The following is a 72,089-nucleotide window of genomic DNA, read 5'->3' on the forward strand; positions in this document are numbered from 1 at the left end:
AGAAACTTGACTCTTTCGGCCTTGCTGGGTAAACAGATCTGAGGTAGATTTATTTCAGTCGAAGCCCTTCATTTGATATACGTGCACTCTTGAGCCCAACTAAAATGCATACCCTAGCCATTTCAAAGGTGGTGATAAAATTACTTGGTTAAATATTTTGGCTAGATTTCCTGTTGTCAGAGATCTGGGCTTTGTATCTGTAGCTTCTGCTTTGTATGTAGCAATCGGGGACGTATTAAATGGCATCACTTGAGCCAATCTCCCTAAGAGCCATGTCCCACAAGGAGAGCCCTGGGCACCCATCACTACTGCAAGCCACACCAATAAAGAATTCAAACCTCAGTACCAGCTTTCAAATCTGTAGACCTTGAACTCTCCTGAGGAATGTTGGCTTTAAGCCTCTCAGATGCTCACCGTGCCTCAAGCACTTCATTCAGCTCACAGGGTGGAGTGAAATCACAATAGCTATAATTCAGAAATTACAACTAAAATTCAGAAACTTGGGGCTGCAGAGCATTTTGGCCGGTTCTTGGATTTTTACATAAACTCTCATACACTTTAGAACAGGCTTTGTCTTCCACTGACACATGTGAACGCTGTAGGTCCTATAGCCACCATCTATGCATGGGACAACTTGGTGAAAGAGGGGTTTTATGTTAGCAGAGAGAAAATGGTCTATTAAACTTCACTTACTTTCATTCCCTTTAAAAACTCATTAAACAGGATTCTGCCTTTTTACTTGCCGAAGTGTTTAAAACCCTTTTTAATGAAAAATTCTAATCCGATATAATCACGCCATAAGTACTCTCTTTCTGTTCTAAGAGGAAACAGTGTTAAATTTTAATGCATACCTCTGGCAAGCTATAATAAAAGTGTTCAGTCAGTCTTAATCCGATTAGTGTAACTGTTACAGATTAGAGCAAAACTCTAAGAGATTGGAACAAGTCTCCAACTCAAGGGACCTAACTTAGGGGCCTGATTGTGTTTAGACTCAAAGTGTTTAAACATCAAGTCTCTTAAAGGTGTTCACTCAAAATTTGTCCAGTAGCTGCTAACAGAAGCAAGGAGCCGGGCAAAGTATTACAGAGGGGCAGACAGGCCTTCAAACAGGACAGGTGAAGCAGAATGTTGCCTGAGCAAAGCTAGTAAGAACAAGGGTAGAAAGATTCAAAAAAGGCAAAATCATCCAGGGAGAGAACCACTGAGGTTTGGAGCCACTGCCAGCAAAGGCCTTAAGGGGAGGGCAGAATGCCCTAAGTGCATGGATGAGGACATGTTTGCTAGGGTGGGGAAGTATGTAAAATTTTCCAGACTCCAGTCTTAGGAAGCAGTCCTTGTTATAGAGGTTAGGAAAGGAAAATGCTTGCCAGAGGGTGTTGTAGCAGAAATTGGACTAGACACTTCCATCTGATTCCAAGCTGTTCCCACAGCAGCCCACTGAGAATATTATTATCCATATTTCATAGATGAAAAAGGCTGCAACCTTGGGGATTGCAAAACTTGCTTAAGGTGAATCTAGAGAGATGATTCTGTGGTTAAGAGCACCAGGTGTTCTCATAGAGGATCTGGATTCAATTCCTAGCACCTATATGGCAACTCACAACCATCTGCAATTCCAATTCCAGAGGATCTGATGCCTTTAGATATGACCTCAGAAGACATAAGGCATGCACATGGTACACAGACATACATGTAGGCAAAACACATATACACATAAAAATAAATGAAACAATTTGCTTAATTCGAACAGCAAGCAACAGGATACCCTCAGAAGAAATACATCTGCAGCTCTTGGTATGTAGTCTCAGGAATACCTCCAGTCCAACTCTCCTCCTAAGCATAACTGAGGCTTGGCTGGTTCTAACACCTTCTTGACTATCTGAATTAGAAAAGAAATTTCTGAGCCAGGCATGGAGGCACACACCTTTAATCCCAGCACTCAGGTGGCAGAGATAGGCAGATCTCTGATTTCAAGTTCTCTGAGTTTGAGGATTCACTCTGGTCTACAAAGTGAATCCTACAACAGCCAAGACTACATGGAGAAACCCTCAAAAAAAAAAAAAAAAAAAAAAAAAAAAAGGAAGGAAGGAAGAAAGGAAGGAAGAGAGGGAGGGAGGGAGGGAGGGAGGAAGTTTCTGAGTTCTTAATTTCATTCCACTTGTTACTAACAAACACTGCTCATGGCACCCAAACTGGGGTTATTTCTCATGAAAATGTTCACCTTGATGCTTCTTAGTAGCTATGTAGAACAGGCACATGGGAGCCCCCTGACATATATGCATCTGAACATTTTTATGTGTTTGTATTTGTGAGATCACCTAGCCCTGCCTCAATCTACAACCTAAATAATGCAATAATGGAGGTAGACATCTAAACCCAGAGAGAACCTGCCATTGTCCTCAGTGGGCATGTGGATGTATAACCTCAGCAGGACTAATTCTCACCCATGCTCCGTGAGAGCCACCAAGCCAGCTATTCTCAAAGCTAGGTGATCTGTCGTCAATTCCCAATTCAGCCACTTACTAGCTATGTAATTCCAATTTTATCATCTATAAGTTGAAAATGATCATTCTTTTTTCCATTTCAGGGTTACTATGAAAATCAAGTTTTTTATACTGTTATCATGTTGATGCATCTGGATTTGCAAACATGTGGATCATACATACATATCTTTAGTGACTACACATATATAAGAGATATTTAATCAAATGTGTTTCTTCATAGGTTTTTCTACAACTTTATGAGCATGCCCAATCAGTGTCAGGGGAAGAGCTGTGGCACACTCTACTGAGGCAGACACTTGCCCTTTCTGCCTCCTCCATCTGGATAAATTGTAAAAGCCGTAAGTCTTCATAAATCATGGCTGGCTGGGGCTATGCAGGCCTCAAAATAAGAACCAAGAAGACACTACTTAAACCTTAGACCAATTAACAGTAACTCAGTAATGAAGGACACCCTTAATTACCTCAAAATAATGTATCTTATATGGAAGCTACCACTGCTCTCTAATTGGATTTAAGACCTTCCCTTTGGAAGGAGTACATACCTGGTACTATAAACCTGCTCAAATCCATGTCAGGGGAGATCACAGGCCCTAGGAAAGAATTGACTACTGCTGTTTAGCTAAAGTCACACAGTATCAAACTGCCATCTAAGTATGTATGTTTATACTCATAGACAAATGTTCCTCTTAGCCCTAACCTAAAGAGCAACTTTCCAGTGAATGGTGGTCAAGCAAATTCATGACTGAACTAGGTGTTGAGCTTGACTGACAGATGAGTGCTCATTTCTAAAGGAGATATTTACAACATACCCTTAATGACGGAGAAACATTGTAGAAGGGGAGGAGGAAAGAGTGTAGAGCCAGCATATTGAGAAAAGGCTGTGAAATGCCATCTTGGGGGCAAGACACAGCTGTTACCACCAGGAACTCACAGCACTGGGTCTGCACAAGAAGGGGGCAAGCAGCCTATCAGTCAGGCTCAGGGTGCCCCACTCCTCACTGCTCAACTATTTGCTATGGAGGAATTCAAGGAGAAGGGAAGCCATTGCCTTGAGCTGTGTACTCTCTGGTAACCCTGCCAGGCTCCAATAGATAGTTCCCATCCAATGGTCACACAGATGGCCCTGCTTAGACTAAATGGGTCACAAAATCAAAAGTCATGAGTCTGAGAAAAGGACTGTGAAAGGTTGGATGACAGGAATGGGAAGGAGATAAAAGGGTAGGAGATAGAGAAAACTGAGAATACATTATATGCATGCATTAGACTGTCAAAAACAAAATTAATCAATAAAAATCCACATGTCCTAATGAATAAGGAGAAAACAATTTCCTCATTAAAAAGGAGCCAGGAAGGACAATAACAAAGGTTTCAAAAAACTCAAATCCCTAGGAGAGAAAAGATTCACTTCCTCTCCCCCACCAAAAAAAAAAAAAAAACTTTTTAATTAAAAAACAAAAAGAATTGATGAATGCAGGAAGAAGTTAAAACAAACCTGTAGGCCCTCAGAAGCAGCAATCAGCAGCCCCACGCATGCAGCCCATATTTGATTTTTATTTTGCATGAAGTATTTTTGTATCTGCTTTGCCTAAATTTGGCCTCTTACCAAAGCCTAATGATGCTACTTTATGTTAAGCTTTTTGAAGGATCTAAACTTAAAGCTAGACAGAAAAAGGGGGAACGAAAAACCTGTTAATTTATCTTGCAGGAAAAGGTGTTATAATCTGAATGAAAAGCACCATGCAGACAGATAAAAGGAACTGGCACAAAGCTTAGGCAATCAGGAACCTTTTTTTACCTTGCAGGCTGAGAAATCATCTCTAGTGTTGTCTGATGTTATTACCAACGCCTATTTTCACTTGTGCATCAGTTTCGAGCATAATTGTGTGAAGATTTGAGCCCTCTCTGCAGACTATTTTAATAAGTTCACCACGCTGAAACACCATATGTGTTGATGGTGATACTTATATTTTATTAAGCAAACAAATCAAATCATTTTCTTTAAAATGCTGAGGCCTAATTTGACCTTTCTCCAGCCGTGGTCAATTCTGAAATGAACTCTTACAGCAGCAGCCCTTTTTCTGGCCTTTCCATCTCCAGCCTCTCCCTCAGAAAGGACTTCACAGATTGTGAACTTGATTGCCCTTATGCACCCTTGTCCTATTCAGGTCATGGGCAACATGGGGTGGCTATGAGCTCTATCATAGTTGCCAAAGCTAGGCTCAGGTACTAAAAAGAAGACCTAGTTAATAGTCTGAGTTTAAATTAATCTGGACTAAATAGATTGTAGCTGGAAGCTGGACTGAGACAGGCATTGAGCTCAGGAGGCTAAGCAAGAGGATCACAATTCCGAAGCAATCTTGGGCTGCAGTGTGAGAAGCTGACTCAACAAAACAAGACAAAGCAAAACTGAGTACTTACTTGCCCAAGCAAGAAGGAGCATGGTTGATGTAGGTAAATCCAGACTGACAATGAGAATGTCTATGGCAGTAAGTCTACTCTCAGCAGATCCCCTGGTTCCCTTCATTTATTTTACAAAATAATAGTGTTTTTAAAGATAGGGGTTTAGTTTAGGGAAAAAATAGAAAACTGATACAAAACTAAGGCAAATCATAGTCCTGCCTCTAGAAAGAACCTTTGTTCTTGACTTACACTTTGTCCTAGGCTTCTTCTATGAATATTTTAATAGCCCAAAATGTCACATGATGATATTTTCACTTAATGCCTTATTATCTTAATCTTTCTGTGTCATCAAATATTCTTCAATTTTAGGAGGTCTTGAGTAACTATATTGTAGTCCATGAGAAACATGCTGCCTACAGTTGAACATATATGTACATTCACAATCCAGTTAAGATAGTAATGAGTTTTACACAGCAGTATAATATTTCTTAATGCCAAAGCCTAACTATTATGGTTACTTTTCATCATCAGCATGATTGGAAAACCCAGCTATGCAAACACTGAAGCTACATACCCCTGGTTGTGATTTTAACAGAATTTCCAGGGTAGCTTAACTGAAGAAAGAAGATCTACCCTAAATATGAGTGGCATCTTCCATGGAGAGAGGGTCCTGAACTAAATTTTTAAGAGGAGGAAACAAGGAGCAGTATTCCTCCCTACTGCTGATTGCTGATGCAATGGAACCAGTCCATCATACTTCTCACTTCCGCCACCATGCCTCCCTTCACAATGAGCCACACCCCTGCTTAAACTGTCAGCATATATCTTTCTGCTCTTAATTTGCTTCTACCATGTATTTTGTCATAACAATGAGAAAAGTAACTAACTCAGCCTACACTTCTGAGCAAACATTTGAAGATCTCTTGAAGCCCCTGAAGCTTCTACATCTACCAACACTTGCTTTACCGTTTACTTCCACTTAAATTTAAGGGTGCAGTATACACACAGAGAAACACATATCCTTTGCCATTTTAAAGTCCATACAATTAATGGCCTCTACATCAATTAACAGGATTTTCATCATAATTCTCTATGAGCATTTTACATATCTGTGGCTGGAATATCATAAATGTGGTATGAGATAATATACACAATTGAGAAGCAATGCAGTTATGCCGACCTATCATAAAGAAGATGTCATTGATTGATTCATTCTTTCATTCATTCAAAAATAGTTCTGGAGCAGCTGACCGGTTTATTAATAAGAAGAAATTCTAATGTATCCACCTTGACAGAAGTCACTGTAGTAGACTGAGCAAAATGAATAGGGATTTATGCAGTTCTGTTCTGTGGCCCTTAAGTATCAGATATGTGATTGGGTCACGCTGACAAGTGAGATAAAAATATATGTTAATAGTGTGTAAGGTCCCATCACATCCATCTTGAAGTTTCAGCACAGATCCATCAGGGAGCAGCAATGTTTCCTCTAAGCATCCTCACACCTTATTTTCTTCACTTTATAATGTACTCTCAGCATTTATTTTCTTCCCCCAGCTTTCACTTCACAGTGTGCCTCCCTTTCAAGCCTCAGGTCTTCAGTGGTTCAGTTCTAAACCCAGGACTCCACACCTCCACCTCCCAGGCTTCAAACACTTTTCTTGACTCCCATCGGACTAAACAATGGCCTTGGACTTGGCACTTCAAAGAACACTCAAAACCGGCCTCAAAATCTTCCTGGACTGGTTGGAAGGCAAAGCAGCTTTCCAAAGCGCCCATCTCTGCAGCATGTCATTCCCCATGGAAAGTGGATTTGGATATAGATAGTGTTGTTACATATGTATGAGAATATGTTTCACTTATTCACCTGCCTTTTTTCAGCCTGATTGTGAGCCCCTAAAGACTGAGAACATGTTTTCTCTCTACTCTGTAATGATCCCACCCCCACAGAGTCCTACTGCTAAATGTTGGTACCGCCTTTCTTAAGGCAGCTATGGCTAATTACACTGAAAGTATTTGAGCCTGAAAACTCAACTTAAAAGTTGGGAGGTGACAGTAGAGGTGACCTAGTCTATTACTCTCTTTTAAATTCACATTTGTTCTTTATTGAGTGCTACACAGGGCTAAATTCTTTATACGAATTGTGTGAAATTCACTATAACATACAGGCAGGAACTTTGTGTGTGCCTCAAAGCTTCTTGTGTCTTCTAATAATAAGGCACACATAAGTAATAACTCACCCAGGATCAGGGCTAGATGAAGATATGCATCTATGGGACAAAATGTAAGGAGGCACTGAGTGTCAGGGTTGTACAGGTGCCTTCTTAAATGTTTCTTACTTAGTATATCTCTGCCCTCATCCCAGTTCTGGCCCTACCCCAGATCTTACCGGTGCTAGACAGAACTGTAAGAAATCTATGCATCCAATATTTTCACAATCCTATGAGATAGATGAGAAAGTAGAGATTGAGTAATATATCCAAATTCTCACCATTAGTGAGTGACAAGGATGGATTTATATCCAGTCAACTTAATGAGAGCTAAAAATAGCTGCATTAATATAACACTGGTCCCTGTCCTCTCGTATTGTGGACCTTAACACAATAGAGTAGCCCTAAAACTATGAATATAAAGGTTTGGGGTGAAAAAATGCTGATTAGTACCCAGTTATAAAGATAATAATTTTTAAATATTTGAATTAAACACATATAGAAGGTACCTTTCTATAACTTCTAACCTTAATAGATGGTAATTTTACCGAGACAGCTGACCCAAGCTAGTGGGAATTCACAGACTCTGGACTGACAGCTGGGGACCCTGAATGGAATTGAACTAAGCCTTCTGAATGTGGATGACAGCTATGTGGCTTGAACAGGGTGGGGGGCTGACAGTGAGACCAAAACTTATTCTGGGTGCATGAACTGGCTTTTTGGAGCTCATTTTCTATGGTGGGATACTTTGTTCAGCCTTGATACAGAGGGAAGGAGCTTGGTCCTGCCTCAACTTGGTATGCCAGACTTTGTTGACTCCACAAGGGAGGCCTTACTCCCTCTTAGGAGTGGATGGGGGATGGGATGGGGGAGGTGTGGGGAAGGTGGGAGAGGGAGAATTTTTAAATAAAAAAGATGATGATTTTAGAAATTAATGTCTGCTCATGGTGCATAGAGCACAAAAAAGTTAATATCACAAAAGATGAAGGTAGTTGGATAGGTTCCAAACTGTTGGAGGAAAAGTATACTGATGGTTACTAAGTCACAAGTGGCTGGAAATAAGAAGCTTTGGTATGGTTTAGCGCAGTAGAGTGACCATAACTAACAGCTGTTATGTACCATATGAGTCAAACAAGTGAAAAAGGATTTCACATACTTTGTTCAAGAAGAAATAGTAGCTAATTTTGAGGAGAGTGAATTAACATGATTTAAAGTGCACCCACTGGGAGTCCATTAATAGTAACTGTGTCAACATTTCAATTCATCAGTAAAAAAAATTAATTAATTAAATGACTATTGATATACATGAGTCAAAGTCAAGTTTTCAAAAATAAATGAATATAGACAAGTCTGAGTCAGAGTCAAAATTTCAAACCATCAAGAAGAAATGCAAGGTATTAATACAGATACAATTATGTTTTTAGAAAGGTGCACATTCTATCAAAGTCACAATCCCAAGGACCTGCTTGACCCCAATTTTGGCTTTCTTTGTAGAAGACTTTCTAATTTTAGCAGATCCTACTTCTTACAGATATAGATAACTGTCTTCTTGAGGGATCTACCAATCCTCAGGATGCTAGGTTGCTGCTGTATCCACGGGACAGCCTTGCTTTATGCCAAAGCATTGTTTCTGCACAGAAGCATCCCGGTTTTCTAGTAATTCAGTGTGGCATCATCTTCACTGTTGACTTGACTGGACTTAGGCTCACCATGGAAGAACACTTGTGTAGGGGTGTTTCCTGAAAGATTTAATTAAGAAGTGAAAACCCATCCTGAGTGTAGATGGCACCATCCTGTCAACTGGGGTAACAGACTGGACACAGAAGAGAAAGTGAGCAAAGTAACAGTGCTCATCTCCCTCTGCTTCCTGACTGTGAACACAATAGGACCAGCTGCCTCTTGATCCTGCCATCATGCCTTCCTCATCATCATAAGCTATATCCCTTCTTTTAACTGTGAACCAGTTGCTTCTCCTCCTTCACAGCAAGGAGAAGCATAACTAATAAACTTATTAACTGGTATTGTAGAAAGTTGATAACATTTGCTTCTCAAAACTTCAAAGATTCAGTTTAATTACACTTCTTTTGTTATCATGGGTACAGTCTGGTGTGTAAATCCCCTAACCTTTGACTGTTAGAAATGAATATGGTTGATCCAGATCATCTTTTCTAGCTAGGCCAAGGTCCCACCATCTGTCTATGGCCAATTTCAATCAAGGCTCTACCACCCACTGGAAGTTCAGGGCAGATTCATATGAAATCACATGACTGGAAGCATTAAATGCATCTGAGGATTGAACATGATGGCACATGCCTATAATCCCAATGCCATAGAGGCTAAGGCAGGAAAACTATGAGTAGCCAGTCTGACTATGTAGCAAGACCTCATCTAGATGGAATCGAAAAAATAGAATGAGGAGTTTCTTTACACTGGAATAAATTATCTCAGAATCAGTCTGGGGGCAATACAAACTACTGGAAACAATGGGGAAAGGTGAAGCGATTCAGAAGATATCTCCACCAGGATCATACCAAAGAGGGAGTCAATAGAAGCAGCCACCTTGACAGTTTTCCCTTGATATGTAGTAAAAGTGGTAAACCATACATCAGCATTCAGGGTTAGGTCTACTAGACACTGTTGGAAACCCATTCACATCCAGCCATTTCTTAAAGATTTGTATCATATTTTATACGTATAAATGTTTTGATTATATATGTACCACATTTGTGCCTGGTGGCCCATTGAGGATAGAAGAGAGAATTAGATCTCCCCAAACTGGAGTAACAGCTTTGAGCTACAGTGTGGATGCTGGGAACTGAACCATGTCCTCTGGAAGGGCAAGAAGTGCTCTGAACCACTGAGCTGTCTCTCCAGCCTGCTTGTAGTCATCTTTGGCCTAGTCAGATTTCCCCTATCCATACATGGGTTTGTAGCATATACAGCCTACTATTTCTCATGTTACTAATTCAAAACCAGCACATCCTATAGATGCTGACCATGACAAAAGTTAACAATCAACAGTCACATAAGCTGACATGCTTATGTCTTCTTTAAGCCACAATGCCTGGGGTAGAGAATAATAAATTAAACCTAAGGACCTCTCAATGGTTTTCAGTCTCCCACCAACAGAGAGAGCTCTCTGCCACCTCAGGACTTCCTGCCAATCTGTCAGCTCCTTTAACTTCATGTATTTTAGCTTTTCATCCACATGGTATCACTTGACTGAAGCATCCCAACTTGATCATCAGCACCACCCTCACCCCTACCCCCTACACACACACACACACACACACACACACACACACACACACACACACACCAAATGCACTGGCCAGCATTCTGCTAGCACGCCTTTCTTGGCTTTAAGCCATTCTCGGATGAATTTAATGCTATATCAGAAAAAGTCATGTGGTGGTTTGAATAGGAATGGCTCCCAGAGGTTCATATGTTGAATACTTGCTCATTAGGGCGTGACATAACTTGACAGGGATGAGGAGGTATAGACTTGTAGGAATAGGTGTGGCCTTGTTGGAGGAAATGCATCACTGCAGATGGGCTTTGGGGTTTCTAATGATCAAGCCAGGCCCAGGGGTACTCTCTCTTCCTGCTGCATGCACACCCAAATGTAGAATTATCAGCTCCTCCTCCAGCACCATGTCTGCCTGCTTGCTGCCATGCTTCCTGCCATGCTGATAATATACTAAACCTCTGAGACTGTAAGCAGGCTCCAATTAAATGCTTTCCTTATTAAGAGTTGCCTTGGTCATGGTGTCTCTTCACAGCAATAGAACACTAAGACAAGCCATAACAATAGAAATCACAACAGACCTCAATCTTAAAAGTGTGTCAAGAAATTCACAGACACACCTGACAAGCCTTCCCAGTTAGACCGATCGTTTGCAACATCTGCCTAAGACTATATCTGAATACATTTACATATGATTCATGCCTCCTCAGAATAACCATTTCCAAAGACTTGGATTTTGACTATTTAATTATGATCATCTCCATGCAACACCCAACTCCACATACTCATCAGGCAATAAGTGAACAGAACACTATAAACTGTTAAGGACTATCAAAATCTTGTAATATTTACCTTGTATAAGTTTGCTTTTTTAACCCATTTTTCTGTTCTATGGAACAGATATGAGCCAGGGTAGTGAGGCAAAATGGAGGAGAGCCCGCAGGACTTCCTGGGGCAGTGCTTTTTTTTCAATGTAGACTTGAGGATTACTTATCTGCTTAGGCCTGAATAAGTGCATCTTATAAATTTTCAAAAGACTTATCCACAAAGTTTATAAAGAATGGGTGACATAAGCACTTGCCAAGTCCTCCACATACCATATTTTAGATACATAGAACCTTGGTGTAGAAAGTGAAAAATTACTATAGAATACACAAACCTGCTATAAGATGTGAACCACCTAGAAAAAATAAATTCTCAATAGTCCCAAATCTGCAACATGCTATGTCTTTGGCCACCAGCCAAGTGAAACTGAAGGTTTCACATTGGTAAGTACACCTCAGCATGGGAAGTGACATAGCCACTTCTATTCACAACCAGCTACAAAAACTCATGAACATGGTCCTTTCTAACTACAAAGTGGATGAGCATTTCAACCTCCCTCATGCCTAGAAGAAAAGGAGTCAGATATGGTGAACACCCCGGGAGCCTACCACAGCACGTGTGCATTCATCTAAAAAGCTATTGGAAAGTCTTTTGAATTCCCCATGTAGCCAAAGAGCTCATTCCTAAAACTGATTTATTCCGATTGTTGAAAAAACAAACCATAGCTCAGGGTTTTTCTCTTTAAGTGATAGAAGTAACCTTCTATTTCTTCTACTTCACATAGGCTGATCTGGTCAGTATGAACCTAGGGAAAAGCATTACAGAGAATCATTGCTAGTGGTGCCTTAAGTATGCCAAACTAAAACAAGCTGTCAGCCAAAAAGAACTTTGCACAATAAAGTGTTAAATGAAATAGTACCAGGCAAAATAAGGTAATGCTCTTTTGCTGTCTAGCACCACATAAGATGCTAACTGAAAGAGTAAATAAAAACACTCAACGTGCATTTAGCTTTCATAATTTACCTTCTGCAAGGTTGATTTAGAGTATGCAGAATATGCCACATTATTTAGGCTGTAAAAAGGAGTTGCTTTCCACTACCTGCCATGTACAATTATAATAATCTGTCAGACAAATATAATTACAGAGTGTGATGTCTGTTTGAGTGTGAAGGCTCTGATTGTGTGGTATTGTCTGCTTTACACTGCGGCACAGCATAAACAATTGTACTCAGTGGTAACTCTCAGCTAAGACTAACACTCAGAGTCAGGAACGCCCTATCAAATAGCACAGATGGTTGCTTTTGGGTTTGAGGTTGTTGGCTTTGTTTGCTTCCCCTCCTGCTCCCATCCAAGGCTTTTTCATGCACAGACTTGACCACAATGAGCATCCTTCAGCCCAGTGTGGGAGGTCCCTAAGATATTGTTAATAAATGCCAAATGTGAATGAGAAATAGAGCAGGATATGGTCAATTAACAAGTACCAACCATTTCAATGGTGGAAATAGGTTGAGAAAAGAATGCATGGATTGCTTTAATGATTAAAAATAATTAGATGACACTCCATGGGCTTAAAAGATAAAGTTGTTATTTTGTACACCAAGTTGTGATTGTAATTTGCTATTAGACTCTCACACCAGCTGACAAAATAGAAAAAGTAACTACAGTTTAAAACCCTTTTCATTTAGTAAAAGAAATTGGAGTTATGTTTGATTTTGAAGTTAGTTGGGGACCCCCCTGACATTCCATCTATACTAACTTGGATCAGGCCCTTTAGAATGTATCATTCTGTTTATGATTCTCAGCACTGTAAGCTTTGTACCTGCCCATGTCTTGGTGGAACTCTTCCACATTTTCCTTTTGAAGATAAACTTTGCTTGGATGAAATTTCAGAGGTATCCATGTTCCACATTCTACTTTCATAATTTACATAGTGGAGAAGTTTGATGTTATAATGAGAAATATTCTGCCTGAATTTGTAGTCAGCTCAGTGGAACATTCTGGGGTTGGCATCTTGTTTACTTTGGAGCTATTCATTGCTAATGGTCTGGTAGTAAATGACCTAACTCAGAAAAAAACCAAACAACTTTATGTTAACACAGAAGGTTCCTTTCCTCCTGAAAGACATGAGAAAAGTTTCTCAGAGATTAATTCTTAACTGCTGATGCTTTTATTTGAGAGATGTGGAGGATAAAAACTGTCCCTGATGAGTCTGCAACTGAGAGGAGAAATTATTTTCACAATGTTTGAGTCTTCCAATATAGATCCCAGGGAAGGTAATAAACCTATCTAAATAACCAGAGAATTTCTCAACTAAACATTGTGCTGTCTATACTGCTGTATCCCTTTAAGCTCAACAATTGGAAGGCAGGCAGATCTCTGTGAGTTCAAGGCCATCCTGGTCTACCATAGTGAGTTTCAGAACAGCCAGAACTATCAATATCCCAGCTCCTGTTGGAAGAGTCCACTGGCTCCTGGGGAGCTCTTATCTCCAACTGCAGGAGCAAAATGGGCCATATAGGTTCAACCAGTCATTGAACAAGCAATTTGTTGTCCATTGAGCACACCACTAAAATAAAGATTTTTATCCAAATGAATCTCAGGATTATTTCTGAGAAGGAAGAGACAAAGATGCCTCTTTGATGCTGGCTAAAAATATGGAAATATGGAGTCCTGGAAGGTAGTGGCAATTCTCATGGCCATGAGAACAGATAATCTGAAAATGCAGCTGATACAAAGAAAGGCATGGCACAGGGAAAAACCAGGTGCTTCATTTGAACCCAATCTTGTCTTTTCTGTTACAAACAAACAAAGACAGAGACATAAGAAAACATCTATTTATTTATTTATGTCAGCTTGGGTCACATTTTCTCCTCCTTGCCAAGCAATGTATTCCTGAACAATTGTGTCATCATAGAACAGATACGGTTTGAACAAAACAACATATTTTAAAAAGTAACTGGCTTGAAATCATATATTCCACTTCCATCAGTGAATAGTAGTGGACACTCATAATCTGCAGTTTTCTGTAAATAAAACAATTTTTTGAACAAATGTATGATTCCAGTTATACTATAGGAAACAAACACATAGAGCAAGGAGTGTGCGGTTGTGCCCAATGACAAAAGGGTCTCAGAAACTACTATGTCAAAGAAATTAACAGAAACTGAAATGCTTGCAGTAGCCAAAGATAGTACAACTTGAGCACTGAAAAATAATTTCCATGAGTTAAAATTAGTCAAATACAGAAATCCACTCAAAATAATAGTATCAAAAGAGAAACAGAGATCCCTGACCTAGGGGAGGATTACACCAACTGAAGAAAGAAATGTTTGACTTGTCTTTCTTATATGAACTGTGCCCCAGGGATCTTCTATAGTTGCCAAGGAGAGGTTTCTCTCTATGACATATTCCAACAAAGAAAGATAGCATCCATGTTGTAAACCACAGAAATCACAGGTCCAGGTGGCAAGCATCATAATATGCTAACATCCCCAAAGAGATACCAGAGATTATGTGCCTCTTAATGTAAGAAAATTCTATTGCCTATGAAGTGGTTTTAAAACTTTGTTATAAAAACTTATAAACAAAAATCACACACTGAAATTGACTAGACCTAAAGACTATAGCCCTCCACTTACTATTATACATGGGAGTAGTCATTTGGAACAGAAGCTGTAATGCTTCACACAGAGTTTTATATGTTCATTGTCTAATATATTATGCACTTACCTGCTACCAAAAACAAAAAATCAGTGACATTTCGAACTAAATAAAAATCAGCTCCACATCCTTTTTCAAAACTCATGTCCATTACTTGCATTTAGTCCTTCCTCATACCCTAGCATTTAGCCATTTTTGTTCTTTCTTTCATATTATTCTGTATTCACATAAACATTTGTTTACATAAATACATCTATCATTGGCTAGATACTAAAGGTGAGGAAAAACATGTGGGTTCTTTTTTGTCTGCGACTAAGTTGATCTCACTTAATATTATACATCCCAAAACCATCCATTACCCTGAAAATTTTGTGATTTCATTTTTATTAGAGCTGTAAGTATTATATATGTATATATATATATTTATGATATATATTTATGATGTGTATACAGTATACCTAACAAATTTTCACTATCCATTCATCTGTTGATGGACAGCTAGGCTGGCTCCAATTCTTTGCTCTAGTGAATAAAGCCACAATAAGCATGCTCTCTCCAGATAAAAAACATGAATCAGATCCAGCCTCTAAATCCACTTGCTCATTTGAAGCTTTTTTAACAGGGTGTATCCACGAAATTCAAATCATAGACATTTCTGTGAAGAAGATAACTGAATTTTGTCAACAAAATAATTCAAGAGAAAAAAATGAAACAGGAGGATGTATAGATTGAAATATTTTTAGGAGTCTATAAAAAAACACACATAATCTGAAGGGCTGGTTGATATTCTGATTTGAGCCAAGCGATGATAAAAATATGAGACTATCATGGAAACTGGGATGCTAACGGATACTTGATGGTATTAGGTAGTATTAGTTTGTAAGTTTGATTTTGATGTGACGGCTGTGATTTTTAAAACTATCTCTTATGGACTTAGGCAGGAGTAGTTATGGATGCAAAGATGTGAGATGCTGGACTCATTTCCAGTCTTACAGCAGCAGTGTAGGAGAGGAGTGTGGAGGAACAGGACCAACTCTGACACAGCAGAGCTAATGGAAAACACAGGACAGTACTTAATATCTGGCACATTCAATTTTTTATTGTGTATCTTTCTTTTTTTGTTTGTGAATCTGAGTTTTTATTATTATTATTATTTATTTTATATAACCAAGTCCATTTAAATGAAAACAAACATTTATAGATAATATTTGAGAATTTGGGGGTTGTTCTTTCCAAACTACTTCCTGCTGGTAAGGGGCGCTGTCATGGGGGATTCGAAGAAGATTCAGAAATCCTGGCTGTAGTCTGTAAGGCTGCTTTGTCAAGCTGTTTTGAATGTAGGATCACCTGATACTCTGTTTCAGGTGGTCTGGCTTGATCAAACCATTGTGTATCTTTCTATTGCCACTCATGAACACACACCAGCCCCCTTGCCTTCACATAAGCAGGCTATTGTTCTTCAGTAGTATAGTGATGTTGTTTCTGTGTTCTAATTTACCCTCTTACCAAGTCCCCATTGCTGCTGCCTCCCTTTCTCCTCCTAAGACAATAAGCATTACACTAACATGCACATTCATCCCTGCAGGGATGGTCATAGGACATGTCAACCTCCCCACTCACATGTAGGGGTTTCTTTTTCGTTTTCTTTTTTTCCAAGCATTGCTCAGTGCCTCTGATCTATATTCACATCCCCAGCTCAGAACAAGCCTCACCTCCCTCTTTAAAGTGGACCATGTCCCCTCACACATGCACACAGACATACATTCAGGGCTGGGTTGCAGGTTCCCTTTGGACAAGTCTCTATATAATCTGGCTCAGGCTAAACCTCTTAAGTGAAATGCTGCCCTGGAAATAAAACCTGCTTTCTAAGTTCTATTTTATTTCAAACTCAACACAAAGCAATGGTCCCCAAAGAAAAGTTATACTGGAGTTAGGTTCACACAATTTCCCTGAAATGTAACATGAGAGTTAAATACAGATGATGTGACTGGTTAATAAATGTCACCATTGAGTGGCTTTGTCCTCCTAATAATATCATTCAGATCATTATAAACAAAGTGAAAAAGGTTCTTATGTGAAACAAACACACATTAAAGAAAGGACTTATTCCTGCGTAACACAAGCCAGAGGCAGGACAGCCAATTCTAACCACCTTCAAGAAGGGGCAAGGCCGGCATGCAGCTTTGTGGTATCCCGGGAGGATTTTATTTCCAAATATAAAATTCATGCCATGCTCACAGGCAGAACTTTAGAATGCTCATAATGATCTAATGACAGCATTACCATTGAAGGCTGCTACTAATACCCTGAACTACTACCGTTCTATACAGATCCAGGGATATGATTTCAAAGCTCATGTGGAAGGAAGACTGCCCAACCTGAAAGCAATACACTCAAGTAAAAAGAAGAAGGGAGAAAAGAAGAGGGAAGAATGCTACCAAAGCCCACAATTTGGGGTATCCAGGATGGGGAGGTCGGAGTTGGTGCTTTGACTGTGGCATGTCTTTTATTATTGTTGAAGTTTGGGGAAAGGGTGCTATTTTATGGCAAACACAAAGAAAATGTCTCTAAACTAGAAAGCACTACCTGTCTGCGACTTTCTGAATTACCTCTCACCTAAAGAGTAGGATGTGTTATAGGATGTGTTTATTTTTCTCCTCCAAGGAGAGAGGGCAGAGCAATTGCCTTCCCTGACCTAAAGCCCTCCTCCCTCTGCTGTCTGTCAGTGGCACAAGGAGCTCATGGCCTCATTGTGTTCAGTCTTCCCTCGACACTGACACACCCAAGGGAAAAGAAAAGAAACAGCATATTAACTGCAAAAGGTTTGGAAGCCACTGTAAGTCCAACCAAATAAACATCGAATGCCTCCTGAGTCCTTCCTTTGATGGCTTGGTTGAAATGTCTGTTGTGTTTCTATGATGAAAACATCAGAACAGGAAGGCTGCATTTTAGATGCCAGACAAGTACCTGAATTTATAGATAACTTTTTTCCCCAAAGCTAACCTATAAAACTAACCTACAATTATTTCTTGGGATGTTCTGATAGGGCCAACAGGCTTACGGTTTGGGGAGGGGGGGCACATGTACCCATGCACGAACACGTGTTAGTACATACATGTAATTTTTAAGTGATATTAAAATGTCCTCACGTATAATGCCAAATCTGGTAACACCTATTTAAAGTATAGTATAACATGTGTTTAAAATATGTTGAGCTCCTTGGAGAAAAGGTGCTATAGCAGTCTAATAAATAACAAGTAAATGATTGACAAAAGATAATATTAGACGCTCAATTTTGAATCTTTATAGAAATTCACACATCGGAGTTTATTCTCAGTTAGATGATGTCACTGGCAGGTAATAGGCAGGAGGACCATGTGTCCCAGATAGTAAGGTTCTGTCACATGGCAGAGGGAAAAGGTCATGACCTACAGAAGCTTCTTCTGATGTGAGAATAGTCTCAGCAAGAATGTAAGGAGGAATCCCAATTTTGGCTTTAAAAATGCATTCACTGATGCTATTTGGAATGTGAAAGAAACGTGAAATATATAGAAAGTAGAGTTATAAAGGGCAGCTGGATTCAACCACATGGCCAAATTTGAATCAGCAAACTGACATTCTCTGAGATAACACACATTATGTCCTTTAAAAATTAAAAAGGAAAACAGGAGCCAAGTAGCATTACTCATTCGTTATTTTGTGAGTTGGTTCAACTCAAGAATGCATAATTTTCTGCTTATAATGCAAACTAAGGAAGGATGAGAGCCAGATATAAACAGTTTCCTCCTTCTGGAATAAAACCTATAGCTATCCAGGGATTCGATATGGCTATGAGAGGAGACCAGATGCCATGAATTTTGGCTGTTACGGGACCTGGCTTGGCAGTCTGGAGTACATTACCAGAGAAGTAAAGCTGAGTCTAGGAGAGCTACATAAATGATGGAAATACAGTACTTTGTAGGTAAGCCCAAGGAGAATAAGCCATCATACACACAGTGACCCAGGCAGGTGTAAGTAAGAGTCTCACTAGTGGATACTCCTTTGTGTAATATGGCATTTGCCTCTTCATGCAGGAATATTTGGCTTCAGGTTTTATTTTTGACAAATTTGATTTTTCTTTCTTTTTTGTGTGTGTTGTGGGGTGTGTGGGGGTATTGGTAAATTTGTTGAATACTGTGCTTTGCTAATATGCAACATCTAAAGCAGTTGATGAATACGTATATTTTGAGACACTCTATGTATATCAGTAAATGTACAACTTATGTTGACAAATAGTGGATACACTATGCAAATACCATATTATAATGAAGTTTCCCTAATCACTTAATTTTCCTGTTGCTGAGGAAATATACTTTTGTTTACCCTATCACCAGCAACTGCCATGATAAATATATCTCTTTCTAATTATGAGAATGGAGGCAGCCATTTTGGGACCACAAGGAAACAGGTTTGATAACTAAAGCTGTTTTCTAAGGATGGGGTCAACATTGAAGTTTCTATACTATAGGCCAATGCAAGCATTATGGAACACAAATCTCCTTTCATGTGAGATCACTAAGCAGTTTTTTAAATTATTGCCGAAACTACTCTCTTGTTAAGTTTTTCTCTATTGCAGTGGAAATCATCAGAATTGACACCTTAGAATTGAGGATTTTAACATTCCAGTGCCTGAAAGATTCAAAGCCTAAAGTTAATGCTAACCAAATTGGAAGCCAATAGGATGTAAAACTGATTCCTCAAAGCAAAAAAGGAGTAAGAAAGCCAAGACACTCAAATTTACTGAGAACCCTTGCTTCTGTTCAGTCCCTAGCATGATCTCCAAGTACAGAGAAAACAAGAGAAACCCAAGTCATATGTGTCCAACAAAAAGGTAGAAGAAGCAATGGAGAAAACCAGTTCAGAAAAGCTTATGGTCTGAATAGGGAGGGAAAGAGCCAGGCTGGTGAGAAGTTACAGGGTGACAGGTGAAGCAACTGAAGACCACAAATATCTCACTTTCGCCCTCTTTAGCATCAGTACTTCATAGTCTATCTCCAGATATGAGGAGGTGGAAAGCAGCAGTGCAGGAAAACTAAGCTGATTCTGTCAATGCATTCCTGACATAATGAAATCTAAAAATAAAAACGTTAAAAAAATTTAAAAAAAGGTACAGACTCAAGTTTATTATTTATAGTTTATCTTTCCTAGTTAACTGAGCTCTGATAAAGAAGATAAAATGCCAATTTCAACACCCAAGAAATTCACAGGTAAATAGAGAAGACTGGCAAAAAAAAATATAACTACAACACATGAAGCAATTAATAGATAAATAAGCAAGGTGACATAGGATCACACGGAGTGGATGCGAAGTGCAACCCAAGATACAATGTTAACCGCAAGTGGTCCAATAAAATAGTAATTCTGTGTGGCCCTCGTTGTTTCTGAAAAAAAGTGATATTTTAGTCTGTTTGTTTAATGTTAGAAGACTTGGGATATGTCTGTGTGTTAAGGGAAGTAAAGTTGTTAAGTATAAAGAAAGTAGCTATAAGTGATGGCCCAAGAGCCCTAAAGAGGCATCGAGTACAAAGGAAAATCTGTGTGTGAGCCTGGCCACACACAGAGTTAAGAAAGTTGAGATAGGAGGAAGAATGGGAACAGTGTAAACACAGATGCACACAGTGGCAGCTGACAGGACACTGAGAGCTCATGTGTGGTGGCCTTTACATAACTAGTAGAACATGACAAGTTTTAAGAAGGGAACTATTGGGTCTAACCTTTGAAGCACTCTCCAACAGAGATGCAAGGAATATGTTGAAAAATAAAGGTGAGAAAATAGAAGCAACAATATCCATCCAAAGATGGCTAGAGTCATTCAGAGAAGAAGAGGAAGAGGAAGAAGGAGGAGGAGGAGGAGAAGAAGGAGAAGGAGAAGGAGAAGGAGAAGGAGAAGGAGAAGGAGAAGAAGAAGAAGAAGAAGAAGAAGAAGAAGAAGAAGAAGAAGAAGAAGAAGAAGAAGAAGAAGAAGAAGAAGAAGAAGAAGAAGAAGAAGAAGAAGAAGAAGAAGAAGAAGAAGAAGAAGAAGAAGAAGAAGAAGAAGAAGGAAGAAGAAGAAGAAGAAGAAGAAGAAGAAGAAGAAGAAGAAGAAGAAGAAGAAGAAGAAGAAGAAGAAGAAGGAAGAAGAAAAGAATACAGTGACCATTCCAGAAGAAATATATAAGCCAAAGTCATTCCAATGAGTTTGGTTATCAGCAGGGGGAGAAAGGAAAAACCTGCAGATGGTACCTGGGACTGACCATTTGAATTGTTGACAAGCTCATCAGGGAGAAGTGTAGGTAAAATATCAGCTTGACTTTGAAGACAGATATAAAGATTACAGACTTAGAAAGAATTGATTTAGAGACCCAGAATTCAAAAGAAGAGTGGACCTACTGGGAGTTCAGCAGGTGAAATTGGATTCCTCCAAACCTGATCCCAGGAACCACTTGGTGGAAGGAGTGAACTGACTCTGTGGTGGGTCATCCTCCAGAGGGGAGTACTCGAACACTAGTTTAAACCAATAGAAAGTCTTTATGTGCCAGCCAGCTCAACCTTTCTCAGGGTGAGCTTTTAAGCACACACACACACACACACACACACACACACACACACACACACACACACACAAACAAAAAACAAAAAAATAAAAACGTATCCTGGGTTGGCATACCTCAGTTAACAAGAACAGTTAGCCAGAAACAGAAATCCTGAATGTAAAAAAGCAAGGTTAATACATTTAGAGACTTTCCCAGAAGTATTGACTTTGATGGAATAGGTCTTTGTTTGGCAGCTGGTACTAAATAGTACTTGCATCATGGGGTTGGTTGTGATATGGTCTGGGGACCTGTTACAAGTCCAGGAAATTGTCCTCTAACAGCCACATGTGTGCTGTGGCATCTTCAAACACATAAATAAATACAATAACAGTTTAAAGCAAAAAAAAAGAGAGAGAGAGAGAGAGAGAGAGGCAATGGTTGATCTGCACAAAGTCTGTTCCCAAAGAATAGTGATAGAATCAACAGCAGTGTAGATTGTCTCAGCTTGTAGGGAGGTATGAGAAGGGGACACCACAGGATTTCTAATCTACTCAGGAAATTTATCATTCTTTCAACCTTCAGAAAAGTCTTACTATCCCATATTGGCCTTTGGAGTTACTATTACTTCCTCTTGTTTGAATTTCTGTTGGCTAGGGGAGCCTCTAAAAACCTGCACAGCCTGCAGAAGTTAAGATCCACCATATAAAAGCCCTGTCATCATCAATGTATTTGTTATGGCTGCAAGACGAAGAATTTAAAACAACCAAATGAATGACCCATTGGCAGCATGCAGCACAGTGACCTAAGAATGGGACTTGTCTTCTGTCAGCTCGGACAACAGTTTCACTATGTCAGAGAAGAGTTTAACTGTCTTCTCATGAGCATAGAACAGTGCTTCCCTTTGCTAAGGTCATTTTATACAGACACACACATACATCAGGTTACCAGAGATGTTTTTAATCCATTTGAATGAAAATATTCTAATGCAAATACACACACACACACACACACACACACACACACACACACATGCCCTTGATTCCCATAGGAGGCCTTATCCATGAAAGTGGGTGTGGAGGAGGAGTGGATGGGACAGGTAGGAGGGAGGTGGGAGGAGGGAGCCATAGGAGAGGAAGGAGGGGATATTGTGGTTGGTATGTAAAATTTAAAAATTGATTTTAAAAAAATGTATGTTCATCCACCCCCTCCACACACACACACACACACACCTAGTCAAACCACCTACTTTTCTCACAGTATCTCATAAATGACCTTGGTACTGACCCAAATATAACCTGCTAATTAGCCTCTGTGTACCTTCCAGATCCTGATTAATCGTCCTTAGCATTTGTGTAAGACTGTGATTCTGCTCTGGAAACCTTCCATATATCTTGTAATTCCCGGTTGGGGGGGAAAATTGCTGTGACCTATACAGCTGGAGAAAAGAAAACATAGCCACACTCTTCCGAGAGCAGAACAAAGCAGTGAAATAACATACCTTTCACCAGGGACTTGGTGTTATCTGAAACCCTATAATCCACATCCTTTCCTGCTTCTTCAATAGGTTAGATGATTTCAGTGGGTGGGTCAGAGAACTAATCAATTTTGAAACACCATCTGCAAAAATAGATAATGTTCATCTAAAGGGCAACCTAGTCATAAAGCCTCCCTGGGTGAGTAAATAAACACATGGGCTTTGTGTAGAGGGTTTCCCCTAAGGGAAACAACAATTCACCGGTGGCAATGTGATATTCTGTGAATACAATACCATCCAAAGAATGTATCAGCTACCAACATGTAGAATGAACTAGGTGATTAAATTGAGATGGCCCCAAACTCCTAGAATTCATACACTGCTAATTTCTATCCTCCTACACTCAAGAATTTAAAATTTTTGCAATCCAAATCTGTATTTGACTCCTAATTGCTTCCAATGCTGGTGAAGGACTTAAGGCATCCAAGATTTCCCCTAACTCCTCTATAAACCGTAGTGGCTCAGTCTTCTAATGATGCTTAAACTGTTGCCTTTTTCTTAGTGTCTAGATTCAGCATCCTCTTCACTGCTTCCTGTAGTCAGCTGCCCCAAATCCCCCTTCTCATTTCTCTCATACTGCCACTGAGATTACCTACCCTCCAAATCTCACTATGTCACTCATCTGCTCCAGTGCCTCCTAATCATATGTCACATGTCAAAGAGGAAAAGCAAAGACTACTTTTCCCTTGCTATTCTACCACACCTGTTAAGCCTCTTGAACTCATTTGGCTCCATTCAGTAAGTAAGTACAAGCTTTATGTGAGGTAATGTGAATATTCATAAATTCGCAATGGCGAGAAAGACAATGAAAGAACAATATAGTGTTTTGAGTTCTATGAAAACCTAAGTTGAGTCTCAGCAACGTCAAAAGCATTCTAGGGGCTAAAGAGATAGCTTAGTGGTTAAGAGCACTTGTTCTTGCCCAGAACAAGCCCAGGTTTAGTTCTAAGCACCCACCATCTCTAACTTGAATTTCAGGGAATTGGTGCTCTTTTCTGGCCTCCTGAAGGGGCTGCATACACATGATGTACTTACATATATGCAACCAAAACATACATACACAAAAAGTAAAATACTTTTTAAAGAACTCTAGGGATCTCCAGGATTTAAACCATAAGTATGCAAAAGTCCCCAAAGGTCTAGAAAATAAGGTAGAATAGACTATACTGCTTTGAAAACTCAAAAGAAGAAAGCATATTTTTCATTGTGTTTGGTTTTTTTTTTAAAGAAAAAAAAAGAACTACGAATATCAGATCTTCAAGAAGTCAAGGAAATAAGGAGCAAAGATTATCTTGGAATTCAGCAAAGAAACTTGAAAATGATTTTGATGGTTGACAGCAAACACCAGAAGGGACTGAGAAGTAAGAGAAAAAAAGAAGTGTAAAAGTAGAAATTGAATTATGGTGTTGACACAGATTTGGAGGTTAAATGAGAATTTAGGGTTGAATAAGATCCCCAATGTGTCACTCAATAATTAAAAACTTCCATATAATAGCAATTATCCTTTTATATAAAACACTGTGGGGGGAGGTTGTTGTTGTTCTGGCACTAAGCACATTGGTTCATCTTTACATATCCTACTCATAACACAAATACAAGCACAAACAAAGTCTCCATAAACGTCAGCCTCAAAGTTGACCAACAGGAAAATTTCTGTGTGCATACTGGGGATTTCTCATTTCCCATCCTATTCATTTGCCTTCCCATCTGTCTGAATGCAAATGAACCTCACAGGCTGGAGGGGAGGGGGAATTGAACATTTGATCCCCACCTGATGGCACTGTTGTGAGGAGACTGTGGAGACTTTGGGACTATGGCGTCAATAGTGGAAGTGAATCATGAGAGTGATGTCCACTTCTGGTCCCAGTTTGAGTTCGCTGTTTCCTGACCTGCCAAGATGTAAGCAATTCTGATGATGTGCTGAAACCAAAGCCAGAAGGCAGCTGAGAAGAGGACCACTCCAAACCCTCTGCCCACCATGCTTTCTCTGCCATGATATTGCTGAACCAGGAGCCAAAATAAGCCTTCCTCCCTCAAGTTTCTTCTGTAAAGTGTTTTGTCAATCACAAGAAAAGTAACCAATGTCCGATCTTCCAAACTATGGCTCCAAGGGTCTCAGAGTTTTTGGTTCTTTGACCTCCCATCCTTTCTGTCATGTGTGTGCTCCCTCCACACCAACACCTGGAAATTAACACATGTGTAACTGCACACATTCTTATCCTCTCTAAGTTGCCCAGCATTCTGAGGATTTTGTTTGTGACTCCAGAAGGAGCTGAGGGCTGTCCTGAATACAGCATTGCACAACTTACTTGCTCTAATGAAGCTATGCATGGTTAAATCCTGGATGTTTCCATTCTCAACTTCCAACCTCCCTCACATAGAAGCACATTTTTCTAGTCTATGCCCACCAGTGCAGTATAGCAGATGTTTGTTTGACAAATTAAAACCTGAACTTTTGACCCAGGTTTCTCTGGAGAATGAGTTAGTCTATGTCCAAGGAGAAGCCTACCAAGAATAAATATTACGTTAATTACAGCTTTTATTCACTTTCCAGTCTTTCCAGTGACAATGGTCTTACGGTCATGGGATTAAATAAATAAATAATCTTAATTACTGGGTACCCTCCTGCAAGAACTAAGAGTTTAGAAATTTTCTCTGGACAAGGCCCTTAAAATATTAATAATATTTTTGTTTACACGGTCTTAGTCTCCAATGAACAAAGCACATGCCTTATATATTAACTAGCAAAGACAAGATAACATTGATGTTGCTAAGGTATGACTGTGTTAGTATTGTTTTAGATAATCTCGAATCAATTATTCTATAAAGAGTTACCTGAAAGCAGAACTTTGTCTATAATAATGTGTTTGTTTTTTATCTTAAGTCTTAAAACAATTCTTTTAGAAGTTTTATCATTCAATCACCTTGGTATATGTCTATTTTCTAGGTAATGTATATTCAGAGAATACTCCAAATGAGAGCTTCCATGACAGTGATTTTAATTTGGTTTCCCATCTTAACATTCCCCAGTCTCCTAGCCACTCTTTTTCAGGAGCAAACTCTTCCAGGATGCCCGTTGGGTGCTCTGGGAAGCAGTCCCCAGGATGGATTTTGTAATGCAAGAACTATGCCTGAGAAAGGACTGGGAGATGGACTCAGGCTGTATTTATATGCGCTACACAAAAAGAAGACATGCCAGTTACCCAGATCAAAGACTTCAGTGAGAATGAGAAGGGCTGCTTACATGCAGAGCTGAAGTCACCCTTGGCAGTCATTGAGTGGTTGTTCAATCACTACTACTACCAAGCAGGGGCTTCATTGACCCACAGCCGACGTAAATATACGTAAGGTCACCCACAGTCTGTTTCAGAAAACACATCATGAGCACATTCTGCTTAAAGAAGGCAAACTGAGGCACGGTGCAGGGACACACGGCGAGGCCCAGAGGCCAAAGTTCCCACCCCTCCAGTCAGTGATCCCCACGCTGTGACTCACTCCCGTCCCGCCCCCTCCCTGCTCTAACACTTGATATGTGTTGAATACACTCAGTGGTTCTCAACATGTTTTTTCCTTACAGTTCTTTATTAGCAACATTCATTTAGGTTTTGGACTCTTGTCAAATGCAATGTGAATGGAGAGCAGATGCCTTTTCTGAACTCAACAGAACAAGAGGAGAGTCACAGAGCCCATCTTGCCACAATCAAAACTAGTGCTTACAACAACACCCACTGTTGGTGACAGGCTGTGTGGAACCGGGCCAATGCTGATCTAGCAGTAGATGCCAACTCAGTGAGTCAGAAAAATGCTTCAGATGTGCCAGGTCGCTCCGAAATCCCCATCAGTTCCTGGGTAGAATAATTGCCGTGTTCCCCATGAGCAAGGAACCAAGATGAGAAAACACAACATCTCTGGGACAGTGTGTATCAATCGCATCCTAGCTGGCAGCGAGGCCCACTGCTTTGAAAAGGGTACCACAGGCTTGCAAGAAAGGCTAAGGTGGCTGGCAGCAATTCAGAAACACAAGATGGAGGGAGAAGCAATTGTGGGAAGGAATTCAAGGCGGACAAAAGGATTAACAGCAAAAGGATGCAGGGTGTACAGGCTGGGTGGTTATGGTTTGCCGTGGGTTTAGCAACACTGACGTGTTTTTATGAATATTTACAAGAACATTTGGAAGCTGTGTCTTGCCCACACAGCCTCCGCCCCCAACACTCTTGGTAGAAACTGCACCATATTTAATGAGGCTGGAGATGGGAGGGAAACCGGGGTTTCTTTGGCTCCCAGATAGTGGTCTCCTTGCCCGGTTGCCAGGACTCCCAGGGGCAAATAGTAACTGAAAGAAAGTTTAGAAAAGACAAGCTAGCCCTAAGTACTAGGAAGCCTAGTAATTAAAAGGTATAAGAAGAAAAATGGTGTTTAGAAGATGGGAAACAAATAAAAAGGGAGAGTCTCGGGAGAAAGATTCACTGTAGTAGTTTGTTCCCTTCTTCAGGTTCTTCAGAACATCAGAAAGGATGTTCACAACATCACATCAATTCTCAATGCTTGTGAGTGGATTAGCAGGTCCAGTTCCTTTTCCTCCAGAGTCCTGGCAGGCTTTAATTCAGACTATCACTCCATCCGTCAAAGAAGTCTTCTCATTGATTTTTCTGGACTTTTTATTTTGTGTTTGTTTGTTTTGTTTTGCCTGTTCCCTTGAAGCACTTTTTCGGGGTGTATACTGAGCAGAAGAGCAATAATATAGACCAGGACTCTGACCCACATTGCCTTCATTCTCACCCACGCCCTGTCACTCTGAGTTGCCTTGGCTCTTTCAACCCTAGTTTCACCCATTGCAAAGCCAAACTGAAAGCAGCTAAGAATCAACAGAGATAAGGCAAGGCATGCAAGGAGGGTTCTACCAATGCTGGTGCTGTTATCACAGGCCAGCCTCAACTTTCATACATAGTCATTTTGCATATGATCCATGCATTCATTCATCATACATGTGTCCTTTTCACAGGCTGACATCAGACTTTCAGTTGATAGTTGACACAGAGATACCTAATGTGGTGATTTGGACTAGAATGGCCCCCCATGGGCTCAAATATTTAAATGTTTAGTTACCAAGGAGTGGAACTGCTTAAAAAGACTAGAAGAATTTGTTGCTGTGCTTTTTGTTGTAGTAGGTATGTCACTTGGAGTGAGATTTTATGTTTCAAAAGCCCATGTCGGGCCCAGTCTCTCTCTCTCTCTCTCTCTCTCTCTCTCTCTCTCTCTCTCTCTCTCTTTTCTCTCTGTCTGTCTCTCTCTCTCTCTCTCTCTGAGCCTGCTGCCTATGTGATCAGGATGTAACTCTCAACTATCAACTACTGCTCAGTGCCACACATGCTGCCGTACACCTGCCAGGCTCCTGCCATGATGGCGACTAACCCTCTAAAACTGTAGGCAAGCCTCCATTTAAATGCTTCCTTTTTATAAGAGTGTCTTGGCCATGGTGTCTCTTCATAGCAATGGACCAGTGACTAAGACAACTAATGAGTCAAGACATTGCACTTCCAGCTCTTGGAGAGGCCAGGCAGGTGGCTTCACAGTCAAGGGAATCTGTGCTAAGATAAATTCTGGGCTCACACAGAGCAAGTTGTGGCAGAGTTGTGTTGTCTTCAGCCATGATCTCCCAAGTTGAAAACCATGAACACATTTCTATGAAAGCTGTATCTTGGGGCTTGGAGAGATGACTCAGTGGTTAAGAGCCCTTACTGTTCTTCAAGAGAACCAGAGTTCAGTTTTCAGTACCCATGTCAAGCAGCTCACAACTTCTGTGACTCTAGTACCAGGGGATCTGATACATCTGGCCTGCAAGGGCACCTGCATTCATGTGCGCGTGTGCGAACACACACACGGGGAGGGGGGGCAGACAGAGAGAGAGAGAGAGAGAGAGAGAGAGACTCAAAACAAACAGCAGATCTTTGCTGAGTATATCTGTCTATGGAAAAGCACTTGCTTGTGAGCATGGGGCCCTAGGTTTAATCCCCACTATCAAGAATTTTAAAATGGAAGAAGATGGGTTTTCTAGAATTATAACGTTTTGTTGATTTGTTTGCTCATCTATTTTTTTCTGCATATCTTTCTTTTGTTCTGTCCAAGCACTTTAAAACAAACATAAGAACCCAATTAGCCAAGCTGTTTCATATTGAGGGATCAAGGCCCTCCCTGCCAGCCCGCCCGCCCGCCCGCCCGCCTGCCCGCCATCTTCTCACTCTGAGATTTGTCCTTGATGCATTGGCGCTCTCCCTCACTGGAAACCCTGTTTCCCTCTCCAGCTGCAGTATTTTCCTGGGAAAGGAACTCAGAAAGCCAGTTCCTGAAAGCACACATACAGACCAAGAGGATGCCAATTGTCTTGTGTTTAATTGTTAACATGGGAACAATTCTAAGTTGAAATAATATTTCTTCTGAGATTTTGGTTTAACTGTGGTCCCTTGCCTGTAAAGGTCAATTCTGGTCCTGCCTTCTGAATCCTCTGTGATCCAGTTCAACTCCTCAGAAGCATAGAGGAGCCGGACCCCTAACACTTTGAGATTTCAAGTTCTTATCATGACAACCTTTTTTTTTTTTTTTTTTTTTTTTTTTTTTTTTTAGGGCAGTTCTGGGTTTGTTTTGTTTCCAGATTATTTGCTGGTGATTTCCAATCTTAATATGTATTACATTCCATTTGGAGACTCTTGGTCTTTTGCAATGGCTAACCTACTATTTCCTGTTTTCCCTTTTTCAGTTTACATGTGGACCTTTTGACCCGAATCTCTAATTTTGTCTCATTTATCTGTACTTTTACTTTTTTGGGTCTTGTTCTATTTTCTAGGATAGTCTTTCAGTTTTGTCTCCTCAATTCTTAATTTTTAAAACATTTCTATTTTTTCATTTATATGCATGTTTCTTTCCTTATCTTTTAAAATAAGTGTCCTTTCTAGTTTTATAATGTTATTTTTTTCTTTCAAAAGATATTATGATATTCTGTGCTTTGCCTCTCACACTTTTTCCCATTTCTTATTCTGTTGGTTCTCTCCCTTTAATTCCTTAGTTCACTTGCTTGTTCATTGCTTAATTTTTTAAGTTGCATTATTTTGATTTGTGTCAGGCGCTGTCCTCAAATCTTTGTCTACAGATATCTGAGTGAAGATAGAAAGCTGGCTGGCTTGTACACTTCTCTTTGAGGCAATTAAGCAGAAATTCAGGATTCTTCAGGAAACTCCCCAAGGGCCAGTACCCATAGTAGGCCTTTCTCTAGAGCTGGCCTTTAATCTGATTGAAATAGATACATTTGGAAGCCAGTCAGTCACGTTTCCATGCCACCTTCCTGTTGTCAATCAGTACCTTACCCGAGCATTCCACTGCGTCTGGTGTGCCCAAGCCAAACTCCCTGATTTGGCTTAATGAAAAAGTGATACAATCATGTTTTATCTGCATTTCATTCTCTTTATCCTAACACCCCCTCTTTTAACAATGTGATACAAAGACTTTCCCACTTCAATCTTGTCACACCTGACAGCATCTGAAAACAGCTATAAGATGTCAAAGTTCATCATCATTTATATTCACCTATTTTATGCTGTCATTAACATCACATACACCCATGTTCTTCTTTTAAAGATTTATTTTTAATTTGTGTGTATGTGTTTGTGTATGTATGCATATATGTAGGTGTGTGTGTGTGTGTGTGTGTGTGTGTGTGTGTGCGCGCGCGCACGTGTACAAACTTAAGTTGCAGAGATGTCAGAGTCCCAGAATCTGGACTTAGAAGTCATGGGTCACCTGACATGGATACTGGGAACTGAACTCAGGTTTTAGAGAAGAACAAACTGCCTAACTCTTTACTACTAAACCATCATTCCAACCCCATGTGTATTCGTAGTCTTCATCCCAAGTTCCTCACTGCTTACCAAACACTGACTTGCCAATTTGCTTTCTGTTCCTGTGATAAACATCATGACCAAAAGCAACTCAGGGAGTAAATGTTATTTCATCTCACAACTGCCAGATCACATGCCATCACTTACAGAAGTCAGAGCAAGGTCTTTAAGCAGAAACCTAGAGGCGGGAACTGAAGCAGAGACCACAGAAGAACTGTGCTTACTGGCTTGATGTCCATGGCTTATTCAGCATTCTTTCTTTTTTATAATGTATTTATTCTCTTACATATCATTTTACATTCCAACCACAGATCTCTGACTCACCCCTACTCCTGCCCCCCCCCAGAGCTCAAATTCCTCCCAGCCCACCCCTAGTTCATCTTCTTCAAAAGTAAGGGCTCCCATGAGGAGTCAACAAAGTCTGGCACAATAGGTTGAGGCAGGGCCAAACCCCTCTCCCATGCAATAAGGCTAGCATGGCATCCCATTATACAGAATGGACGCCAACAAGCTAGTTCATGTACTGGGATTATATTGTGGTCCTACTTGCCTCTGAGAATGGCATCCCACCATAGGGAATGGGCTACAATAAACTAGCTCATGTACCAGGTTTGTATCATGATCCTGCTGCCAGGAGCCCCTCTGATAGTCCACATACAGAGGGCCTGGTTTGGTCCCCTGGAATCTCCACATCAGCTTGCCAGGAGTGCCATCACTCACGGTGAGCTGAACCCTCCCACATCAATCATTCATCAAGATAATACTCCCCAAGACTCAGGAGAATCTGAAGGAGCCATTTTCTCAGTTAAGGTGCTCTCTTCCCTGGTGTCCCTAGTTTCTGTTAAATTGACAAAGATTAACCAGCATAGAGCCCGAAATCTTTCCATGAAAATGTAATGTTTGACTCTATTTCAATCGCAGTGGACGGTTTCACATAAAGGAATAAGGAAAGATGTGTGTAGTGGTGGGGTGGACAAGATATTTGCAAATGGATTTTAGGCTGTTTAGCATATTTAACTCAAATAGGACAAGAATCACCTGATCACCCCACCCCCCAACAAAAGGACAAGCAAAGTCAAGAAAAATAAATTCTTACTTTTCCAAAACATTTTCAATATTTGTATTTTTTATGTAGGGCTTGTATTAGTTAAGGCATTTGACTATAATCAATAGAGGCCACTCTCACTGTGTTAAACAAGAAAGGGATGCAGAAGACGTAGGAGGCACCTTGCAGGGCTGGAAAAACAAACATGAGGCTAGCAATCTAAGTGAAGCCATGACAGGGGAGTGGTCTAAGAAGAAACTCCCTTGTTTCACCTGCTTTGTTGTTCCCCTGGAAACCGCTGATCTCTCCCCAAAGCTGGACATTGCTGATGCAAGCCAACAAAAGAGAAGCTCTCTTTGTCTTGTTGCTCATTTCTGATTTGACAATTCACTCAGATAATCTGTGTCCTGGTTCAAAAAATAGACTAGAGGGCTGAGGGGATGGCTCTGTCAGTAAGGTGCCTTCTAGGTAAACATGAAACCCACATGAAGACCTGAATATGAAACTCCAGAACCCATGTCAAAAACCAGGATAGTGGTCCTTGCCTATAGCCTCAGCACTGGGGGATGGGGGGAGAAGTAGACATATTCCTTAAGCTCAAGATTCAGAAATATAGAATACATATAAATGTATATGTGTGAATATATATTTATACACACCCCTATGGAACTATTATCATAGAAAGATCTCTCCAACAGCACCAAAATTTTCTCTTACTGCCCTATTCCCAGGGGATTGAAAGTCTGAGACACATGGTTAATAGAGGTATATACATACATTAATGATGATTCTAATGAGGCCTTAGAAACAAATGAGAGTGTGAATTGGAGGAAAGATGATACTTATTATAAAGCGGAACAAATTTGGGTAGAAAGTATATTTGTAAATAATTAATATGGATGTGCAGTAGATGGGGGGGTTATTTATGGATAAAAATCCAAGTCAGTCTTTACTTCCTAATGTAATACACAAATGCAGGGACGTGTATTAAATGAAAAACTATTAAGCAAAGAAAGGAACTAGTGGTTGCAAGTGTGGAAATTCTCATCCTGTACAGATAGCTGTAGATGAGGCATGCTGTAGCTGACCAAATGTGGATTCAGTCAGCCACCTTAGCAAAAGTCAGGAGTAAAGGTGCATTGTCCAGAAGAGACAGCTGAAGACCCGCATTATGTCTCTGACCCCACAAATTCCAGGAGCCCAGCAAGGCTCCTGGAGAACAGAGATACTGTTGCTCTACACTTAGTGATAGAAAAAAAAAATGAAGTAATCAATCTGAGAGTAGAGCCATGGACACTGAAGTCAAAATCCCTAGTTTCTGGGCCCAAGGGTGGGTAGCACATGAGCCTATGAATTATCGCTTTGAGGTTTCATAACAAGTAGAATTTTCTTCCCTATTGTTAAACACTAGACAGTGTCAGAGAACCTGTGATGTATTCTAGCATCTTGTGCATGTGTGTTGGTGATATAAGCACATTCTCAAGTGAAGGCTCTGGTTCTGGTCTCTTTTTGCCAAGATTTATATCTGGTAATGGTAAGATCTAGATAAAAAGAAAATGGCAAGATTGACTTTTACCTGTCACTGACATTTTGAAGAATTAGATACAATTTACCTAATTGTTTCTTTCCTTTTTTTTTTTTTTTTTTTTTTTTTTTTTGCTTGTTTGTATTTGTTTTTTGAGACAGGGTTTCTCTGTGTAGCTCTAACTCTGTAGACCAGGCTGGCCTCAGACTCACAAAGATTGGCCTACCTCCACCTCCAAAGGGCTGGGATTAAAATAGTGTGCCACAACTGCCTGGCTGCCTAATTGAGTCTTACACCCAGGTAGTATTATAGTTCAGTTGCTTAATTCTCACTCAGGGCCTCTGTTTTGACTTACTTTTTCAATACAAATGCTAAAATTTAACCTTTTGGGTATGTTTATGATGAAGCAGTTTTATCTGGTTTTAGGGAAGTCAGGTAAGTTTTCTAATTTATCCTTATTTTGCTTGCATGGCCATTGTTGATTGATATATGGACTATGATAATTAATTTCGTGTTTCATAAGTTTTTATGGTATTTGTTGAAATAAAATTGCATTATTTCCTCCAGTCTCTCTCAGCCACTCTCCCTCAAATGCCTCCAAAGTGCTCCCATTCTCTAGGTGATAGCCCTTATTCTTTTAGTATACTTTTTACATGCATACATTTAAACTTTTGAAACCATTTTTGTTGTTTGTATTCATACAGTTTCATGGCTGACCTCTCTGCACTGGACAACCAGTAAGAGGCATCATTCTTTAAAGAGGCTAATTTTCCTTTTCCCAGCAGCTAATAGTTAGTTGCCTGTAGTTCTTTGTCTAAGGATTAGACACCACAAAACTTAACATTAATATTGCCATTGTTCCAGTCTTGATTATGTAGCTATTTCTAGGAGAGACTGTTTCACAGCAGACTTCCTGGTATTATATCTCTTATTATTTTTCTGGCCTCCTTTCCACCATATTTCCCAACCTAAAGATGTAAGAGAAACAGTGGAGATATGTCCATTGGGACAATCCACAGTGGATTGATCTCTGCATTGTGTCCAGTTCTGCTTTTCTGTGAGGGTCTGCATTTACTGTAAAAAGAGGCTTCTTTGATGACGGTTAGTATCTATACTGTTGGTACAAGGAAAATAAACAATTAGGTTAATGATGTAGCTCTCTGTTGCCTCTCAGGGATTGAGGATGGATTCCTATTGCTGAAGACACCATAGACTTAGGACATGCAACTCACGAGCTTGTAGCTGGATCTGACTCTTTCCTGCAGTCTACCTTCTGTGTGGTTCCAGAACATATATAAGCTGACAAGAGAGGAAAGCCACTAAACAGCCCCACCCAGCTATGACACCTATGAACCACAATAATTACTAGCGAGATAAGTTATACATAAAGGTAAAATCAGTGGTACTCACATGTTGGTATCTGATTGGAGTTAAGGCCGGCTAAACAGGAAGGACATCATGCCTGGTGCTAGAAATCTAGATAGCTTCTGAAGGATAATGAGTTCATGGACCTTAGAAAAGAATCTACTACCACCACTTTGCTAGACCAGCATAATTCCTTGCTACATTCTAAATCTTATCCTTATATCCAAAGATAAGTGCAGCCATGACCTCTCATCAAAGAAATATTGTTTTAATTAAAAAATAATATATTTTGATCATATTTCCCCCTCACCCCATTCCTTTTAGATCCTTCTACCTCCCTACCCAGCCAATTTTATGTTCTTTTTCACTCTCTTTGAAAAAACAAACAAAAACCCAAGAAAAACTACAAAAAAGAAAACAAACAAAAGATTAATGACATACACACAAAAAAATGCCAAAACCAAACATCAAAAGTCCACAAAAATATCATTGACTTCATTTTGCACTGGTTAACTACTCCTAGGCATGGGACCTGCCCTGGAATGTGGTTGATATAGCCAATGACACTTCATTTGAAGCAACTTTATTTTTCCTTTGCCAATTGGAAGCAATTGAAGAGAGCTTCTTAGTTTTGGGCGAGGCCCCATGAGCACTTTCACCTCTCAGTGCTGGGAGCCCATCTGGCTTGAACGTATTCAGCCCCTGTGCATGCTGCCACAGTCTCTGTGAGTTCAGATGCACATCAGTCCTGTTTTGTCAGGAAGATGTGGCTTTCTTGAAGTCATCCATCATCTCTAGCTCTTACAATTTTTATATCTCCTCTTCTGCATAGATCTCTGGGCCTTGAGGGAGGGATCTGATGACGACAACATCCCATTTAGGACTAAGTGCTTCAAAGTCTCTCACTCTCTGGACATTGTCCAGTTGTGAGTCTTTATGCTAATTCCCATCTACAGCAAAAAGAACTTTCTATGATGTGAGGTGAGTAAAGCACTGATCTATGGGACTAGCAGTATGTCTTTAGTAGTCATTTCATTGCTATGTTCCTTTAGCAGAATAAGAATAATAGGTTTTCCCATCAGCCCATGACCTATCTAGTCTCTTGTTCTTGGCCACTTTTGCAGTGTTGGGTATTGACTCATTCCATCTTATGGAGTAGACCTTAAATCCAATCAAAATGTAGTTTGTTACTCCTGTAACATTTGTGCCATTATTGTACCAGGATTTCTTGCAAACAGGTCAATGCTGTATGTTGCAGGGATTGTAGCTAGGAGATATTGATGATTACTTTTCTTCTCTGGTAGCATACAGAGTACTTTCTAGTGTCATGTGCATTAGTGAAGATAAGAGGGTGAAGCTTCTAGTTAAGCACCAGCTCAACAACTCCATGTTCAGTGGCAAATGTAAAGTGCTGTCTTCAGAAATAGGGCCTTATCATCAGGTTGTGGAGAGTCTTGTCCATAACCTGTGATGTTCATGCATTTCTATGGGGCCCACCTGGCCAATGACCCAACAAGGTGTAACCCATTCCTAGCACTGGAATTTTATACTTGGTGACATAAGATGTCTAGTTGGGACATTTTCTCCCCTATTATTTGTTGACACCACTTAGGTTCCTACCATATAATTACATATTTTAGAAAGCTTCTGTGATAGTAGATTTCCACCATAGTTTTCAAATGCCCTTGAGTGTTAGTTATCCCTCTCCATATTCCCACCTTTGCCCTTCTTTCTCATAACCCTCTCTATTTATTTGTTTTATTCTAGTTTCCCCCTTTGTGTCTCCATAACACTCTATTCTATTTACCCTTCATTAGGAGATCCTTTCCTACCTCCAGTCCCTTATAGATACCTAACCTCTGTTCTTATTCCGATGGTCAGATTGTGGCATACATTGAAAGTTTAAAAGCTAATATCCACATGTAAGAGAAAACATACAATACTTGGATTTTTTTTTTTTTTTTTTTTTTTTTTTTTTAGTATGAGTTACCTCACTCAGGATGATTTTTTTACTTCCAATTGTTTATCTTTAAATATCATAATTTCATTTTTAACAGATTAATAGTATTCTATTGTTTAAATGAGTCACCTTTTTATTATTTATCCATTAGCTGACTAAAATCTAGACTATTTCCAATTTGTAGATATTATTATTAGAGCAGAAACATGCATGGATGAGCAAGTATTTCTGCAGTAGGAGATACAGGGTTTGCCAATCTTGTTGAAGAATCAACTTTTCCTTTCATTGATTTTTTTTTGGGGGGTTGGTTATTTCTATTGCATTTGTTTCATGCCTGCTTGGCTGTCTTGTCCTCTACTCTTTGGGGTTGTTATTTCTTCTTGTTCTAGAGATTTCGGGTATACTGCAAAGTCACCGATGTTGTCACTTAGTACTGTGAAACTTCCTCTTAAAACCATGTTCATTATGTCCCATGAGTATGGATACATTGTGCTTTCATTTTCATTCATTTCTAAATAGTTTACATTTTCTTTCTTGATATCTGTCTTGTCCCACTTTCATTCAGTACTGAGTTGTTCAGTTTTGATGAGTTTGTATACATTCTGATACTTCTGTTGTTGATATTTAATAGCTTTCATCTGTGGTGGTCATGCAGGGTGCTATTTCAAATGTTGTTACATCCATTGAGACTTACTTCACCTGTGTCCAAATATGTGATCAGTTTTGAAGAAAGTTCCATTGACTTGTTGAGAGGAAAATATGTTCTTCAGTGTTTGGATGGAAAGCTCTTTAGATGCCTGTTAGGTCCATTTGATTTATGATGTTATTTAATTCCAATATATCTGTTTAGTTTTTGTCTGGGTGACCTGTCTATTGGTGAGAGTGGGGTACTGAAGTCACTCACTATTACTGTATAGGGGAGTAATGTCTAATTTTATCTATACTAATGTTTCTTTTATGAATGTGGGAGTCCCTGTATTTTGGGACATGTTTAGAATTTCAAGATCTTCTATCCTTGATGGTAAGGTATGTTTCTTGGATACAACAGAAAGATGCATCCTGTTTGCAAATCCAACCGTTTACCTACAAATCAGTTAGTCTATGTCTTTTCATTGAGGAACTGAAACCATTAATGTTGAGAGTTCTCAATGAGCAGTGTTTACCAATACCTATTATTTTGTTGTGATGGTGTGGGCTTCCCCTTTGCCCTTGTTATTTGTTTTTGTGTCTTCTTGGGTATGGTTAACTTCTTCAAATTGAAGTTTTCCTTCTAATTCTTTCTGCAAAACTATATTGGTATATAGAAATTACTTTATTTGGGTTTCATTGGGGTATATTTCTCTTTGCCAATCAATGGTGGTTGATAGCTTTGCTAGATAAAGTAGTCTGAGCTAGCATCTGTGGCCTCTCAGAGACTGTACAACATCCAGGCCTTTCTGGTTTTCAGAGTCTCCTTTAAAAAGTCAAGCATTCTTCTACTGGGCCTGCCATTATATATGACTTGAATTTTTTGCCTTGAAGTTTTTAATATCCTGTCTTTGTTCTGTATGTTTAGTATTTTGATTATCATGTGTCACAGGGGGATTTCTTTTCTGGTCCTGTCTGTTTGATAATTTGTGTTCCTGTCCAAAGAGATAAGGTGGGTAAACTATACAGTACCTGAATTTCTCAAAGTTCATGAAGCAAACATACACAAAATGTAATGTTCTGAGTTGAAATCGGTGTTGTTAATAGTTTCACTGTGTCATATCCACAGACAGAGATACCTTGATGATAAGCACTGAACAAAATTGATGTTAGTGTGAAGAATTTAAGTCAAAATACATATGACCTCTCAGTTGGTAATGAATCAATTTTATCCTTTCAAAATATACTTCAAGAAGCACTTCAAAATTACAAGTGAATAAAATACTTTTTTTTTCATTTCAAAATCTCTTTGGAAAAAAATTGCTTGTCAAGGCCCAAATGATGTATCATTACCCACATTTAATAAGCCTGCTTTTCAAACACAAAATGTCTATAATAAAATCAGATTTACCTTCTTAATATTAGGTTTTTGTGGGGGAAAATGTAAAAGGTGTATTTTTAGATGTAGTCACTTCACTCAAGATACCTTATATCAAATGAACACAGTTCAAATAAAAGTATTAGATTATTTTATCCCTAAGCTCAGCTGAAGTGAATCTGGAATTTTTGGTCATAGTTTTGTCTTCAAATTATGGGAACACAAACAGTAGGTCTGTGTGAGGGTACAATTAGGCCCAGCATTCCTTATGGTCACACTGGTTCAGAAAAACAAAAGAGTCGTGTTCCCACCTAGTCTGCTCATGCTTTCTGGGGGCCAGGGACATTCCAAGAATTATATTTCTCCAGGTATGGAGAAGGCAGGAATCACCCTGCCCTTCTTCTAATTGACCTTTACCAAATCAACTCCATGAAGTATTGTTTTACTCTGCTTTTATTTAAGAAAAGGAAGCCCAATTTAAAAAAAAAAAAAAGATTTAGAAAAAGCAGTTTTAAAATTTCTAGGGACAGAACATAACCCAGAAATGCCTGCCTTTTAGTATCCAGCTCCTGCCAGTAGGCAAAAATATAGTATAGACTGTATGAGAAGAGCCTGGAGACCACTGAGGCTTCGAACCCCACCTGTTCCCTGGTAAGAATTTTATCACAACAGGAAAGTAACTAATAAATAAGGTCTTTCTCCTATGTATTTAGAATTCTCTTTTCTGAAATCAACATCAATCTTTAAGACAATAAATTGACATCATATGCCATTTGTATCAACTCCACCCCCAAACTTAACACCCACTTCTGACTCTGGATGTCACCAGTCTTTACCAGGTAATGTAACATGCTGGTGCCCAACTCCACCTCAGTCTCCACACTTACTGATGGACAGAGTTCTTTAGCAGCAGTATATGTTCATCTATTTCTTTGTAATACAGGGTTTATTTTGTTTTAGTATTTTACCTTAACTTTTTATCTTATTTGTCCAATTTTAATATAACTGGTTTTATGACTTATGAATATGCTATATTAGAAGATAATTTATACATCATTATAATTTTAAACTATTTTCATACTTACTATCCATTTTATTCCCAGTTATGTTGTCTGTTGCTGTGAAACAAACTGTATCAAACTTATACCTTAACTCCATAATTTGATACCCCTCACAATACTAATATAATGTTAGTCCCACCTGAGCGTGTTCAAATTAATTAAATCAAGTGAAGGGACTATATTGGATGGCTTCATTCATATGGTCATATCTGGATCACCATAAGCTCGTACCTAAGCTTTCCTGCATAGTGATTTTTAGGTTTCTGTGAGAGCAAGAGTAGGTGTGGCATGGAAATCACATGTTAATTCTTACATAATCCTATTCAGGAGAGCATGTCAGCAGGCCACCCAGATCCAGGCAAGGACATGAACTATTCCACCTGACTGGATGATGTACACAGAATTTGTAGACAACTTCAATATACTTCCACTGACAATCTTGTGAGTGAAGATATTGGTTGTTATTTCTCTGGCACATGAGGAAACTGAGGTATAGTGTGACCTAAATTGTTGCTGTTTAGACAGTGTCCTAGTTAGGCACCATCTATGATCCCCTATAGTTGTCAAAAACCTCCAACACTCAGATCCCGCACTCAGTCTACCCAGTTAATCTAGACATATTCCCTAAATTCTGGAGAAATTATAATATTACCATCATTCCATACTGATACAGATGCTATACCTGGGGTAAGATCCCAGGAACCCTTGATAATAAACTTTTATAAAGAGCAACGCGTAAACAGATTAGGATTGAGTTATAAGCCCAAGTTGTCACTTGGAAGCTTCGATGGGTTACTTTTCCTGTTTAACCATAGTTTTTCATTGTGGGAACATAGCTGCCTTGCCTACCCCAGAGGCCTGTTGTGGATAACAGAAGATTGACGGGAGGAAGGGAAGCTAACAGTGTAGCAGAGATGATATGCTCATCCGAGATGTCAGAGTTGACTAGGGATAAAATACAGTAACACAGCTGGATTCATGGGTTTAGTTCTACAACAATAAATGTTCATTGCCTGGCAGCTTTCCAGCCTTTTCCAGACCCCCAGTGTCCCTGGAAGCTGCACTTCATGTTGCAAGGAGCATGCAAAGAGCAGAGTATGATATGCTCTCTGGAACCAAAGCCTCCCCTCTCCTCTCCAGCCTCCTGTCCCTAAGCAAGCTCACACAAGGTCCTGCCAGCAGGGCATGGCCATCTTCCTTCCTTTCTATAGGAGAGGATTACTGGTTGAGTGGGAAGTGTTGAGGACAAGTAAATGTTCCTGGGAAGTGGGAGGTGGAGTGATAATCCTGGCCTAGATTGTGTTTTTCAAGTTTGATGCATGTCAGTGAAATGGCATGTACAGCCTGCTGGAGCTTTTGGGGAGTCAGAATTTGAGAGCTGGTGGGTGAGAAAATGTGATCCTGTCCTGACTGTTCACCTCCTCCAACCTGCATTTTTAAGTCACCCACTCTTAATTCTAATCTCTGCAAGAAAATTTCTAAAGCTCGAGGAACCAGTTCTGTCTTCTTAGCTGCCTCAGCCTTCCTCAAATTCAGGCTCATGGTGAAAGCAGTAAATTCTAGAAAAATCTCTTTTTCCTACTTAACCACAAGCTAATAGGTTAAAAAGAGATGTACCCGGCCACTTAAAAAGAAAAATACAGTTTACCCTTCAACAAGATGTAGCCTTGTCTTCTTGGGTTCAAGCCCCACTCCATCCTTTTGTTGACTTTGATACTTATTCTGCCCTTCCTGTCCTCTCCCTTAAAATGAAAAGGTAACTGTAACACACCACGCTTGTGAGGACTACATGAGTTAATATTGAAAAGCCCTTAGCACAGTGCTCATCACATCCCACTGTGTCCTTTTACACTGCACTAGATTACCATAGCAACTGCCTACCTGGTCTCCTGCCTTGAACCTCTCCTCACAGCTATTCTATCTTCCCAAGATTCACCTCCCATATTTCCACTCACCCACTTCTCTCGTCTTAAAGAGCAGATGAGCTTTTGTGCAAATTCTCAATAACTATTCAATTCAGGTGCATGGGCCCTCTGTACTGTTTTACCCAACCACCATCTCTGATTCCTCTACCTCGATAACATCTGTGACTGGATAACTTCATTCTGTAGATGCAGAGATGATAATGAGAAGCCTTAGAACAAGGGTTTGGCCATGTCAGCCACAAATGTCTCCAGATATTGCCTGATATCCTCTAAGGGAATAAATAGCTTCCCAGATTAAGCAACATTTTTCTGCAAAGTCCTTTCTTGCTTGCCATGCTTTCTTCACCGTGTTCCAAATGTACTTAGAACAATATTATGTTGCTCTTTTATCTCCAAGTACATCAATTCTTTTTTTTTTTTTTTTTTTTTTTTTTTTTTTGGTAAAGTATTGTAGCATGAAATATGCCATTCTAAATGGTTCAGAGCATGAAGTACATACTGCTAAGAAGCTATCACTAAGGAAATATTTTCTTATTCCTTAATGGAACTTCATACTCATTAAAAAATAATTCCCATGTCTATCTCCCCTGGATCCTGGCCACCACCATTATACTTTCTGTCCCTGTGAATTTGACTACTCTAGGTACCTTATAGAGATAAGAATTGTGCCGGGCTATGATGAGACATGCCTTTAATCCCAGCACTCAGGTGGCAGAAGCAGTTGTTCGAGACCATCCTGGTCTACAGAGTGAGTTCCAGGATAGCCAGGGAAACCCTGTCTTGAAATATCAAAACAGAAAAGAAGAGAGGAAGGGAGGGAGGAAAGGAAGGAGGGAGGGAGGGAGGGAGGGAGGGAAAGAAATAAAAACCGTAGAATATTTGTCCTTTCATATCTAGCTTATTTCTACTTATATATCTTCAGGATTCATCTTTGTGTGGCATGCATCCAACTCTTATTGTTGTTAAGGCTGAATAGTATTCCACTGTGTGTGTGTGTGTGTGTGTGTGTGTGTGCAAATTTTTCATATGTTGTTTACTATTTGTCTATGAAGACTTGGCTTATTTCCAACTTCTGACTACCACAAATAATGTGGATATGATCCTATGTCTACAAATATCCATTTGCATCCCTGCTTCCTTGTCTCTTGGGTATGCATATGGAAATGGGGTAGCTGGATTATATGGCGATTTTCTAAAAGATCTGTTATGCAGTTTTCTACAGCAGATGCCCTATTTTACATTTCCCCAACAATGCACAGGATTCCAATTTCCCTACAGCCAAACCAACACTTGCTATTTTCCACTTTGAGTTTTCGTTGTTGTTTTAAAATAGTCCCTTTAAATCATTCTAGGTAATGATTGGCCATTTGTACATCTTCTATAAAGAAATGCTTGGTCAATTCTTTTCATGCTTTTAATCAAGTCAGCTGCTGCTCTTGAGTTATAAGAAATCTTCATTATTCTGGATATTAATATTAATGAGATTATCAGGTATGTGTTTTGCAAATATTTTCTCCCTTCCCTGGATGGCCTCTTTGATGCATAGAAATTAAACAAACATTATTGTTTCACTTTTTTTAATGGCAACATAAAGACTTTGAGAGAATGGTGAAAAACAAACAAACATTCAGTACATAACTTAGTACTTTGTCCAGAAAGTGTATACCAGTTTTTTTACTGTGACAAACTACAGAAAACTTGGTGGATTAAACAACACAAATGTCTTATCTTGCAGCTCCACATGTCAGAGTTCTGAAATGAATCTTACAGGTCTGTAGTTGAGGCACCAGAGAGACAGCACTCGCTCTAGAGGGCGCAAAGGAAGTATAACCCTTTGCATTTTCTGACTCCTGGAAGTCAGCCACATTTCTTTCCTGGTGGCCCTTCATTCATGTTCAAAGCACACAGTACTGTGCTGCCTTCAGCGACTCAGAGAGCAAACCCCTCTCCTCATCTTACAGGGAAAGACACTTTGGGAACTTTCTTGGTTAGTTTGGGTTCATCCAAATAATCCAGAGTAATCTCCCCAGCCCATTTCTTAGCTTGTACCTTCCTTTTGCCATGTAAAGTGATATGTTCATACACTCCAAAGAGTAGAACATGAGCATCTTGGGGGCCTTAATCTGAATGAATGAAAAAAAAATGAAAAATTCACTTGGAGATGGTATTGTTACATTACTTTCTGAACACATTTTCCCCTTCCCATCTCAGATGAGCAGCATGGTAACTGCGTCCCTTGGACTTTTGGATGCTAACTGAATTTCTATAGACTCTCAAGACCATCTGCTTTACTGACCAAGATATTTCATGAATTCACACTCTCTTTTCTGGTTTAGAATAATCAATATCAGAAACAGATGGGGTGAAATCCTTCAAAGTTTGTCATAACTTTAGTAAAAGAAGTTAGAGAAATCTAGCAAACTCAAAATGCTGCCCTCAAATTAAGATAGATGGATGGTAGATAGATAGAATGCTAATTTAATTGTTTATATTCTTATATAGCATGCACATTGGACAACAGAGATATAGCCATCCAATGTATTTATAGAGGTTGTTTAGTGGACACATTACACAAAGGTCACATCACCCCAACCCCAACCCATGCTCCCAATGCTAAATAGAAGAAAGGAAATTTTTGGTTGTTTTTCTAACTTTTACAATAATTTTTTACATAATTTCTAATACCATTCTCTGAAATCTTTACCATTCTCCCGTTGGGTTGGTCCCACACTATCTGGAATCTTCTTCCCTTACTTTCAAAAGAAACTCCTTCTCATCAGGGCTCAGCACAAATGTCCATGGGAGCAGGGCTAGAGGGAATTCTAAAGGAAAAGGGATACAACCTTAGCAACACCTCAGAGCTCACACAAATAATGTACATAGAACTTGGGAGTATATTCCTTATATACCTTTGAGTGTATTCTAATTCACTGCCAAAAGAGTATGCACAGTATACCTGAAATATTCTGGCCAGTCTCCACACGTAGGAGACATCAGTGTATCAAGGTCTCCATATTAGCTAATATCATCCATTGTCTATACCTACATTGGCCAAGTTTACTATGAACTGTTTGTTTTAATTCAATTGTCTTCTTACAAACCAGTATTTATAGCTGGGTTGTGGTGTCACACACCTTTAATCCCAGCACTTGGGAGGCAGATGTGGGTGGGTCTCTGTGAATCTGAGGCCAGCCTGGCCTACAAAGTAAGTTCTAGGTTATCCAGGGCTACACAGAGAAATTCTGCCTCCCCCCACACACAAATAGTATTTATAAAGCTACTTTGTGATAGAGTTTTTAAAAATTACTTATATCTAAAATAGCTCCCCACTGTGGCAAAGAGATCTGTGAAAGTAAACTCTACTTAAAAAGCACCCTTTATTTTTAAGCATCTCATTTGACTATCAAAATATATTTGACTAACAGTCAGCTCAGAAGTACATATTAGAAACCAAGTCTGAGGACATAGGTTAATAAATGATTTACTCCTATTACAATACACATGAAATGATCTTATTGTGTCTCCAGACTTTAGAAGTCACCCTGTATAACCTCATATACAAAGATAAAATTCATCACCATCGAAAGAATTCTCTGAGATGTTTTTTGTTAAGAGCCCACAATTTGCTTGTTCTCATGCAAAAATGTACTATTCAGGCAATGACAAACAATATCTAAGCCTCTCTAGTGGAGATAATACTATACCATTGCCCTGTCATTCATTTTAAGGACTTTTTATTGTATAATAGGAAGAATCTGATAGAAATGATGTGGCTCTGTAGAAACGTATAGTTCAGTAAAATCACGCACATTTCTACAGATCATCTGTTCTTTTAGACAATCAAATGCAAATGAGTATTGGGAAGAAATATATTGGTTTTTTTATTTTTTTCAATATCTTCCTTTTGTAGAATAAAGGAAATGCCATCTTCTATAGAGGATGCTTATCACAAAAGTCTGGAGTTTGAGTTAAAGAGCATTCTTGCACAATACTAACAGAAGACAATCAATGTGTCATTCATTCTTGGGGACCAGGTTGAGCTGTCCAGGCTTCTGCTCAGCGTCCTCCTGATTATGAGGCCGTATCTCTAAGCACAATTTTCTTACTGTCCCTTGAACTCCAACACACTTTGAGCAGAACCTTGCCACCACTGGGTTGTTATTCTCTTCTGTTTACCTAACAAACTCGCTAGTAATCATCTACAGCCTGGTTGAAACTCCCTCTCTTAACAGTTTCGATGACCTTTCTCAACCGTCTCCCTGATCTGAGCTGTGAAATCACTAACTTTACATTTGTGTGTCCATATACTGACATTGCCAATGCTTCTATAACAGTAACACTCACTGTGTGCTGTTCGTTGTTTGTGAACATGCATACATGTCACCCCTCTCTGGAATTCCTGCTCCTTGTTTTTCCAGCAGGCAGAGTTAGCACATTCTGTGATGTTGTTCAGTGAACAGACTTGAACAGAAGGAATACGGAAGAGCTGAACTTTCTTTGCCCTGAGCTGATATCCATCCCAGAGAATAGAGAACTATCTTCACAAGGCCAATAATGAGCCTAATGGTACTTAATATCAATTATGCTCAATCTTCAATTTTAGAAATAGCTTCAGATTTAGGATTTTTTTTAACCAATGGCAGTTAAACAAAGATATTAAAGAAATTTTATTGCAGCAATTGCTCAAGTTAAAACAGGTTTGAGAACAAATTTGATTTAAATACTTGCCATTTACTTCTATTTACCTATAAGATGTTTAAAATGGAACACTTTGGGACAAAATTACAAAAGTCTCATCTTCAATTGTGAATTATGAGGAAGTCTTTCTTACAGCTTTTCAAACATTGTACTATAGTTGGTTATTCAAAAGTTCAAATTACTGCAGATTGTTCCTCTGCCATCAATTGCTAACCCATTCACACACGAATCTACCCTATGTGAAGAGGCCTGGCTCCAGTGGATTCACTGTAGACATTCACAAAATGGTGCCAGTGGAGACAATTCCCTAGGACCTTGCTCAATACGACCCATGCCTACACAGTGGTAGACAGCAATGAGGGGCACCAGTTAATGAAAAGGGGCAATATCTTCTCCAACATCATAATCTTGAATATGATAAAACCCAACTGGTAAAACTTTGGGAAAACTAATATTTCCATAATATTTGGAAGAGCTTTGGTCAAATACTTAAATTAGTATGGAAAATCAAACCATGAATATATACAAATGCTTAAGCGCCTTTTTAGCAGCCAGGGTCCTGTGTTTTATTCCTAAAACCCTTCCACAAAGGCCTGAGTAATGTTGCTTCAATACGACTCTTGCATCCTTCCCTCTCTTGGCACCATTTGCTCTCACAAACTAAGGTCATCCTCCATTTCCCAAACAAAACAAAACTGGAAGTTTTTGCAGCTGATATGAAGTTCTACTCCGCGGTGCTTTTCATCTGTGGCATATTCAGTTGTTGCTTGAATGTCTTTATCAAAACTTGTCATTCTGTGTGCTATTTTTTGTAGAAGAAAACACAAAACTAGGCTTGATTTGAGAATAAGTCAGATTGAGATGTTGAACTGATAACATACAGTATAAAAATGACGTGAAGTTGGACATTGGTCAGGTTTTCTTAAGTCAAAGAGCCTTTCAACCAAGAAAACCTTACATATGTGTGAAAGTAAAGATTTAAAGAAAGAAAGGGTAGAGACTCTGTAATGGGAAAGGCCTCATAAACCATGTAAGTTCCACCATATCCTCTGCTCTGATGCTTACTTAGCCTGTCCTAAATCCAGTATGAAAAACACTAGCCTGATTCTTGTCCGTATACTCACAATTGGCAATGAAGGTGTCTTGCTTTGAAGTCTGTTTGAATATGAGGAACTTCCATCAATTCTAAAATCAATTAGACAAAAGACTGGACTCCTTCAAGTATATGTCACTGTTAGTTCCATTACTTGAGATCTTAAGATCCCATTCTATCCAATATCTGAATCTTCTCAGATAGTCATTCTAGGGCAAAAGTTTCTGTGGCCACAAGTCTGCATAGAAGTCTAATGTAACTTTTATCACCATTTACTCAGTAGCATCTTCAAGAGATCAGTGAAAGTAGACATACATCAGTACTTGATGTTTACATTTGACAGAATGAACCAAATAGGCAAGACACAATAGAAATACATCTATTGTGTTCACTAAATTGTCTTGGAGTTGGAAATATATTTGCCAAACCTGAGTTAGCATTACAAGAAATATTGCTTCTGCTACTGTATGCTGATCATGTGTCCCTGAAAAGACCAGAGAGTTTTCATTTTCCTTCCTGTACTTCTTGGGTAAGAGGGCTGGCCAGGGAACCTCAAAATCTGTTCACCAAATGCATCCCCTAAAAATGCCTGAGATCAGATTGTCAAGTGTCACTGGTCACTCAAGTGTCCTATCACACAAAAGACTGGTACCCATCCCTAACTCATCTTCCTCCCTCTGGGTATGTATCTTTTGGGAAGTGTACTTAGCCCTGATCTGTTGGTACCCAATGCTGCCTGAGCAGTGGAGAGTCTGTACACATTGCTTGCTATTTTTCTTGGAATCAAATTTCCTGTTCATCATTTCACTTATTTACTAAAAACTATCCTATTTCTTCCTATATGCATTCAAATTCTGATGCCCTTGATAATCAGCTACCAGTCCTAAGTATTTAGACTTTACTACTGCCATCCAGGCCAACATCCACCAATTTGGGAGTCCTCTGAGTTGATTTTTCTGCTTCTGACCACTTGTTCAACATAGACTCTCCTCGTGCTTCTAGCTTATCCCCTGGAAATTTACTACTATTGCAGTATGGTAAATCCCTCAGCAAACTTCCTACAGAACTCAGAAACAATAAATTTCATTCCTTATTTCATCCCTGTCCTTTCCGTTTTGTATTGTTGTCTCAGCTGGGCCTCCCCTCTGCAGCTATATGACAAGCTCTTTGGTGCAAGAGTGATCTCTGTCACTGCACTCTTACCGCCCACCTGGAAGGAAATACTGGCTGGCTGTGGAGATTACCACTTTTAATAGTTCATTGTCACTGATGTACCAACTACAACAGTGGAAAAAACTGCCAGTGTTTGCCTTGGGAAGGATAATGTGAACTTCATCTTCTTCACAGCAAATCGTTCTCCCCTCTTTCAGGGAAAAAATAAGCCCTACACACATACTAGAATGTTTTTGGCTGTAAGAATAACCATAAATTAACCCATTGCTTCACCTCACTAGAAAAAAAAATTAGCTATGCTTGGTTGGTGGCTTTGTAGTAAAGGTTCAGCTATCTAAGACCAAAAAAAAAAAAAAAAAAATGGTCACAAACAAGACTACATCCAGGTGAGAAAAACTTACCACTAAATTGAAGTACTATTGTCTTTTCTAAAAATTAAATATATTTATGGGAAAGCATGAGTCACATGAGTGTGGAAATCAAAGCACAGCTTGAAGGAGTTGGTTCTTTCTTTTAGCCATGTGGGTTCTGGGATCAAACTCAGGAGGTCATCAGGTTTGGAGGCAAAACACATTTAATAGTTTAGCTGTCTTGTTGGATCGTCTATTTTATTTTTCAATTTTTTTGATCAATTATTGGAAAGTTGTCTATAATATATTCTGATCATATTTATTCCCTTCTTTTAACTCCCCCCAAATCTTTCTCCACCTCCATACCCACTCAATTTCATATTCGCTTGCTTGCTTGCTCTCTCTCCAGTACAATATTTATTGACCGACTAGCCCTGAGCATGGAACCTGTCCTAGAATATGTTACCCCACTGAAGTAAAATGACTCTTCTTCTCCCAGCAGCAATCAAATGCCAATAGCTCCTCAGCTACCTACCCCTCTTCCATGCTGGAACTATCTGACTTGAGCTCATACAGGTCCTATATACACTGACACAGATTGCTGGGAGTTCTTGTGTACATTTGCCTTGTGTCTGGAAAATACCATTGATTATCCACCACCTCTGGCACTTAGAATCCTTCCACTCCCCTCTTTCACGCAGATTCTTATAAGGTGAGAATAAAACTTCTGTAATTAAGGCTGGGTGATTCCCTGATCAATGAATATAACAATACGTTTAGGAATCATTCTGTTCCTATGTCCATTCAGCAGAATAATAGTAGTAGGTTTTCCCTTAGGACCCATGACCTATCTGGCCACAGGTTCTTGAAAGGGTTCCATCTCAAGGAACATGTCTTAAATCCAGTTTTTGCTTTATGAAGTGGTTGGTTACACCCATAACATTCATTTCTCAATTGTGCCAGTGGACATGCTTGTCAAGTAGGCCATTACTGTAGTTCACAGAGTTCAGAGCTGGGTGAGACAATAATTACTTTCCTGTCTGGTAGTGTACATAGCACTAGACAGCTGATAGAGATAAAGCCTTCAGTGAGTGCCAGCTAGATTTCTCGATTTTCTATGACTCAAGTGCATGCTATAAAGCAAAAGCATTGAAACAAACAATCCACAAATAGAATGACATGAAACTAAAAAGTTTCTTTTCATATGGCTTAGTGTCTGCAGTAAACAAAGAACTCAAAAAAAATAAGCATAAAGAAAACAAATAACCCAATTTAAAAATGGGGCATGGAACTAGACAGAGTTCTCAAAGATGAAACACAGATGGCTGACTTTTATCCCCAACTCCCACACCCTGGAAATATACAACACACTCTTAAATGCTGATTTCTTAAAGAGGTTGACATGGCTTGATTTAACAATGACAAAATAGCATTAATGAGAATTTCCTACAGAGTTTTTCCTGCCAGCAAAAACTTGTGACTATCTCCTAGAAGATAGACATAAAATGCCCAAGTTTCATCTTAATATACTATCTAAAGTTTGCACTGTATGTATTTGTTTAAGAATCAAATTAATGACTCACGCCAGTGACTTGCTTCACTTGTCAGTGACCTATTTGGGAAAATTCTACATATGTTTTCAACATTAAAATGCCCTTCCCTATAAAATTAGGCTAATAAATACTAAATACTCTCACTAACAAAAAAAAACAACAAACAAAAAATTATTTTCATTTTTACTGCTCTACTAAAAGTCCTATATCTATTTTCATTTATCATAAATTCTCTTTAAATCCCAGATAAATGTTCCAAATGAGTCCCCCATTTCCTGTCCCCCAAGTGCACCGCCTTTGCCTCCGAAGCACATACCTTTACACACCTTAAGTTGTGACTCTCTGTTGAAAAGTGGTAGCTCTTTCAAGGTTTGCAGAAGCAGGCAGGGTTTCTGGGTCACATTGAAAACGGGAGGCTTATCCCTTCCTTATTATACTTTCTGATGAGGAGGAAACCAAATGAGTGAAGATTTCAAATTGAATGTTAGGCTTAGAATAAATACACCTGATTGTCAGAAAAATTCTCCCCTGAAAGAAAGTGGGAGTGTTAGTATAAACAGCATGTATCTTGGGGCTATCAGAGACCTTTTGCCTCTCTTCTATCTTCCTGACTACATCGAGAAAACTAAGATTTCTGGAATTAAATGTTGGCCAGATGAATTAGTGCCAAATTGAAACAATAAGAAACAGTAAGATAGATAAGTGTCCCACTAGAATTAAGTAGTACACAATGGGGGGGGCAGGGGGAGACAATGTTGTTACAACCTATTGCTGATTAAAAAATAATAAATCCCAAAATCAACGCATGTGCCAATGAGCATTTATCCTCCTACTTAAAGGTCTCCAGGTCAGCTGTGGTTTGGTTCCACAAACCCTGTGGCCTTGTTGGCAGTTCTAAATGGAAGTGACACATTGTTGCAGGTAGAGAATGCCTTAGGTCCATTCTGCAAGAGATCTACCAGAAGAAGCTCATCTGCTAAGGCATATATCAAGACTCGGCTATGTCTATTATCATCCCATTGGCCAAAATAAGTCACATAACAAAGCCCCAAATCAAAGGGGCTAGAAACTATTCTTCACTCACCTGTATGTCACACCAAAGACAGGAGTGTAGTAGGGTGCAAAACAGTGGGACACTGCATCTATTTCAAGTCAGATGGCTTCCTAATCATAGCCACAAAAACCAGTGGGCTTTCTAAGGGTTTTTTTTAAAGCAAGCATTGAGATAACCTCTCAAAGTGGGAGGAGGACATCTTGTCAGTATAAAGTGAGAGCTTCCAATTATGATTTATTGAGTAAAGGACACTATGAAAGAGAAGACCAGGACTGTTTCCTAAAGCAGCAGTTATATTCAAATGCATGTAAAAGTAAGTTTGCTATAGGCTGGCTTTACAAGTGATAAATGATTGCAAATGATATTGACAGTTATTGGACATAATTATTCACTACAGGAACCATCCTTAATCAATTAATCAGGGCACAATTCAACTTCATTTTTTTGCACATAGCAATAACCATTTTTTTTTTTTGCTTTCCCCTCCCCCCTTACCTACTTTGTTTGCTGTTGTTGAAACATTTCAACAAATTGAGTGGATGATAGTTCTTAGCAATAAGTGAAACCCTTAAGGGGTTCAAAATGTAAACTCTGCAACAAAACCTGTGCATTCCCAAAGACTTTCCTCGTACACTGAAAAAATCCAGATCTCCCCAAAGGGCTGCATGTTGTGAGGGATAGTCCCAGCCATCTCCTCACCAGCATCAGGTAGGAGTAATTTCTCTGAGGACGTTACTGGTCCACTTCTGCTTTGCTCCTATTTTAATCAAACACTTAAAGAAATGGAAATTAGGCTTTTTTTCAATTTCTAGCTAACCAATCACTAAGTTAACATTGCCACCAAGAAACATCCAATCTCCTATGATCCTAGAAGTTAAATTAAGCACTCTCAAGCCTGTTAGCACTTTGATGGGAAAAAGGCATAGCCCAAACTATGCTATGTGGGCATATTAAGCATATTAAACACTTTAAAGTAAACTTCCTCAAGGTGAGAAACAGGAACTAGAACCCTCGAGAACCCTCACAAAGCAAGTAATAAGACTCACAAAGGTCAATATTTCCCTGATCCCAGAACAGGCCTGCCCAACATCTGAGAAAGGACCAATACACAGGAAAGCAGAGAAAAGTCTAGTCCTTTACGATTGCAACAACCTTAATCCAGGTGCATTTCTGAACAGTGTTTCATTCTTAGTTGAACCTAAGCATAAAAATATAGTTTTCTCTGAGTATTTAGGGCCTTTACTTCTGAAGGTTTCCATTTCTCCTAAAACTTTCATTAAATAAGTTTTTGTTTTCTCTTGTAAACTTGACTTTAGTTATAAAAATGTTGACTAGTACCCTTATGATAAGAAACAAAAGGTCTCATGCCCCGTCTGCCCCTTACATAGGCAGCATGTTAGAAATAGACCCAGACTCCTTAGTGGGATGAATGATACCCTGACACAATACAGCAATAGAAAGAAAAGTAACAGCATGTTCTCTTTGGTGGTATACAGCAAAACCCCCATTAGGATGCAGGCCACAGAGAATTGGGCCTTGCCAGTTAATATCAAACTGCCAAAATCACCAATGAAATGCACTGCAACATCATTCCCAAATCCTTGAGTTGTGTGCATATTTCCGGTGTCCAAAACAATATGTGTAATAAGCCCAATTGTCTTCTGCCATAGTCAGACTCCAGGGGAAATATATTGAGTTACCAGTGTTACCACTCACTTACACAGGGAGTACAAACACAAAGCTGTGTACATCAAGGGTTGCTAATAGGCTAGAGAAGCATTTCAATCCTAGACCACGTGAAGAGTGAAGGAAAAACAAGATATGACAACATAAAAAGGAAGAAGCTGGGAGGAATATAAGCACTGTTTCTGAATGCTAATAGAACTGGCCTGAAGGAAAGAAATGAAGATGCATTCTGAGCAGAAATCTCAGAAACTCCAGGAAGACAGCATTCAGCTCAGCACCAATCACAGAACACCTCTACCCAGTCCCTTGTCTCATGGAGGCGGTCCTCATACAGCTAGTTATCTGTGACCCAGAACTCATTCTGGCCGCTGTGTGCTAGTGTGCTGTACAGGAAGAACAGATGTGTCAAATTTGTTATGATACTGAATTTTTAAAGTTCTTTCCTCTATTGAAAAATCAAGTACATCTTTGCAAAATAAAAATAGAATTTTATTATAGCAGTACAAACATTTTATGCCATTCTTTATAGTTTCAAAACTATGAATATCCAATCAAACTTCATAATCGCTTTCATAAGTGCCTAATTAAACTATAAATATTATTAAATATATCCATGTACAATAAGGAATGGAAACATCTGGATGGAAAATGAAAAATTTAGACAAGCAGCTGGATATTTTACCTACACAATGCTAGACACCGAGATATTCAGAAACCTCAAATGGCTGATAGGCCTTTTTGCATTTCATCTGGATTATATGACTCTATCGTCTTTTGTTCAAAATTTCAGCGTCTCTATTTTTAATGGGAGTGTTCCCTACCCGCCTCCTGCTGATTGGCTTTAACTGGCTACACATAGAGATCACTGCCTCTCTTTCCTGCCAGTTCCTTCCTTCCTCTGAGCTCATCCTCTCGGTTTTGTGATTCTAAGAGATTGTGAGAGAAAGAGGAAGATCCTGGCTGTGGGATTTTAGAATATAGCCCCTCCCAGCTTCCCCTCAACAGCCAGTGCTAACTGCTAGAAACCCCAAGCTCTATGTTCCAGGGTGTCTCCAGATACTCCATGGTCACCAGCTCCTCTCAGGACCCTCCCTACTCCCACTGCTTCTTCCTTAACACATCCTTGATCCAACTCCAAAGCAGTGTCTTCTAGACCTCCTTCCAGGACACCACCTCCCGTGATGTACCCAATGCCCCTGTGTTCATGGCTCTTACAGTTAAAATAATAACAATAAAACCACTAATCCCAACTTAGTCCACACCTAATTGCACTCAGGTGTTTCTTGCAGGGGTGTGCCTGAATGAACTCATTTCATTTCCCAACCCCTCAAGGCAGGTACCACTTTGCATGGAAGGAAGTCGAGGCAAGTCATGCCCACATCCTTGCATATGTAGCACCAGAGACCTCCCATACAGATTAATCATTTCTAACCTGTGAGTCTCTCTCAGCTCTGACACATATTCCCTGTGCAGTTAGTCTATTTTAATTTATAAGCACTTTACCTAAACTGAAAGAAGACAAGTGTAATCCTGCCTCTTTCTAGATTTCTGTGCATGTGTACTTGGTCCAGGAAAAATGACTTTTTCTCCTTTAGTAATTCTAACAAGTGCATCCCCAGAATAAAATCAGTTGGCCTTTGCCTATTCTCATCCCTCTCAATATGGTCTAAATGCAACAGATGGGCTTCTGCAATCTAAAATGTTTTTACCTGCTTGGTCAAGGTTAATCCACAGGAATGAAATCTTTCAGATATCCATGTATTTATTCTCTGTGGGAGTAGAGTTTAATTGTTTTGTAAAACCACAACTGCAATCCATCACACATCATTAATTAGAAAACATGTGTAAAATTGGAAAATAAACATTTCATCCCCAAATGATGAAGTTTTTGCTCATTCTGTATCCTGGTGATTGTGGCCAATTTTCTGGGAATTGAGATTAAACTATAACTTGCATTGTGGTTCTTCTGTGTCTCTCCTAGGAACAGTCTTTCCTAAATGTTTAACTAGTTCACTGTGTTTTCAGCAGAAAGAATACTGAGGACTGTGTACAACTAAGAAGAATGTTGCTCAGGTTGGCCTGAGATAGCACAGCCTAATAAGAGTCCTGATGATGTTCATCATCTCCATTGTAAGGAGATGATGCCAGGGCATGGAAGGTACCATTGTGCCTTTGCAGGCTAGGCAAACACACAGAAAAGCTGAAGACAGGCGTGAGTTTGTCAAAGCCAAGCAAGCGCAGATAATCATGGGACAACTTTAATATAAAGTTACATAGCTGATCTAAGCACCAATGATACAATAAAAGGAACAGATGAAAATATCTACTCTAACATAGCCCCCGTGTGTAAGATGGACCTCATGTATCTATGTTGTCTAGGCTAGCCTTGAACTCACTCTGTGGCTGGTCTTGACCTTTCCTGTGTCAACAGATCCAGCAAGTGTACACTTTTATAGGAGATATAGAACAAGAAATATAAATATGCTATGACCTGCCAAATGGTAAGTGTATGTAAGAACATAAGGCAGGTAAAGAAGATGCATAGTGTCATAGAAGGAGTTTAAATTTCAGAGGCAGTATCCAGGGTATGCAAAAACGTAACTTTTGAGTAAAGACCTCTAAGAGATAGCAGGGGTTGTAGTCATGAAAGTTATAGAAGTAGAATTTGCATGGCAGAAGGGGTAGCTTTTGCTATCTCAGGTACCTGCTAGAAACACTAGGACATACCTGGAGAAGAATGGAATGGATGGGAGGGAGTTGAATGTAGGACAGAAGCAGAACACAAAGTCACAACAGGACTGGGGTGTCCATGCCACGAATGAACTTTTAGGCCATCGGAGAATGGAGTCTTTGTATTTTAAAAAATTTATTTTTCATTTTGCACACCATCCCCAGTTCCCAAAGGACACTCAATCATACCACAAGGACATTTGTTCAACTATATTCATAGCAGCATTATTTGTAATAGACAGAACCTTAATAAATATCAACCGAAGAATGGATAAAGAAGAGTCAGACTTGTCCACAGTGATCTCGGACTACTGGAGAGTTTAAGAGATAAGGAGGAAGGTCTGGCTCATACTCCAGCAGGACCCTTGGGTTGATGTGGGAAGACAGCAACCAGCTGAGGCAGAAGTTATCACAGAAATTCATGTGAGAAATGACCATAGCTGGGGCTGGGGAGTAGCAATAAGGTAGATAAGAGCTGACAACATTCCCCAAGGCAGGTAGAATTGAGAGTTTGATGAGAGAAATGAGCTATGAAAGGCAGAAGAGTCAAGGAAGGCAGAGAGACTTTGGGTCTGAACAAATAGAACAGATCTGATGATTAAAAACTCCTTGAAGAGAGAATCAGCCATACATATTCACTTAATACATAATGAATACAAATGCTAAAATAGCAAAAGAAATTGAAATTCCTCTGAAAGTGTTAAGTATGTATAAGGCAAAAATAGGGTAATATGAGATTACATTATTAACATATAGGAAGCATTTCCATTTAAATATGACATTGATAGGCCCGAGCATCCAGGAAATAAGATAAGCGACATTATTCCTTCCACAGTGATGTGAGGATAGTATTAGCTGAAAATGGCATTAAATATTTGCCAGAAAAATCTGATAGTCAGATTTTGATATTTATTAAGGACTTTCCATATTGAGTTTAATTAAGGATTTGATTATGAATTCTACCTTGAAGGCATGATTACTACTTATCTCTTCACTCTTGGGCCAAAGAGAATTACAGATGCTGAATATCTTCTCCATCGCATCCATGAAAGAGTCATTAGTCTGGAAAGGCATATTCTTAGTGTTGCAAATTGCCTAGAGAAATTTAACTCATTCAGCTTTTACAGTGCTCCTTTAAGGAATATTTAATGTATTCTTAATATTATAAGATAGATTAATCTTCACAACTAATTTCCTGATGAGTACACAATTGTCTTTCATTATTCTTTTGTTACCTCATACTATTAATATTTTATTCTTGCTAATACTATGAAATGTGCCTGAGAAATGTAGTTATTTTTTTTCTTTTGGGGTGATGTATGTGCAATTCCCTACTCCAAGGTTTAGCTTAGCTTACTGTTACCATTTCCAACATGTCAGTGTAAGGTCTCGCCACAAAATGGGAGAATTACTGTTCAAGTAGCTGTTAATGTATTGCCTTGTGCATCAGAAAAAGCCAAAATGCTATGGCAAGACATGCCACTTCTTGGAAACTTGTGAAGGACATTAGTGGTGTGTCGTGTGGGCATTCATCAAAGAACTCCTAGGACCAAGCTGGTGTCTCTTCCCTAATCAATAGATGAGCTAGACTGTCATTAACTGGTAAACTGTAACACCCCATACCCACTCTAGTAATTCATACCACCCCACACCCACTCTAGTAACCCATAGCACCCCACACTCACTCTAGTAACCCATAGCACCCCACACCCACTCTAGTAACCCATAGCACCCCACACCCACTCTAGTAACCCATAGCACCCCACACTCATTCAAAATACTATAGCACACCCACAGAAAGAAGGGCACACATCTATTTCTGATGTTTGTTTCCTCTGCCTGGTACTCTTCCTGAAGAGGTGCTGTAGTTCATTCCCCTCCCAGTGACCTTATCACGATGGTCTAATCCTCTCCTCGCTGTTCCCCAACCCAGGGCAAAGTTTTATTTTTCTCTCTTCGGTAAGGATGTGGTGGTAGCTGGGTAGGAAAGAACAGATTCCATCTTGTTAAATCTTTCCACATCATTTACATGGTGGGCTCGGGCCGGGTTCCTTTGGCTCACCAAGTAACCTCCCTAGGTATAAATCTAATATCATGTTTGATTTGGTGGAGAGCAATTTAAACATGTGTTCACATTTATTTTTTCCAATTTAAATCACCAATATGAATATATTCATTTTTCAGAGAAAAGAAAAGTTATTTTATCTATCATCTTTGTCAAAATATAGCACAAACATTTATCTTTCTGGCTGAAATAAGGAAATATGAAAGGAAGGCTATTAGCCTCATCTTTCTCTGACAGAATTCTTAGAGTCTTTATTCCTCCTCTATTCCTTTCTCTATGCCTGTCCTTTCTTGTATTGGCATAAGTAACATATCCCTTCATTCTGTACAGGGCCAGTCATGACTATCACCCTAGATAGCCTGGAACCACAGCCTATTTTCTTTTATCTTCACTCCTTTTTAAATTATCCTGCTAGGAAATATTACACATTCAAATAGTGTTTTCCATCCTCCATTAGTGACTGGTCTCTACAACATTCCTATGGAATGACAATATCATCACCATACTTAAATCAACTACGTTTCCTGATGTTTCTATAATTATCCTGTATATACTAAGTATGATTGTTGTTGTAATAATAGATTGTACTGCATCATGAAATTGAAATTAGTAGAATCAATTTTATTACCAATATTCTTTGATGAGAACCATAGTTAGAGTTTAAAAACACAAATGTTTATTTTTATTTAAAAGGACCAATAGCTGGGTAAACACATTTAATATCAACAATAAATGTGAATGTGTACAGAGAGAACAGATTTAGTGCAAAACATATGTCACTGTTTTAAATGTAAACTAAAGAGCTTTACCCAAATAAATTTAAATGAAGGAAACTCCCTCTCAAACAAAAACAAAAGCAAAAGCAAAAACAACAAGGACTCTAACTAATCTAACTATATTGTATACTAAAAAAAATAAAATAAAGAATTAGGGTTTATACAAATAACACAATTAAAAAAATAGGACATGGAACTAAAGAGTTCTCAAAAGATGAAACACAAACATCAGGGAAACATTTTTTTCTTAAATTGTTCAGCTTCCTTAGCCATTGGGGAAATGCAAATTAAAATTACTTTGATTCCATCTTACCCCAGTTAGAATGACTAAGATACCCAAAAAAAAAAAAAAAAAAAAAACCTATAAATGCTGTTGTGAATGTAGAGAAATGGAAGTATCCATTCATTGCTCATTGCTGGTCGGAGTGCAAATGTCCATGATAGAAATTAATATAGAGATCTCTCACAAATTAAAAACATATCTACTACATGATCCTATTACCCATTCTTGGGCAGATTCCTGAAGGACTCTATATCCTACTCCACAGATACTTGCTCATCATATTCACTGCTGCTCTATTTACAATAACCAGGAAATGAAAATGGTCTAGCCATCCATCAACTGAGAAATGCATTTACACAATAGACTATTACTTGGCTGTTTAAAAAAAATGAAACAGGTAAATGATTGGCACTGAAAACAATACTTCTGAGTGAGTAACCCAGACCCAGAATGGCAAACATCATATATTTTCTCTCATTTGTAGATGTTAGCTTTGAGTCTTCAGATATGTGTGTTTCATTTAGAATACCCACAGAAATCAGGAAATTACGAAGGAGGCTTGGGGAGAGGGGGGGGTCAAGGAAGAGAGGATTGAATGCAGTGGTATAAAGGGTTAAAATGGAATTGTAGAATAGGCCAGTGGGATCCCCAAAGCTGCCAAACATTACAGGCTATTGCCAGTACTTATGGTTCCTCTCCATATCTTGTCTCAATTGCTGAAAAATACTCATACTTGAATAATAAAACATGTACAAATTAAGCTGAAAATAATCTAGAAGCTTCATCCTCACTGACTAGCCTCCACAGTGCTGGAAGGAGGTCTTATGCATACTACCAAAAGATAAAGTAATCACCATCCCTCCCACATCCAGCTATGAACCCTGTGAGCTACAATGATGTCTAGCCTGGTAAGATGTGCTCATTGGTACAATAGTGGCATAAATGCCTTGGAAGTAATCAACCTCTTTCTGATTGGATTTAAGTTTTACTCTACAAAGTGAAGCCTATACCCAATACCATCATCAGCAAGAACCTATAATTATACAGGTCATAAGCCCAAAAGCTTTCTATTATTCTGCTAAATGGACATAGTATTAAACCAGCTTCCAAACTTAGTTGTTACACCCGTAGACTAGGCATCTCTCAATCACCATCAAAGAAGCTTTTGTTTGCTGGAGATGATGATCAAACATAGTGACCCACAAGTGGCCAAGGTCCAGAGAATAATAAAAAAATTTCAGCCTTAAATGGAGCATAAATATGTGACCCCTCCTCCCAAGACTGAAGGCTCATTGTGGAACAAAGGCAGAAAGCATGTAACAGCCATAGATTGAGGGTAGCTACAAGGAAATGGCATCTTCTGGACACACAGGGCAGCTACACATATGAACTCACGATGGTTGTGACAGCATGCACAAGACCTGTGCAAGCTCACACCAAACCAAATCCCAACACAGAGAGGATATCTGAACATGAAATCCTACCCCTAACTTAGTAACTATTGCCAATTCTTAGCTGCTTGGAGAGGAAAGTTTTCTGTAAGAGAAGAGTCCTTAATGAGTTAACGGTGCACCAGTGGAAGACCACACGTCCAAAATTATTTGAATAGCACAAGCTGGCCATAGTTGTAGGAGGGACACAAAGTTGGGTGGGAAGGGAAAAAGGAGTTGATTTGGGAAGAGTTGGGGAAGGGTGAATATACTAAATAATAATAATTTAAATGAAAACTTCAAAGAACTAGTAAAAACATTTTTGAAAAGAAAAGTTAAAAAAAACTGACATTTGTAGGGCCAGCAAGATGGCTTAATAAGTAAAGGACCCTGCCATCGAGTCCATGAGCTTGAGCTCCATCTCCAGAGCCCACTTGATAGAAGGAGAGAAGTAAGTAAGTGTAGTGGGGGGGGGGGGGTATACATCAAGCTCCAATAGATAGTTTCCTTGCAATGGAACTATACCTTTGCCCTGTAATTCTCAGCTACCTGCACTTTAAATATCTTCAACCTCCGTAAGACACCCCACTTCCAAAGATGTGTCTCTGTGCCTCTTGACCTTCAGGGACCCATGGTACTCTTATCTGGGATTTCTGGAGGATGTGAAGACATTGTCTCCAGACTCTCCTCACATCTCTACCTTCATTTCCCACTGTTGGCTGTAGCTGCCACCTGAACAAACCAAAAAGGTGCTCAGAATCAGTGTGGCCTAAACTAACCATCTTAACTCTCTCCTGTGTCCCCTAATCTATAATGAGTGCCGTGTCATAACAAATATTCTAGATAAGAAAAAAATGATAGTAATACTTCCTTATTCCCTTATTGGTCAGTTGCCAAGATCTATTGAGGCTGCATTCCTAACTGAACATAACCTCACGCTTCCTAGCAGTATGCCCCATCCATCCTCCAAAACCTAGTTCAAATGCCACTATCTCCACAATATTTTTCCCACTTCCCTCTGGACATAATCTCTGCCTTTTCTAATGGCCTGGCACACTTTGTCTCTACCATTAGGATTATGAAAGCCTTGATACAACATAGAAATACTCTAAACATCAACAACATAACCACTAGAATTTACTTTGTCATTTAAAATTCCTACTGCATTGATTTCTCTCCAACTAATTCTTAGAGGAATTGAAGACAACTGTTGCCCTCAGTAACTGTTGACTGGATGAACAAATGTTCACATGATCCTTTTTACAAGAAGTCTTCTATTAAACATTGCTGATATTTACAGCCAGAATTCAAAAGATTCAAAATAGGAGATAATCATCACAGACAAGCTTCTGCTTCCCATTGTCTTATCTCTACAGACAGCTACCCATCTAGACTAACACAAGTACCTCTCTGCTCTTACTATCACCATGAAGAGCTTTTCCTTGCAGTAGAAGCAAATCACTACTGCCCACCCACTTTGCTTACAATGAAGAGCAGTAGCCAAGATGAGGTCAGAACTTCTGGCCCATTGCAATTCTTTTTTCTCCCCACTTACCCTTTCTATCCCTTTCTGAGGGAAAACCAGCTCTCCACCCTCTGAGTTAATTCCTCAGGCTTCTTCATTCAACCCCTAATTCTCCTGAAATCATCTTCTTCCCTCTGAAAAAGCTACCACCAAGGCCTCAACTGCAGCATTCCACATCCCATTGCTCACAGTAAGGACATAACATCCCACCCCAGCTGGAGAATAAAATAATGAACTGCCCTGACATTCTGTAAAACTCAGAATGAATTATCCAATGTGTGTGCGTGTGTGAGTGTGTGTGTGTGTGTGTGTGTTAAAGAAGTGGGTTTGAGCGCCCACGTGGTGTCTCAATACCATCTGTGACTCCAGTTCCAGGGAGTCCAGTGCCCTCTTCTGGACTCCATAGGCACTGCACACACAGGGCACACAGGCATACATTCAGGCAAAACACCCATTCGTGTAAATAAAATAAAATGTATTCAAACCAATGATTACCTTCTCTATTTTAAACATGGTTTGCTCCAAGGAGAGGGACCTGATGAAAACCTCAAATTTAGACTATCTAGCTAGCTAGCTATCTCTATCTCTATCTCCATCTCTATCTCTATCTCTATCTGCATAATGTCTGACCTTAGGTCTCTGTACCCACACCCATGAGGTTCTTCTGCCCTGTCTTGTTTTGTTGTGTTTGGCTGTTGTCTTTTGGAGGCCTGCTCTCTTCTGAAAGAAAATGGAAGGAGAGTGGATTTGGGGGTGATGGGAAGTGAGCAGGATCTGGGAGGAGTGGAGAGAAGAGAAACTGTGGTCAGGATGTATTATAGTACAAGAATATATTTTCAATTAAAAATTAAAATAAATATAATTCACATCCTATCCAAGAAACTAAATACCATTTATCACATGTCATCACGGGGAATGGCTTCTACATTTTTAGGTTGAATTTACAAGTGAAATCATTGTAGAACAAAATATTCATATATGGTAAGTACATTTACCTATGATTATTACTATTATTGTTAGTATTATTATCACCATCATCAAACTCTTGACTGTTTCATTGCTATTGTTATCTTAAGAGATTTAATAAACCAGGAAAGAGTTGTCCAGTTAAATTAGCCAAGAAGTAAAATTTGAAAAGCAATGCTTTAGGCTCTCTGAAATAAAATAGATAGATATTTTGGACGAAACCCAAATGGATATTTGCTTTTCCAACTAACTAAAATGTGTGGCCCTTTCACAAGTAAAGTCAGTCAAGATGTTAATACTAAAATGATGCGTAGTTTTCAGCCACCCTTCAATTTGCTTCAGACTCCTTCCATCACCTCAGAAAGATGTTACGCTGCTGAGGGCAGGTGTGATTTTGTCCCGTCAAAATGCATACACACCTGTGCTTAAGATGGGAAGGTGATTTGCACAACTCTCATGGTTTGAAGGTGCAGCAGGATGCATAGAGCAGAAGGTTTGATAATGAGAAATTACAGTTTCCTGTGATTCCTGAGGGCCGGAGGGAGGGAATTATTTGCTTTATGCTGGCAGCAATTTCCCTAAGCCCTGTGAGATGGCATAGCTCAAGCTGTTGCAAATGTAGACATAGTAGCTACCAGCCACAGCTCTTGGTTGGAACAAGATTCCCTGGGGCATGAAATATATTGAAAAACCTTTCTAAATAGGATTGATCACTTAATTTGAGTGTTTTAGAGAAAAATCCTACATAGTCTTCAATTTCTAGCACTTGTTCGTAGCCCCCTGGAAACTGAACAATCGTTTCTCCTTCTATGTGTGTGTATATATGCATGTATGTCTTAATTAGACAACCTCATCACAAAGAATGCCATGTGTACAATGTATTGAAAGTGTTGGGAACTAAAATGAAGCACTGTAAACAGTAAGCCCTTCCTGAGAGGAAAACGTTACATCTTCCCATGCACTGTGTCTTTTGTCATCAACCACTGCCACCAGTCCTCAAAACAAAACCAGCAGCAGCACAAAGAGGCCCATCGTGTTTCAAAACAGAGGAGCTGACGGCTGTTTTGTTAGCTGCACACTTTATTTTGAGGGGTTAACTTTTGCCTCCCATTTGTACTTTTTTTTCTCATGAATGAGCAATTAATTACTTTGTGGCTGTCTTCGCTGTTTCAAAGCTCCAGTTTACAATAGCCTTTTGTTTTCTCGCAATTGAAAAAGCTTTGAAGGATTTCAATCTTCAAAAACAGAGAACACTTTCTTTCTCTTTATTTCTGAACACACTGAAATGCCTATTCTTATGTATATTTAATAATAGGCTTCGAAAAGAGCCTTATTGTTCACCTTAACATGATCTGATTGATTCTTGCAGCTAAGTCAAAGGAACACATACAAATCCCAGTGCTGGGAAACGTTTTCTATTTAAAAATTTTAAACTGTAAACTTTATAATAAACTAGGGGAGGAAATGTAAATATGTTGTATTTTATTTTAAATACAGTTAAGCACAGTTTAAACACAGCCGACTTTTTCTAGATGATCATTCGACTTGGATAATGAAGTGTTTCATCTTGAATCACAGAGAGTTCACTGCAGCTAGAGTGTACAGCCATAGAAAAGCACTCTGTGTGCCCTTATTTATGTTTCTTTCCTGGAAACAAGGAGCTGCATATATTTATGTGTACACATACATATGTGGATGGTTGAGATAGCTATCCCACAAGCAATGGGCACTAAGGCATTTTAGGATTCCTAAATCCCCTCTTGGGTTCCCTAAAAGCAGACTGTGGGTGACTCAATGAATTTGGCTGGGGTAATGCAACTGCACGTATTTAGAATGGCTATAGAATCGAAACATTGATTTAAGAGTCTGATATCCAGCCTACATATTTCTCGTTTCAGCCATGAAATTGTAAATATGAGTAACTCTGTTAAATAAAGAGACTAACTTCCATCCATCCTTAGAAGAGTGAGGTTGAGAATCTATCTTAGCTTTGTCTTACTCCTAAAAGCAAAATTACAGTCTGGAGACAAGTGTGCTAATTATCAGTCACTTCTTTATCCTATTACTGACAAGAGTGTCCATGGTCACACACACACTCAAATCAGTTAATAAAGAACTCTAAGTGGCTAAACTCCAGAAAATTGAGAATGTACTATAATTACCTCAGCTGTCCATTTCACTTTATGTTACTCAAGTGCAGTGTTTTGTGTCTTAAAATGTTAACATCTTCTTCCTGGTCCACTGGAGAACTTAATAAGGTGTTTTCTCTATCATTGTGTCAAAATCACATACAGAAGACAGCAAGATGAGATATCTACTGCACCAACCAGCTCAAGCCCTCAGAAATAGCTCCCATTCTGTCAGTGTGACCAGCAATGATGTCCTGTGTTTTAAGGGGACCCTCCACCATCCTTCCTTTGCTCAAATACATGTGCAAAGCCACTACCCAGCTGTATGAGACCCTTGGTAGATATTAGGAGTCACAATCAGACTCAGTTGATGAGACTCAGATCTCTCATTATGGTTACCAACCTGTACAAAGGCAACTGTGTGATTCCAGGCCTTCCATGAAGACATCTAGAATACAAATGAGCAAGCAGTTGTATGGTGAGCTTTTCGGTCTTGTACTTCTACATTAATATAGCTGTATAAAACCAGATTCATATAAAACATAATGTGTCTTGGTTTCATCATTGCTTGGCCCATACTATCTCTAGGGTAATTTTTGAGATCCTGTGGCTCCAGCAAACCCTATTCAGCCATCTCTTTGATGATGGGTGTCTGAATTTCCCCATTTTACACTATAATGCAGCCCGCCAATGATGCTCTAACATCTCTACACGTTAGAGGTCAAGGCTCAAAGTCAAGAGAATGGTCTGTGAAAACCACCCAACAGAAATCTGAACACGAGTTATGTTGCTTGCTGACACTATCAGCCAGAACAAGTCACTTACCAGCTCAACTTTAGTTCCTTCATCTACAGAAGAAAGGTGATTTCATTCCTAATCTCTTTTTAGAAGATCCAGAGGGGAGGTCCATGTAAAATCATAGTCTACGCTCCTACCATGTTAACAACCTGTAAGCTGCTCCCTTGGGTGACTTCAGAGACTGGGATGGATTTACCATGCTAACTGCTAAGGCTTTGGATATACACTAATTGTCCTCAGACAGCCTTAGCCTCAATTGTCAGTTCATGCAGCATAGTATAGGCTTTAGTTGTTTAGATCGCCCGTATGCATCACCTCTCAAGGTAGCTTCAGTTACTCAAATACTCTGAGCCTCAGGTGAAAAACAGACATATACCAAATTCTCTTCTTATGGGAAATAAAGACAAAACTGCTGTGTGTATTATATTAGATGATTCTGTAGAATGGTTGCTACATCATCCAAATGGTCAACCATTTCCCTTCTCTTCTTAATCTTCACCCCACCCTTACTCACAATCTATATCTTTCTATATAAATAAAACTGTCCATTCTCATATCTAATATTTAAATTTAGATATTCAAATACTTAAATTATCATCTTTTAAATAATACTTAAATTTCATTAAATTTTATTTATTGAGTAATTTAACTTATTAAAAATTAATTTGTTAAAAATTATCTTCTGGGTCAACCATAAATACTATAAAGGAATCTTATGAGCCAGCATCTGTAGGAAAGGCTTTGAGGCATGGCCAGAGTTAAATTTAGCTCTTAAATAAAAATATTTACATACTATTAACTATAGACCAATTATTGTACTAAAGTCTTTACAAAATTGTTTTTATTTAGTCTTCAAAACAACTCAATAGTTCAGTGTCATTATCCCACATACTGACTGAGAAAGGATATTTTCCCCAGTGTCATATAAGCAATGAGAGGAAAGCTTCCAACCAAGGTATAACTGGCAGCAAAGCCTGTTCTCTGAAGGGTGACAAGACGTCACTGGCAAGCAGCACTGCATCACAGAGTCATCAGGACCAGAAACAATGGTGACATATCCAGATTTTGTACCATGTTTAGAGAAGTTTCATTCAAGTGGCTTTTTAAATTCTGTGTGTGCATGTGTGCTTCTGTGTGCATGTGTGTGCACACACATGCCTGTGCCCATACATGCACTAATGAAAGTGAGAGGGCAGGCACTCATGGAAGTAAGAGTGCAGCTTGCAGGAGTCTGTCCTCTCCTTCTACCATGTGGGTGCCAAAGATCTACTTGAAGTTGTCAGGCTTGACAGCAATTCCTTTCCCTGCTGAGCTATTTTGCCAGCACCAAGGTAGACTTTTAAAATTTCTAGTCACTAGTCTCTTTCCTTTCTTACAAGGTAGATGCCTGAGACAGATATTCAGATGATAAACTCACAAACTACAGAAGTAAGTCATTATGTGTGACCTCCAAAGAAAGTGTGACTTCCTTCCAGTGGACCTCTTAAACACTGGTAAACTAAAATGCCCATTTTAAACAGAAAAGCTTGAGTTGAAGAAAATGATGGAACACCAGTTGTACTCAAAGAGCGGACCAACTCTTCCCTAAGATTTGCTTTGCCCTTCAATCTGAAAAGATCAATGTGAATTAATAGGCAGCTGTGTGTATGTGCAACATACAGTGATACATTCATGTAAATGTGTACTTGACAATATTCATATGGGCCTTGGAAAGCTCTGGTTCTCTATAATGAAAGGGTTCAGGACACACTGCCTCAAAGATGGTGTGAAAGAACACTCTGGGAAGGGCTCCCTGACCTTTTCCCAACCTCTGCCCTCTGAGAGAAAGAGAGAGAGAGAGAGAGAGAGAGAGAGAGAGAGAGAGAGAGAGAGAGAGAGAGCAAAGGAACTGGAATTCTCTCAGCCACTTCTCCCTGAAGAACACCATAACGCCTAGCTGTCTTCCCCTGATGGAGGTCCTAAGACTTTCTTTCATTCAGGAGGATTCCCACAAAAACCCAAAAGAAATCATGTCATAGTAAAGGGTCTTGGCAGGCCTTGCCTAACTCGCTGTTAAATCACTTTTTTGCCTCCAATCATACTTTGTGAAAACTGTATTAGATAAACAAGCATGCTTTCTCTTGTGGTTTTGTTACAGAAGTCTCAGCCACAAACATTGCCATGATTGGAAAGACAATATTAGTTTTGTCCCTTGGGGTCTGATTTAAAAGAATATTCTAAAGTGATATGAATTAGATACTTTTCTCACTGCTGTGGCAAAACACCCAACAAAATGCAAGCTTTATGTTGACTCTTTGTTTAATTTTGTTTTGTTTTAAGGTTGTTTGTTTTTCAAAACAGGGTTTCTCTGTGTAGCTTTGAAGCCTTTCTGGAATTCGCTCTGTAGACCAGGCTGACCTCAAATTCAAAGAGATCTGCTTGCCTCTGCCTCCTGAGTAATTAAAGGGATGCAACCTATCATGGAGATAAAGCTCCATGTGGCAGGAGCTGGAAGCAGCTGGCCATAGAGAACACAGAGAAATGGATTCTGGTACTTAGCTTGCTCCATTTTTACTTGTGACAGACCCCAACCATAAGGTGATGCTACCCACATTAAGTGGGAGTCTTTCCCTCTCAGTTAAACATCTCTAGACACACCCAGGAGTGTGTCTCCTAACTGAATTCAAATCCAGTCCATTGACAAAGAAGATGAACCTTCACATGAGTCTATGTGAGGCCCTTTCCAGCATCCTTCACTGTTGGCTGTGACTCTCCTCAGAGCCTCTAATCACAAGGCAATCATCAGGAAAAAATTTAATTTTTCATATAATATATTTTGGTCATATTCTTTAAGAAGGACAGAGGAAGCTGGGTGTTGGTGGTGCACGCCTTTAATCCCAGCACTCAGGAGGCAGATATAGGCAGATCTGTGAGTTCGAGGCCAACCTGGTCTACAGAGCAAGTTCCAGGACAGGCTCCAAAACAATTCAGAGAAACCCTGTCTCAAAAAAACAAAACAAAACAAAACAAACAAACAAAAAATTGACAGAGGAGAGTAAAATAATAGTAAAGATATCTAAAAAAGGTCATAAGGAAATCATACCATTAGCTATCTAAAAAATACCTATAATATATGTAAGTTAGTATACAAATATGTGGTGATATATTGTTTACGATCTAATAAAGCTTGCCTGGAGATCAGAATGCAAAGCTAGCCACAGCCATAGAAAATGAGTGGTGGTGGTATACACCTTTAATCCATGACTCAGGAAATCGAGGTAGATGGACCTCTATGAGATCAAGGCTACCCTGAGCTAAATGAGAGTGAATCAGTCTAAAAGAGAAACAGAGCTCATGCCTTTAATCCCAGCACTAGAGAGCACTAGAGAGAATGTAAGGAGCTCAGTGCAGTCTCAGGAGCAGTCTGAGATTTAGTGAGGAGCAGTACAGTCTAGAGAAGTAATCTGAGGTTTGGCGGATCACCCCTTGGGGCTGAGCATTGGTAGATGTGAGAGCTCTCTGGTGGCTTGGTTGCTTTGCTTTTCTGATCTTCAGCTTGAACCCCAATATCTGTTCCTGTTTTTTTTAATATTTTGTGTTATAAATTGTGCTACACAAATACATTTACATAGTTTAAATGAAATATCCCCATCTCTAGACTGCTAAGGCTCCTTCCAAGAGCTAAGGACCATGTACCAAAAACCCCAACACCAGGCACAAGAAGCTTTCCACTGAGGTGCTGGTCAAGGTTGCCCAAAAGACACCCCAAACATGACAAGCTATTGCTATTGCCCTTGGTTGTCCCACCCTCCAGTGCTAGAAGGTAAATCCCTTTTGTAAAGACTCCATGCAATTAAGACACAGGGCCTGGAGTGTCCTAAGTTGGAACTGACCTGAATGCCTCTTTCCAGAAGTTGACACACAAACTTTCAAAGGAGAGAAGCAACCAACAGTTTACCCAGCTATGGTATCTATGAACCACAACAATGACCAGCATGGCACAACAACCCTAAAGGTGCAGCAGTGGCATGACTATCTTGTAACCAACAGGAAGTAACCAACAACTCTCTAATTTGACTTAAGACCTGATCAACACTAGGGAAATCAGACCTGACACTGGAAGATAGCCAACTACCCAGGGCTAATGAAGCCATAGATCTTGGAGGAGAACCTACAACCACCACTTTACTAAACCAGAATAATTTGTAACTATAAATATTTGTTATTATAACCAAAGTGTATTTTCCTCACCTCTCCTCAAGGAAATTCTCTTTGTAACAGAGACCATTATATAAAACCACAACCAATCAACCACAGAGTTGTGGAGCCCAGTCTCAAAAGAAGAATAAATATCTACAAGGTAACTACCACACCTAGGGGTCAGGGAACACTGTGGAAGGGAATGCAGAAAGATTATAAAAGCCAAAATATCAGGGAGTTTGCTATGAAATTGCATCTCCTAGTAATGTTAGAATCTATACCACAAAGTCTTACCATCACCTCCATACATAAGCTCAACAAGAACAACAACAATAGACATGCTAACATAGGGAAAATTCCTTGAGGCCTCAACCCTACATGTAGAAGTATAGGCAACTAAGGAAAATTTAAAGTAGGAGAAATAATCTTTCCCAGAGACACCTATTGGTTATCCAGTAGCAAATGGTCAACCCTGAATACATATACATATACATATACATAACATTATACAGACTGAATAGATTGTATTTATGTGTTTAGGAATATACTTACATATATGTACATATTATATACATAACAACAAATGAAAAAAGATACCTTGAATTTGAAAGAGAACAAAAATGAATATATGGAAAGGATTTGGAGAAGAGAAAGGAAAAAGGAAAATGATATAATTATAGTCTTAAACAAAAGAAATTTTTAGGGACTTAAAAGATTGTTTTTCATACAATGTATTTTGATATCTTTTCCCTCCCCCAACTCTTTTCACCTCCTTACCCACCCAACTCCATGCTCTTTCTCTTTCTCTCCCCAGTATCTCTCTCAAAAATATCAAGACAAACAAAAACAATGAGATAAAAAAAATAACAAAATAAAACAAAAAAGCCCACCAAAAAAAAAAAAAAGTCATTTTGTGTTAGCCAACTGCTCCTTGGCATGGAGCCTGCCTTGAATTATAATTGACATACCTATTAACACTCCAGTGGAGAATTCTAATCTTCCCATCTCCAGTAGATATCAATCACAAATAGCATCTTGGTTAGTGGTGGGACTTCGTGTCCACGTCTCCCTCTAAGGACTGCAATTTTATCTGGTTTGAACCTGTGCATGTCTCTGTGAGTTTGTGTGTGTATCCGTAATCAGTCAACTCTTGATCCAGAGGAAAAGGTTCTGGATATTTACTAAGCATCTCACTGAAGCAAAGATGTTTGCTCAGGTAAGTTTATCTTTGTCATCCTTCTTCCCATTCAAGATAGCACTATCCAGTGTATTTCACTGAGAGGGCATTAGAAATATAGGGTTTAAACGATAAGAATGGGGAAAGAGACAAATGTGACAAAACAGAAATGTTTGGAACTGTCCCGAGTATCATACAAGTGGCACTACTCTACAGATGAACCCCTTTGAGTCACAATCTACTAGTCTTTGTCTGTACTTTTCCATCCAAGCCATAATTAGTTTATGCCGTACTGGTATTTCCTATGGCAAAATGAACCATCCATGGCTTTGTGTTTCAAGACCAAGGTGTACTCTGTGTAAACTTGTTGCAGGTCACAAGAAGAGCTGAGTGCTATTCTGTTCCCTGTGTGTTGGAACTGGTCTGGCCTCCCTTGAGCCATAGAACTACTGTCAGGAGGACATGAAGCAACACCAGTGGAAAGTACAGTCCTCAGAGAGAAAGCTTCTCCATCCCAGCTTCCATCCCACCCTGTCCCCACCACCTGCTGTGTGACTTTGCATACATTATTTAGTGTCTGTGAGTCTGTTTCCATGTATGCTAATTGAAATCATAAAAAATACTGTCTGTTCATCATGCTGTGTAAAACATTGGTAAAGAAATATCCTAGTTGGATGACTTTAAGAAATTATAAAGCCTCATAAAAAGATTATCATAGGTT

The sequence above is a fragment of the Phodopus roborovskii genome, unplaced genomic scaffold (genome assembly GCF_943737965.1).
Source record: "Phodopus roborovskii unplaced genomic scaffold, PHOROB, whole genome shotgun sequence".
Lineage (NCBI taxonomy): Eukaryota > Metazoa > Chordata > Mammalia > Rodentia > Cricetidae > Phodopus > Phodopus roborovskii.